The sequence below is a fragment of the Rhamphochromis sp. 'chilingali' genome (assembly GCF_963969265.1).
Source record: "Rhamphochromis sp. 'chilingali' genome assembly, chromosome: 1".
NCBI lineage: Eukaryota > Metazoa > Chordata > Actinopteri > Cichliformes > Cichlidae > Rhamphochromis > Rhamphochromis sp. 'chilingali'.
This window is the reverse complement of record NC_137929.1, coordinates 50,389,167-50,461,255: the sequence shown is the minus strand read 5'-3', so window position 1 is coordinate 50,461,255 and position 72,089 is coordinate 50,389,167. Positions and strand designations below refer to the sequence as shown.

Genomic DNA, 72,089 nt, shown 5'->3' with positions numbered 1-72,089 from the left:
CCTTCGCTCTATCAGGCTAAGTAAACAGTCTGCCAGCCAACCCAGGTGGCCTTGCATGGGATGGGAAGAATAGTCATCACACAGTCGTTATCAGGGAGTTGTTGTTCGGCTCCAGCCTTGGGCCTGAGCAGCTGGCGCCGTGGTGTCCGCATGTTGAATATTGCTGATTTTTCTTTTATGCGAGCAGCACAGAGAATTTCAAGCTGCTCTTTAACACTCTGACACTGGTCTCTCAATCTGAGACCCCACAACTGCAGTGAGCCGTTCTGCGATGTGATCCAACTTTCGCTCAAGGGTCTCATTTTGAGCAGGCCTCTCTCTGATGTATCCCCCCATACGCTCAATGGTGTTGTTTTGAGCCTTCACAGCAGCTGTAAGCGTCTCCAAGGTGTTGACCATGCTGACACAGAAGTGTATTACTTCGAAAATGTTATGCAATAAACTGTTTCATCAGTTGGAATAATTTAAATGGCTATGTTTGCATGGATAATTGTGAGTAGGATATATGTAAAAAAGTAAGTTAGATTAACTCAATTAATGTAATTTGTCAACTCAATATTACCAGAAATTCTAAATTAATATTAGGTTGCTTAAACTTAATTATGCTTTTACAGGTCAAAGTAAATCATGTTGGTTTGTTGAACCAGTTGAACTTGCTGGATTTACTTAATAATATGCAAAATTTGTAACTTAAAAAGCTGAGTGGAAATTGTTACCTCAATTTTTTTAAGTTGAGCCAACAAAACATTTTTTAGAGTGTGAGACTTGGGGTGGAGTTTGAAGTAGCAGCCTCAAATCATAGAAATCTATATCATTTCTTTTTTTTTTTTTCAAATAAATTACAATGCTGACCAAAATTGTAAGATAAGAACTGCAGACCTTGTCCAGACAGAAGTGTCACGTGCTGCACTTTGTTCAGGATGTTGTCCGCTGGATTGCCGTTGTACCTCATGGCCTGAGCGTTGACACGGACAGACAACACCTTATTGGTGTGATCCTTACTGCTCAGCTTGAGCCTCAGTTTAATGTCCTGGCCATTTATCGCCTTGGTCTCCTGGTGTTGAAGTTACATTGAAAGTTATGTTGAAACCAAGCACACCAGTGTTTTTCTTGTGACATTACCAATAAATTTGATGTGTCACATGACCCTCTTCCTATTGAAAAAAAAACAAAAGTTGTATCCAAGATGGCCGACATCTAATTGGCCACCATGGTCACCACCCATCTTGAGGAGTTTGTCCCCTCACATATACTAATGTGCCACAAACAGGACTTTAATATCACCAACCATTCCCACGGTGTATCCATATAAATGGCCCACCCTGTACATCAGTGTGACAGGTTGAAGGACTACTGCATATAAAACTGTTCAGTTAATACTAATTCATATCAGTTCATATAAGGACAAATAATGTAAATATGGTAAGAAAATGGTTAAGAGGTTATTTTTCATGTTATATTAATGGCTTTCATGTTACTTAAAAGAACTGCAATCTATACATCACTGATCGGCTAGTAAGCCTTTTCTTGGATCGATTTGTAGTGTCTCTAATCTCCACTAGGGGGCTTTTGTAGCATTCTCCTCACTGCATGAGAGACGCAAGTCATAATAACTCTCGTGATTCTTTTCCCCGTGTTTTCAGGTAAAAGTGCTTAAAGGTTGACATATTTTCAATTTGTACACTGTTAAGGTATCTAAGAGGTAACCCTTCATTGTTTTGTAAGCTTTAGAAGCATATATTACAGTTTTGTGCACATATACATGGCGGTTTTGAGCCTCAGTTTTGTACTTTATAATGGAAATTAAGATAACGGCAGGAGCTAAAACCGCCGCTATTGTGAACAATTTTTGAGGAAACATGTTCTGGCATATATAGTAAGCACTTTAGTATTTTGGTTTATTATTTAGTGTTTGTCTTCCACCATGTGACATTTAGCAGTACAGAATGTGAAACATTTCTGTTCATTTTCACTGCAATAAACGACTGCACGAGAGACGCAAGTCATAATCACTCTTGTGATTCTTTCCCCCTGTTTTCAGGGGTGTAACATCAGCCGAGATTCCGCACAACACTCCCCTCCATTCACCTCCTGAATCTCCGCTCTCCGCTCTCTTCCCAGCGAATCCCAGATACTGTCTTAGAGTCACTACTTTAAGACAGTATCTGGGTAACAGTGCTCCAATATAATGTTGTACCTGGTGGGGCAGTCTATATGCTGTCTATATTTAGAAAGTTCATGGTTTAGATTTGCTCTGTTAGAATCCCCAAGGACAATTGTGAAGGAATCCAGGAATTTTCTTTCAAGGGTGGTAATCTGGTCAGCCAGTGCGTTGTTTGCATTGGCCTGAGGAGGGATGCAAACTCCAACCAGCATGAAGGAACAAAACTCCTGCAGTGAATAAAATGGTTTGCAGTTGATGAAAAAAGTTTCCAGGTTTGAGCAGCAGTATTTCTGTAACACTGCGACATCAGTACACCAACCTTCGTTGATGTAGAAGCAGACTCCACCACCCTTTGTTTTCCCTGAGAGCTCCGCTTCACGGTCCACCCGATGAAGTTGTAAGCCCGGCAGATTTCGCTCTGTCCCCCAGGCAGCCTTGGGATATTCTGATCACTGCCTGGTCCATCTTATTGCAGTTTAAAGGCAACAACTCAAACATGCCAAGCCTGTATTAAAAACTGTGAAGAAGTGGACTAACGCAGCAAAGCAGGAACTGTAGGACTGTTTTGACTGCACTGATTGGACTGTTTTCGAAGCTGCATCTCAGCATCTGGATGAGCTGACGGACACTGTCTGACACTGAAAGGCTGCACCATTTCCAGGGTCAGCAGGAAGGGCTGGCCACGCCTAACAATCAGCTGCTTTCTTGTAATTTCAATGGTGCGATGAGCAGTGTTGTTAGTCACGCAGTGAAAATTCACCTTGTTAATTCCTGCAACAAAAAACACAACATGAGTACAAATGTAATTATCTTAGAGAGCCACAAAAGCAACTATAAGTATGACATGAAAAGCCTTTGTTAACTGGCAAGCTTGAAGTTTTACAGGAAGTTATAATTCAGAAATGGTAGTGATGACATTTGAGTCACAGGTTTCTTATCTTACTGTTTTTAACTCTTCTAGGATTCAAAAATATTCAAATTATCTCAAAAATATCTCAGTTTTGATCATAAATTCCTCTGCAATGACCTCTTTTTAAGTTGTTATTTACTTCCTGTTAGTGCCCCTTTCACATATTGTGGGCTTTTGAAAACTGTGAAAAAATATAAAATAGTTAATAATTTTCAACTATTTTCAAACATCTGTGAGAATAAGATGATTTTTTTTTTTTTTTTAGAGAATCAACAATTAGCAATCAATATTCACAAATTACTAAATTCCACTTTTAAATCAACCCCGGTGAACTTTCATTTCTCCCGTCACCACCAACTGGTCGGAGCACATAGCTGTCCCTCCCTGATCCTGGTGCTACTGGTGGTTTGACCTTAAGATGACAGTTGTTATGATTTGGCAATATAGAAATAAATACAAACAGAACTGAATTAAATTTAATAAAATTCAGTTGAACTGAATTTTATTAAATTTTAATTCATTTCATTGACAGTTGGACAGTAATTAAAATTGAAGTTTATCTGTTTAAGTAGAAGTAGCTGAGCTGGTTTGGTGATATGGTTGTTTGTCATCTGGTATTCATTCTTAGAGTATCAAACTCATCTGGATTCATTTCTGACTATATATTTTAACTATCAGGAAAAATCTCTGAAAAAGTGAAAATGTACCACACACCACGCCTATGGCTTTAAGCCTGATGCCCTCCAGATAAACACCTGCTGATGAAAGCCAATTGATGGGGCGATCGTGGCTCAAGAGTTGGGCGTTCGTCTTGTAATCGGAAGGTTGTCGGTTCGAGCCCCGGCTCCGACAGTCTCGGTCGTTGTGTCCTTGGGCAAGACACTTCACTCGTTGCCTACTGGTGGTGGTCAGAGTAGGCACCACCAGCGCCACCAGAGGGCCCGGTGGCACCAGTGTCCGGCAGCCTTGCCTCTGATAGTGCTGTGGCTACACTGTAGCTTGCCATCACCAGTGTGTGAATGATTGTGTATAGTGTAAAGCGCTTTGGGGTCCTTAGGACCAAGTAAAGCGCTATACAAATACAGACCATTTTACAAGCACAAAAGGCTTTAATCATTTTTTATTTTTTATCAATGTATATATTTTTTTCTCTTGGTGGACTAATAATACAGTAGTACTGTGTAAAAGCATTGAGCTACCTGTAGTTTCTTTATGTTTAGCTAGGAAAAAGGGAAATATGTGCATTGAATTGTGTGAAAACGTACAAATCGATGAAATAGATGATATAAGGCATCAAAAGGGAAGCAGGGATTTGAGCACCTTCCCCTGCCTGTACCCATCAACAGTAACATTTACATTTTACTAAATAAAAGGATCTGGCTTGCATCAGTCACATGATGACCATAAACCAATGCTCACCCTTGATGGCAGAGGGCGCTGGTTACGAGCCGGGAACGAGCTCGCAAAGAGTATGCACATTTTTTGTGTACACGTTGTTAAGTTTTCTTGTGGCAACTGACGAATTGAAACAAATGAGCACACTGTGTGTGCAACAGTGCAACAAAACATTAGCTGTACTTTTATTAACTGCACAAGTAGTGGTGGTCATTAGCCGCTAGCTAACTGGATAAGGGTGTCATGGCTCTGTAGCTCTGTCCATCAAAGTGACACCAAAATGTCACTGTATGCACACGTGTGTATGTGTGCATGTTTTATGTGTATAGATTTTTTTTGCTACATTGTTACCCTACCATGACCACCCATTTGTTTTTCCCTAGTAATATTCCAGTTTCAGTTCATTTCCCACAGTTTTTTAAATCTGTTGCCTTATGGTTCCAAGCACTGTCACCAATCTTTGCATTTTATTATTATCTCATAACACTTGTTTAATCAGCTACCATTTCTCCTGTGGACTTTTTAATGTCTACAGTCTCAGATCAGCACAGCCCTGCCCTCCAGCACTATCAGCAGCAGGAGCAGCAGCAACATTGTACCCATCAGGTAACACATATGCTACATTTGCTTTGCATTGTCCCCACCTAATGACAGCGATATAGCATAATGTAATTCCATATTAGATTCTTGATGAATGTGGGTCTTTCATATTCAGCCTGGTTCTCTGTGCCACTTTTTAACTTTGAACACCCGCCCCTTTAAACGTCTGTGCACAGCACTGGTGTGTTAGGAAAAATTGGGCCTCATTTACTAACATTTGTGTGGGAACGTTCTTACCCTGTGCAAAAAATAAAAATATGCCACCATATAAAAATACTGTCAGATTTATGAAATGTGTACAAACCTATTTTGCTCTCAGCACCGTGCGTAGGTCAGTAAATTTGAATTGTTTGGAACCAACAGCCTTGTTGAATCTGTATACTGCCCCACAGCAATTTCTCTGTATAGCAACACGTTTATTTCCAGGTGAAGCAAAGAAAGGGGTGAAATGAGAGACAAGATAAGACAAGAGATCATGGAATATGTTTCAGTTGACAAATGCTTCATGGTCACAGCTGCAGTGATGCAGATGTCGCACCGGTCTGTTGTGGTGAAGACAGAGCTCAGTGTAAAGCTGTTGATTTACTGGTCGATACGTCCCCTGTGCTTTCCCTAAGTGATAGCATTTTGTTTCCCTTTATATCCCTTTTTTTTGTAATTACAGGATCTGACCTACTTACTACTTTCTGTTAAAAGGGAGTTCTTCTTCCTACTGTCAACTAGTGCTTGCTCATAGGGGGTTGTCTGCTTATTGGGGTGTTTTTCCTCTCAGTGTTTTTTTAGGCTTTTTACCTTTCAATATAAAGTGTGCAAAGAATAAAGTGCCTTGAGATGAGTATCAATGTGATTTGGCAATATGGAAATAAAATTTAATAAAATTCAATTCAATTGATTTGTATAAACTCATCACACTGACAGTTTGATAATAACTGAAAATAAAGTTTATTTGTTTAAGTCGAACTAGTTGGTGTACGGCTGGTTTGGTGATATGGTTGTTTGTCGTCTGGTATTCATTCACAGAATATCAAACTCATCTGGATTCATGTCTGACTGCAAACTTTAACTGTCGGGAAAACTCTCTGAAAAAGTGAAAATGATGATGAAAGCCAAGCACAAAAGGCTTCAATTTAATTTTTCTTATCAATGTATCTTTTTTCTCTTGGTGGACTAATAACAGTAGTACTGTGTGAAAGCATTGAGCTACCTGTGATTTCTTTATGTTTAGCTAGGAAGAAGGGAAATATGTGCATTGAAGTGTACGGTAATGTGATTGGAATAATTGGGCCTTATTTACAAGCATTTGTGTGGAAATATTTTTACCCTGTGCAAATAAATAAAATATATAAATCAAACTGAATGTAATGAAATAGAACTGAAAAATATCTGAAAAAAGTGCAAAGTTACTCGACACCACACATTGATGTCCTGAAGATAAACAGGTGTTAATAAACATATCAGCAATGGATTTATTATCTGTTGCTGGACTATTATTACAGTACAGTGTGAAAGTCTCTACCCACCTCTTGTTTTGTTTTTTTAATATTTTACTAGGAAAATGGTAAATAAATGTAGCAATTTATTAAATTGTGTACAAGCACATGGAAATATAGGATATAAGGCAAAAACAGAGTTTGTACAACTCTAAGTTGTAGCTGGTGTGACCAACTTTATTCTTCAAAACTGCCTGCTCTCTTCAGTCATTCAAACATCTTTTTTGAATGTCGGCTGCCTTCTATTCTGTTCCTTGTCAACACACTACATTGGTAGTGTGTTAGGGATCATCGTCATTCTAAAAAAGGAACTTTTCCAGAAATTTACAGACAGATATTGCATGGTGGATCAAAATCTGATTGAGCATAACTCATAATTCCATCAATTTTAGCAAGATCTCCAACATCACTGGCTAAAGTGCAGCCCTGAATCAGGTCAGAGCGTTCACCATGTTTTACAGATGGCTGTAGAGACTCACTGTTGTACGGCTCTCATGAGGTCCTTTATATATATTGTCAAAAATTTGAACCAGAATTTTCAAATTTTTAATTTCTTTTAATTTTTTTTTTTTTTTTGTAATTTCAGACAAATGATTCTTGTTCAACCTTTTTCTAGTTGTCAGGTCATTTATATATATTTATAATAAAAAAAATAAAATGTATGGGGCGATCGTGGCTCAAGAGTTGGGCGTTCGCCTTGTAATCGGAAGGTTGCCGGTTCGAGCCCTGGCTTGGACAGTCTCGGTCGTTGTGTCCTTGGGCAAGACACTTCACCCGTTGCCTACTGGTGGTGGTCAGAGGGCCCGGTGGCGCCAGTGTCCGGCAGCCTCGCCTCTGTCAGTGCACCCCAGGGTGGCTGTGGCTACAATGTAGCTTGCCATCACCAGTGTGTGAATGTGTGTGTGAATGGGTGGATGACTGGATATGTAAAGCGCTTTGGGGTCCTTAGGGACTAGTAAAGCGCTATATAAATACAGGCCATTTACCATTTATAATTTATACTCACTGTTTGCCATCATGCCAGTTACTGGAGGGATCACAACGATCGCAGGTTTGGAAAGCAACAGCTCAGCTCTGAAAACAGAGTAGCAAACACTATAGGTTCCTGCCTTTTAAAGAGCCTGGCATACTTAAAGAGATACAATTCCTGCTGAAACAGGTTTTTGGGACATTTCTTTGAAAGGCAGATCATTTAAAACTGCCAACCAAGTGAGACTGATTAGAATTAGATAACATTTTTTAGATACCAGCTCAGAAAAGGGAAAGGGACTGCTTTAGTCTCCAACAGTTGGCATTATGTAGCTGATTATATCACATGAATTCTTTTTGCTGCAGATGCCATCAAACTCATAGATGAGTAAAGAGCACAACTAGCATTCACTGTGCAAATGAGCCAGTCGGACAGGTCCAGAGACCAGTAACCCTCTGGCAACCACCAATCACTATGAAATTGTGCAAGCTGCAAGCAAGTCTTCAGCTGCCATTTTCCATATGAAATACAGGCAACCATTTCAATCTGCCGGAAACCAAAACCACCAAACCAAACAGGGTTAAAAACAGCAAACAAATTTTTAACTTGAGCTTTTCTAGCATCACCGATCACCCAAAGCACTTTAGACTACAAACCACAATTATTATTATTAAATAATTATTTGATCCCCTGTTGGGATCCATACAGTACATTTATTTTGTGTTTTTTAAATCCAGATTCAGAAGAGTTTTACGTGTTTTAAAATGTTACAAAAACTATAACTAAAATTATTATTTTTATTTTTTATTATTATTATTATTATTATTATTATTATTATTATTATTATTAGCCTAATACTGTGAGTTTTGCTGACACTCATATGATTAATGATCCTTTTATTCTCAGTCGCTGTAATTGCCCAAGAAATGTGGGGATATTACACCGGTTTTAATGACTCTGCACCAACTGCCCATTTGTTTAAGAACTGATTTTAGGATTATACTTTTAAAGCCTTTCATGGCCCCAAAATAGAATAGAATAGAATATTGGAACTGGTGTCTCTGTACCAAGCAGTACACAGCTGACTCTAAAAGCAATCTAGTGTTAACAGTTGGCAGTTGTTAATTACAGTTTTCATTGTTAACAACAAATAACCTCAATGAAAAATCTTAAACCAGAAAAACTGTAATGCCAAAATTCCCATAACAAAACCCCACTTTCATGATTGCTATTGATGTGGCAAAGGTAAATTAGCTCTCAATTTACCATTTTGTCACAATGGTTATAACACAGCTGATAATATTTAAATGCACAACAAGCTGCTGCTTTGCTTAAATATGATCTATTATTGGAGCTGGGTCGTCTTAACTCTGCATCAGGTGATACTTTTTGTTTTGCAAACCTTTTTGTTCTTTATCTCATTGGGTGTGTCTCTGAAATGTTTCTGCATAAGTGCACACCTGTGCATTTTCAGATAACACATAGTTATGTGTGTAACACTATCCGATTTTTCGTAAAGATTAGATTTCAGTTATGTCAGAAAACACATGCTATTTTATGTTATCTTCTAGGTTGTTTAATTTCATAGCAGCTTGTATAAAGTTTTAGCAGGTGAGGGTACAGTGAGGTGAGAACAGCGAGACATCCTTCGAATGCCACTAAAACTGGAATTTTAATTCATTGTTATCAGAGATTCTTTAATAGGACATTTCAAATTTAGAAGTATTTAAAGTGATGTCCAGTTTAATTAAAGGGAAAATAAATCAAATAGGAAAATGATTAATGAAATACTTAAAATATGGTTTTTATCCTTTAAGGTCGGGTCCTCTAACAGTGGAGTACCTTTGCTGTTCCTAGGACTGCGCTCCTCTGGACAGAGATCTTGGATCTTGGTCCTGGCATCTGCTGGAGCCACTCGCCCAGCTTACTCTGATTACCATGGCGACCACTGTTACCTTTACCTTTACATAAAATTATATGACATGTGACATATACCGTAAATTGTTGTGTTGTTCTGTGAATAGTCAGTGAAGCATTTGCGTTGACATGACTGGAATTTCATGTAATAAATTTGTTAAACTCAAAAATCACATTTTTAGAATCCTAGAGACAATGATCAAAGAGAAAACTAAAACAAATAACCACCTACAATAATAAGTAAAAGACAAAAAAGTAAAAGACAAAAGATTAAAATAAGGGAAAAAAAGAGAAGCAACTGAAACTGAAACAAACTGCATGCACACAATAATCAAATAGTTTTGATCAAATAGATCAAAACAGGCGCTGCAGGCCTGGCAAAAACTACTTGTATAAAACATAGAGAATATAAATACATATAAAAATGAAAATCTGTGAATGTAATCATAATTAGGAAAAAGCAATTATATTTTTCTTGACAGTTGGTTTTATTGATCTAACACCAAAGAAAAGATCCACACGGTGCTTTGTGTGACACCTGCTGGCCAATTTGGTTTATCGCCAGATCTTGAAGATGATGTTCTGTGAAAAAGTGACACATACGAGTCCTGCACAAGTCAAAACAATACTTATCATACCATTCTGTCAATAACTGTGATCAACACATGTTTCGGAGAAATCCGCATATAAACAAGTCAAGTAAATAATGAGACTGTTAAAGACAGCAAGCTGTCTTTAAAGAGGATGAATCAGTGGTGCAGATTTAAAACATTGTACAAGTTTGAACAAGAGCAGGAAGAATCAGGTGAATAAATGGGCCAATAATGAAGTTAGCTGGAAAAACAATGATCACTTTTCACAGAATAATTTTTAAATAGCAGTGACACCTTGTGGTGAAAAACCTAATCACCATCTCATGACTGGTTACCCTTCTCGCTACAGCAGCCAATTTAACTAGTCATTGTGAGGCTTACCATGCAGTGGGCATTTCCTTCTGTGCGTTTATGAAGCAGCTGAGAGTATTAATACGTTTATTAGCTGTCGCAACCTTTGTTGCTATCAGTTTATTGCAAGACCTGTGCATTTTTGTTGAGGGGAGTTGTTTCTAACTGTATCTTTGCATTCCCCGTGGTGCATAGCATCCATATGCTAGTCCAGGCAGTGAATGTTCTTGTGTTACCTTGATAAATCTGTCTGAATTTATCACTAATTGTTCATATTTACTAGTTCTGTTTGCATTGCTATTGTCATTCTTCATTGGGCAAGATACTGAATCTCAAGTTTCCCGAAATCAGTTCTAGAGATTAATGAAAATATTTGCATTGTTTATTGTAATCAGCTCTATCTATCCTTGGTCTGCACAGTATTAGTCCCTCTAGGGGCAAAGTTCAGAGAGAAAACTGAGCCTGATGTTTCAAATGTCACAATCACAAGGTCAGATATTGAGTTAAAATTCTGATGTTGAATGATGTTGTAGATAAAAGCCCATCATAGTAAGAGGAGTAGATGTAGTAACTGGAGAGCCAGATCATAGTAAGCAAGGCAGATGTTCAAATGGGAGAGCCGGTTTTTGACGATGTAGCAGCATGGAGGCATCTGCAGTGGGGGTGAAGGGAGAGAGGTGAATAATCCCATAGCAAGTGAAAATGGTGACTGAAGAAGAAACACGATGAAGTGCATCATGGGAATTCATCCATCTATCCATCCATTCTCTTCTTCTTATGTTAAATAGGGTCAATGGTTGCACTGGAGCCTATCCCAGCTACCATAGGGCGAGAGGTGGGGAACACCCAGGTCAGGTCACCAATCTGACATAGAGCTAATAGAAGGTGTTAAAAGTAGAGAAACAGATGTGTTAGGAGTAGAATTTGAAGCGTGGGGGTCAGTTGTAATGTGGTTGAACCAGAAGGTGGAGTGGGAGTTGTTAAATTGCTAGGGGCAGAAGTGGTTGATATGGATGAGGGGCAGAAGCAGTTTTTGATATCTGGGTAAAACTGTGAGACAGTCTTGTGTAGAGGACACTGTGTTCCAGGAAACATGTTAAACTCAGAGTCTGCTGTCCTCAGTTTGTTGTGCAGTTCTGACAGAGTCTTGGTCTGTAGATATTTGTGTTTAGATTCATCTGGAACATTTTCGCCCCAGTGTGCGCTAGCGATCCACATGTCCATGTTGGAGCTGTAGCAGCAGAATGCCGACCAGAGCATGGAGGGAATGTTAATCTTGTTGTTGAGGATGTTGTTAGAGCTGGGTTGTGCTCCAGTTACCACAAAAACTTCAGTGACACCACTGCTATTTTTGCAGTATTTGTCCATAACACATTTGATGCACCTCTCCATTTTGTTCCAGCTTCCCTGGTTGAAAGTTCTTGCTTGTGGAACAATGTTGGTCAGGGTGAAAGTAGCCATTTTGTCATCTTTAGTGAATGCATGAGAGCTTGGAAATATGTGACCTTTGTCATATGTTCCATTGGATTTGAAATCAGTGTCTACAGCCTGGTGATTGTAGATCTTCTCTTTGTCTTTTCTCCTCATGTTATTGCTGTCATTTTCATTCTCAAGCTGCAAAGAGGCTTACAGTTAGTTATGAATATACAGGGTGGGCCATTTATATGGATACACTGTAATAACATGGGAATGGTTGGTGATATTAAAGTCCTGTTTGTGGCACATTAGTATATGTGAGGGGGCAAACTCCTCAAGATGGGTGGTGACCATGGTGGACATTTAGAAGTCGGCCATCTTGGATACAACTTTTGTTTTTTCAATAGGAAGAGGGCCATGTGACACATCAAACTTATTGGTAACGTCACAAGAAAAACAACGGTGTGCTTGGTTTCAACGTAACTTTATTATTTCATGAGTTATTTACAAGTTTCTCTTTGTTCACAGCCATTGACATGTCCGTGAGGAGCGGATCGAAATTGTGTTGATATCTGGTGAACGCAGTAACCGGGTCATTGCAGCAGATTTCAAGGCAAGACACCCAGCAAGACCACCCATCTCCCATGCTACAGTTAGCAAACTGCTTGCTAAGTTTCGTGAAACTGGTTCAGTGTTGGATTTGCCAAAATGTGGACGCAAGAAAACTGTCACTAATGAAGAAACATCAGTGGCTGTCCTAGCGTCATTCAGCAAGAGCCCACAGCGTAACACTCGCCGCATGTCACTGGAGAGTGGCATTAGTCGAACATCCCTTCAGCGGATATTAGCTACTCACAAATGGCACCCTTTCAAACTCCAGCTGCTGCAGCATCTCAACGAGGATGACCCAGATTGGCGCACATAATTTGCAGAATGGGCAAAACAAAAATTGGAACAGGACCCTCAGTTCACGCAGAAGATTTTGTTCAGTGATGAGGCAAACTTTTATGTGAACGGTGAAGTTAACAAACAAAACCACGGCTATTAGTCTGACACTAACCCACATTGGATGGATCCCTCCAAGACTGTTGGACCAACAAAAGTGATGGTTTGGTGTGGTATATGGGATACAATGATAGTGGGTCCATTCTTCATCAATGGAAACCTCAAGGCCACTGGATATTTGAAATTGCTACATGATGTGCACTGAAGCTGGCACGTTCCCTGAGTTTTTCCAGCAAGATGGTGCACCACCACATTATGGGTGCCAGGTCCGAGCATTCCTAGATGAACAGTTTCCTGGAAAGTGGATTGGTCATTGTGGGCCAGTTGAATGGCCCCCAAGGTCTCCCGATCTGACCCCCTTAGACTTTTATCTTTGGGTTCATCTACAGGCAATTGTCTATGGTGTGAAGATACGAGATGTGCAGCACCTGAAACTACGGATACTGGATGGCTATCAGTGTGTGAAGAGTGGGAGAAGAGGGTTGCATTGACAATCCAACACAATGGGCAGCACATTGAACACATTTTATAAGTGGTCAGAAACTTGTAAATAACTCATGAAAGAATAAAGTTACGTTGAAACCAAGCACACCATTGTTTTTCTTGTGACATTTCCTATTGAAAAAACAGAAGTTGTATCCAAGATGGCCGACTTCTAAATGGCCACCATGGTCACCACCCATCTTGAGGAGTTTGCCCCCTCACATATACTAATGTGCCACAAACAGGACTTTAATATCACCAACCATTCCCATGTTATTATGGTGTATCCATATAAATGGCCCACCCTGTACAGTAGCACATTGTAAGATATAAATAAAAGTTTGATTTACAGTCTGTGAGACCTACCTGTGGCTCTATCTGCCAATGACTGCGGGGTCGCTTTATTTCTACGTGTCCAATGTACTTGTATGCAGAAAATACTGGAATCTTGTTCTTGATGTCATAGAGAGTTAAAAACCTTCTCTTGTTCTTATAAGTCTGGCATATAGGCTTGTACTGGTTCTGGTTCAGGATATTTCCACTTTCCAAGACACCAGGGACCTGAGGGGGAGTTTCCTCAAGAAGAAATTGTTTACAGATTGATACTGATGTGACCACTTCAGCTAAAGTGGGATCTATTGGAAGGACTAGGAAGAGCAGGGCAGGGATGGACAGGAAACAGGTTTGTATTGATGACATCCTCAACTGAGATGTGTCCTGTGGTCAGATGAAAAAACAAAAAAACTCATCAGCAATACACCTTAAAATTTTTGGACAAGACTGAACAACCTGTGTAGAGGAGTAATGCTAGCCTACACATAATGACAACAGGAGGTCTCGATTCTACAACAGATATGTACCAGGGTTGCATAAGTGGAAACGATAACATCAAGCTGCAGTGATCTTGCATTTAATGAGCCATTGTGATTCTACTTCTCTGCATTTGCAGACTGTGTACTTACAGGCCTTCCTTTCTTGGAAGGCCTGTAAGTACAAAGTAGGTCTTTCTCAGAGAGTGTGCTTTGGCTTAAAAAGAAGTTGAAGGGTGGTGTAAGCAAGTGAAATAAACAGTTATGATGACGGATATTAAGTCATTCATTGCTGGCAGAAAACATTCTAAAGTATACTGCTTACTTGCATAGAATAAGGTACTGTTTTAATATGTGGTTACAGGTGGCTTATAGAGCACCAGTAGACACACCTGTGGTAACAATTTCAACATCTTTTGTCACCTTATCACTTTCACAAGAGTTTCAGAAAACTTACTCTCACCTCTGATACTGTGACATCAAGGTCAATGAGATTCAAACTCGTCCGAGATTTTTAATAGATACACCTGTGGTATCAGTTTGAAGGTCCTACGTCATTTCATTCCTAAACTGGCGAAGTGACTTGGTGATTTATTTTTTTTTTGCACAACACTGGTCACTATATTCTTCATTTCCGGTTAATACTTGTACAGCTGCTGTTATTGTGTATATATTTATTTATATTTAGATTTCTTCATACATTCTTATATAGTTCTATATTGTGTATTTTGTTGTACAGTTATTTTATTTTCAACTTTAATTTATATATTTTATCTTATTCTTCCCAGTTAAATTTACCCTTCATTCTAATTTGTGTTGTACAGTTATTTCATTTTTAACCTTAATTTATATTTTATTCCTTCCTAGTTAAATTTACCCTTTTTAATTTTTCATATTTCTTTCCTATCTTATTCATAGCCTTTTCCTTTTTTGTTTTCTTTAGGTCACGAGCAGTTGTCCAAGCATTTCACTACATATCGTACTGTGTATGACTGTGTACGTGACAAATAAAATAAAATTTGAATTTGTATTTATTCTAAATATAACATAGAAACATATCAAATGTTTAAAGAGGGAAAGAAAATCACAATTAAAAAAATATTAACTCATTTTGAATTTGATGGCAGCAGCATGTTTCAAAAAACTTATTTACTTCCCTGTCAATTCTGCGAACTGAGGACAACAATTATTGGAATTTGGGGAGAGTAATGTTATCTCACTGTCTTGTCTGATGTTGGATTTTAGCTGCTCAGCAGTCCAGGGTCTTCTTTGCCGCATTTTTCATTTTATGATACTCCAAATCTTTTCAGTTCCCAGAAGGTCTGGACTGCAGGCAGGCCAATTCAGCACCCAGACTCTTCTACTGTGAAGCCATGCTGTTGTAATAGATGTATTGTGCCTTTTTGCTGAAATATGCAAGACCTTCCCTAAAAAAGACATCTGAATGGGAGTGGATATTTATCTGACCTGTATATATCTTTCACCATTGTTGATGCCTTTCGGCGAATGGTCTCTCTGCTCTTTAGAGGTTACAGGGTCAGTGTTTTTCAAATTATATATAGAGTTTCAATTCATTGTCCCCACAGAACAGTTTTCCACTTTGCTTCAGACCCTTTTAGATGAGAAGATGGTGGCTTTTTTTTTTAAATCATATATGGTTTATATTTGAATGAAGGAGACTTGCATTTATGGATGGCACACTGACCTGTGTTACCAGAAAATGATTTGTGAAAATGTTCCTGAGCTCATGCAGTTATTTCTATGCCACATTCATGCCTGTTCTTTAATGCGGTGCCGCCTGAGGGCACGATGCTCACAGGCATCCAGTACTGATTTTCAGCCTTCTCCCTTCTGCAGAGAGATTTCTTCAGATTCTCTGAATCTTTTGATATTTTGCACTATACATGATGAGGTATTTAAAGTCTTGGCAATCTTCAGATTAGGAAAACTGTCTGCACTTTGTAGAGTTACTTTTTTGTAGATTGGTGAACTACTCTGAAGCACTGCCTCTCTAAGCTTATGTTTTTATACCCGAACATGTTACTGACTTGCTGCCAGTTAATCTTATTATTTGCAAAACGCTTCTGCTACGGTTTCATTTTCCACTTACTTTTCCAGGATTTATTTTTGCTCCTGTCCCAACATTTTTACAAAGTGTTTCTGCCATCACTTTCAAAATGGGCTAGTTTCTTTTTCATGAAAGTTGAATGTCTGTGTTTAAAAGCACTATATAAATAGTATATATAAATAGTCCACGATTCAAATGTTGACAAGCATAGCAACTGTAACTAATGGAGACGCTCAATGCTCAGTTACTTTCTTAGTATTTAGGTGGAAGTCACATAGCGAGCATACAGCCTACAAACACCACCTCAAGTCAGTTCATGTTTCTTCATAAATATTAAATATTCATCTGTCATCCGAATGTGTCGTTTTCAAAACACTAATAATCTGTTCCTGTTCAACATATTCTAATTAGGTAAATTCTTTGTTCAGACCAACTTCATCAGTGTTCAATTTAATACATTTTCATTTGAATGATAATTTGAAGTATATATGCATTTTAACATTACATGTATATGATTTACCTTAAGTTAAATTTTTATATATTTAATAGTTAAATATTTATACCCATAAAATACTTTGTTCTGATTTTGCATTTCTCATTCATTCTTCGGCGACCATGACAATGAGCTAAAATGCCGTCACAAAAGTTTGTAAATGCTTTGAAATATAATTCTCTAGCATTGGTGAATGATTTCATTCTTTGTCCACATAAATATAAAAAGCTGCGAAAATTCAAGAGGATTAAAGATTACATTTTAAATGTAATACACACACAATATTAAAAAAGGACAAATACACTGAATAATCAGCAAGAAGACTTAACTTACCACTCTCAAGATTATCACTGAAACTCCTGTCACGTGAAAATGGCTGTGGAAACTGGGAACGCTTCCTCGGTTGCGTAAATACGAATAATATGGAGTAGTTCAGCAGTTTTATTATGAGAAGAGTATGCACTGTCAGCAATTTGTCATCAATGTTATTCTGAAGACGTTGATGTCAAACTTGTGTCAAAGTCTAAATGTCTAAATACAATGTTTGTTATCACAGAATGAAAACTGGCCTTGCAGCATGTTGACATGGTATAACTTTTATTATATTTTTTAGTTGTAAAAGTAACACAATTATTTATTTATTTATTTTCTACAGTACTCTAATATTATGCATTGCATTATACATATTATGTGTGGGAGGTGATGGGGAAGTACACAACATAAAGAGCACACATGGGTAACTCCCTTAACTCTGTGAGGTCTAGGTCATCAGTCATCATCACCTCAACCTGAGCCCCAACACGAAACACAATCCTATGATTTGAATTTCAAAGACTTGGGAGAGCAGTTTTTATAAAGCAAACGTTCCATATTTTGACTTTAAAAGGTTAGTTTAATGGTGACCCCTCTACTGTTAGGGTCAGGGTTTCATTAGAATCCACTATTTTATTTAGGAAACAATAGAAAAGCTTTTACCAGAACAAATATAATGAGATTCACTATTTGAAAAGTTTGTTTATTTAGAATGGGTCAGAATAAACCCAACATTGACACTAGATGGGTTGCTGTAGACCTGATGGATTTCAGAGCAACACAAATGAGTATAAATTTAATGGAAACTTGAGCTTGAAAAAAAAAATACTTTCAGTGGCTTTTTCTTGCTGACAGGTCTCTGACCAAACGGCTTCCTGTTCGTGTCTGAGTGGGAGGAAACATGTCAGCAAATAATGCATCGTACATGCAGAGCCTGTCGTTATGTGTCTTCATTGTTGCTGTCAGTTCATCCCTGTGAGTCATCTTGAAATACCACCAACATGTGATGTGAACTTTTGTCTTTAGTACTGCTGGTGCAGGTGTTCATGGCTGTGAGCTGATGTGATTTAGTGAGCGGAGAATGAGTTTAGAACTGGTGCGATTGGTCCTTCCTCCCCATTTAGTTCATCGGTCCATTCCAATCACAATAAAGCACCATTGCATGACATTTTAGATGTGGCTCCTGAATGGCAGCCATGGAGGGTGTGAGCAGCTGATTGGTCAGTTTGGAGTTGCCTCGTCGTCCTCCAGAGCTTCGGAGATCATTACGCAAAGATTGGCGAATGAGGGACGGTCCTCTGTCCTCTGCAGAGAGAGAGAAAAGACAAAAGATATTTGAATACAGGACTTTTACATGTTTATATCATGTAAGAGGATGGGTTCTCGTATCACGAGACATTTCCAATTATCCATATGAAAAAGCATTTTTAAATGAGTCAATGTTCAGCTTTTGTGCATGTACCAAAAAACTCAATTAAAAAAAAATTGGGAGTTTTTCTTGTTCTAGTCATTCATGTTTGCGTTGTTGTATATTTTAATAACAATGATTGACACATAATCCCAGGGCAACGAGGCGCTCTCACTTCTCCATTAGTAAACCACTGTTAGAATCAGCTGAGCTAAAGAGGTCAATAGAGGTCAAAAAGCAAAACAAAACAAATTATCGCATTATGATTTTTGTGTTTCATGCAATGTGTTCCAAGGTAAAGTGTTATTGTAATCTAGAACTGCAACTATTCACAGAGTAAGATGATTATAAAAAATTCTAAGCACTAAATCTTTGTTTTGATGCTTCGTTTAGGGCAAGGCTTGGTAGCACGCCATTGTCACCATGGAAACGTGAGTGTTTCACCCACATTCGTGACTAAAAACAGACCTGCAATACAAACGTATTTCAGAGCAATGTGTGAATAAAAAGTTTGACAACATTAAGCCCACACAGCCTCCAGCTTTAAACATTAACACTCATAACACAACAGCAGCGATGATGACACTGCCACAGTTTAACGTGGAGCCGGAGTCTGTTTACACACCGGAAGTGCAAAAAGGCGGAGCCGTTACTCCATCCACCGCCGTTTGTTTTACGAAGAGAAAAATCTGCAGTAAGCTTTCAGATGTTGTATAAAAATATGCAGAAGAACCTTTAACATGGTCTGATATCATGTTTAAATTATACAGCTTGCTGAAGGCTGATGACAGCCATCCTATTTTACATGGAAGTGAACAGCGGTGAGTCTAAAGGGGGGCATACGGTGTACTAGACCATATTAATTCGAATACTTTTGTAACATTTTTCAGATTGAGTAAGTAAAATAATATAAAATCCTATCAATATAAAAATAACAGCTAAAAAATACATTTAAAAAATAAAAAATTATAAGAAACGAGCCTCATATGAAGAATTTACTTCCCATTTTTTACTCACCTCATACCAACACATCTGCATGGTGTCATAGATGGCAGGCTTGGCCATTTTGGGCCTGTACAGGCGATGACCCTGTGTAACTAATGTCACCACCTCATGGTTGGGGCTTTGCTCAAATGGCATCCGACCCTCTGTGAAGACCTCCCACATCAACACACCTGGAGACCCAAACACAGAGAGGCGATTTTTTTTTATGAGCGCTGAGAAAATTTCTCTGTTAAACTAAGTGGAAAAATGTTCCAGCTCACCGTATGACCAGACGTCCGACTTGCTGCTGTATTTGCAAAAGTTAAAGACTTCAGGAGGTGACCACTTCACAGGAAACTTGGCGCCCGATGAGCTGGTGTACTGATCATCTAACACGTATCTGCATTTAAACAATTTAGTGATATCAGACGCTTTTATTTTCTATCTGCTGACTTGATGCGAGTCATTTATAACTGGAGGGAAACTTGTACCTGGTCATGCCAAAGTCAGACACTTTCACCACTAGAGAGTCGTTTACCAGACAGTTTCTGGCTGCCTTTAGAAAACGAAGAACAACAGAAGAGGATGGAATCAAAACATATGACTAAAAGTACTTAGCAGCTCAATTTACTTAGTGATGGATTTAACAGTTTCCCAACGATAAGCCAAGCTTGAAGTTACCAAGTCTCTGTGGATGAAGCCGTTGGCTTCCAGGTGTGCCATGCCCTCGCAGACATCCAAACAGATACTCAGCAAGCACCCCTGGTTAAAGCTGCCCCGCCGCTGCCTGAGGTAGTTCAACAGGCAGCCCTGCTCCATGAACTCCGTGACAATGTAGATTGGCCGCTGCTGGCTGCACACCCCATACAACTGTACCAGTTTGGGGTGGGACAGTTTCCTGGAGAGGGGAGTTGGTTTTGTTAAATGGAAATGACATTTTCCAAGCAGCAGTTTCAAATATTTATTGGTCAAAGAGGCTCAAATGTGAAGAGTCGGTTACAGATTTCAGTTCCTCCTTTGTCATATTTGATTGCTTCATCATTTCTCTACTTGTTCTGAGACAACCTTCTACTTGACGGAGAATAGATAAGGAAAGCTCCTTTTGGCTGCTCCCTTTTTCGCAAGCGGTCACCACACTAGGTAGCTCCACATGTTTGATGTGGCAGATTTTCACACAGTGAAAGGATGTGTCGTCTCCCAGGACAAAGCTGGAATCTTTCACTTATGAGGTGAATTTGTAAACCACTATAAACTATGGAGGCACATAGATAAGGTGTAGGTGAAATATTGCTGTAGGACTTTTTAAACTCCACCAGGTGGTAGAACAGGTGAAGGACGACTTCATCTGTGCTGTTTTTGAATAGACCTGCAAAAATCCCTCTTTCTCACACCATTTCCTCATCCAGTATGACTTTGGCCTTTTCCTTACTTACATCATAACCTTGGCCTCCTCAATGAAGTCTTCCTCATACATGGCTCCCTCCTTTAACGCCTTGATGGCCACTTTGTGTTGAGCTCTCCACTTGCCGAGCCTCACTACTCCAAACTGACCGCAGCCCAGCTCCTTCATGAAGGTTAGTTCATTGGGGTCAATCTCCCACTTTTCTGAAAGGAAAAAATGTCAAACATTACAAGAGCACACGATAACTCCTACCAAGACATTGTTCGTGATATTTGTCGTTCTTGAGTAAACTCTAGTCTGTACTCAAGCTAGCATCAATCAAGCAATGGTTAATTTTTAATGTTAGTTCAATAAAGAGCAAAAAGGGTAAAAAAGAAAGAGCATTATTTGTTTAAAGATACACAGTTCATCGTAAAGACTCACCATAGCTGAAGCCAGCAGTGGATGGAGCTGATTTGTCTTGTTTTCCAACAGGATATCTCAACCTGGCTACAAGACCTAAGAGAGACATGTAGAGAGATATAAATGTAAACTTTACCAGAGAGCCCTTCATGATAGGCTAAGAGGGGAGCCCAGAAAAGGAAGCTTTCCGTCACATTTATCCACATTCAACATTTTTGAGTCATTATCTAGGTCGGTATAGGTGAGGCTTAAATGATACTTCAAAGCTTTGCCTTTATTCTCAGCTGTCAGAGTTGAACAGTTATCATGATGGCAGCAGTCGACACAAATAAGCACAAATTCATAAGTTCACAAATTGTTCTTTTCAGAAAACTGTGCAAACGAGCTCGAACTTTCTACCGTTTCTCAGATGCACGATTGCATCACTCTATGAACTGAACTTCTTTTGACCTGTGACTAGAAAAAGCAAGCGCGATGGCAGACCTGCCTTGGGGCGACAACAGCAGTTGCCTCAAGGCACTTTATGTTGTAAGGTGAAGACCCTGCAATATCCTACTACTATACATACTACTTTCAGTAGTGAGATAAAACTGCTCAAATTAAGTCTAAGTACTGTGTAATATTAATTTTCTTTAAAACTGAAAATGGTAAGTACAAAGAACCTAAAGAACTTCTTTTTAAACTGTACACAATTTAACCCCTGTTACAGATTTGCAGTTGGGATACAGTACCCTTGACTGGATAAGTGGAAGATGATGAATGGATGGATGGACACAACTTTCAATAAGTTGCAAGAATAATTCTCAATTCCAGCCAAATCTAATGTTGTCAGAAAACAATTTCTTTCTACATTAATACCTTTATACATCATATCATATTATAGTATTTATTGCAAAGTGTTGGGCAAATTACTTTGAAAAAGTAATTAGTTATAGTTAGGAAACCTCTTCCCGCTCCACCACAACCACCCACACATGCAGGGCCTTGGAGTAGGGGTATGTCACCAGGGTGCAGAGGAGGCTACCACCCCCCCCCCCTCTGTCCCCTTCTGGCTGCCTCTGCCTCAATTTTATCTCACAACTTAGACATTCACATTAGTCACACTCTCATAACACATACATATAGGATCTCGGGGGTGGGCACGATACACGGATTCCAAAAGACCATCAGGGTGTAGACCTCACCCCTGGCGTCGTTGCCCACCTCTCAATTTTAAATACACGTAGACATTGAGGGCTAGCAGGAGGGACCATGCGTTTACCTGCTGCTCTCTGGCAGGTAGCTCCATGCCCTCCTGGGTTTTAAATGCACCTTAGAACACACATGCATCAACACTACAATGAGCGGGTGGAGGGAGGTTTGGAGTCTTCTCTCACCCCCGTTCTCTGCGGCCTGCTGGAGCGGGGGGGCTAGGAGGAGGAGTTGGCCGTCCGACTGCGGTCTGGAGTGTGGGGCCTCCCTGCTGCTGCGGAGTCGGGGCGGTCTGCCTCTCCCCACCGCAGGGAAAAGGGTAACACCACCTGGGTCTGGGTGCAGTTCCCCCCTCCAGGGGCAAGGGTACCTAGACCCGGTTCGTAGAGTACGCTTGGGGAGTGTGATCGTGTGTACAACGTCTCTTTATGTCTGTCTCCACGTTGGTTGAATGTGGAGTAAGTGCATATGAGAGCATGAGGGTGGGAATGGATGTTTGTGTCTGTGTGTGCCTGTATGTCTGTGTCTATATGTCAGGTTGGGTATCAGACGCCACCTCTCTGGGGACACCTCAGGCCCTCCAAGGTTTGGAGACCTATCTCTCCCTACCACCACTTCCCCTGCCAGTGGCGGACTCCCTCAGGTGTCGGTGCGTTGGTGGTTCTTTGTGTCCGGGGATGGGCGTCCAGTTACACACCGGCTCACTCCTTGGCGGCCGCTTATCGGGGCCTGGAGCCTGGGGCTCGCTCGGGCCACTTCGGAGGTGGGGTGCCCCCGGCCTCTCGGCCTGGGGCTCGGTCACTCAGGCACGGCTGGCTGCCGGCGGAGCTCACGGGCGCGTCACTGCAACTCCCCCTGGCTTCTGCTCCGCGGCTGCTGGGTGAGCCCTCATCTGGGACTCTCCTCAGCTCTTTCTGGGACAGTGGCGCAGCTGCCCCTCTGTTGGTCTTCCATGATCTCTTGTGTTCTGGGGGCCTCTGGATGTCTGGAGTTTTGATCTCCTCCATACCTGCTTCATGCCCTGGAGGACGGGGCTGTGGCCCCCCCACACCCTCTAGCAGATCATTACATGAAGGAACCTTTTTAAAAAAAAAAAAAACAAGCGCGTCCATGCTCACAGGTGTACACACGGGTGATCACACCCACAAACTACACCCTTTTTGGCTCCTACCTCAAAGCACACTGTGTTCTGTTGATCTTATGTGCTGCACAATAATGTTTAATATTTAGTATTTACTGTCATATTCCCATATATCATTGTGATGCTGTTTATTCTATTACTCTTGTTCTCTTCTGCTTGTTTTCTTTTTTCTTTCTCAGCAGGTGATCCAGGTGATCGATATATGCATTTTTTTTCTTTTTTTTTTCTGCCCGTTCTGTTGGTTTTTGGTTTTTGCCCTTCTCCCCCGTCCCTCTTCTCAGCTGTTTCTCTTTCCCTCTTTCTTTCTCCCCTTCTTTCCCCCAGTCAAGTCTGTCCCGTATTCAGCAAGTGAAAATAAAATAAACAATAAAAGGTGAATCAAATGGACCATTACGGCAAGGCTGGGATGGTCAGTTTGGTAAAGTAAATCCGTTGGGCATCTTTCTTTGCCTTTAGACAACAATTCTGATGGCAAAAGAGCCAAACGGGACAGGCAAAAAGAAAAAAAAAGGAGAAAAAAAAGTTATAGTTAGTAGTTACTTCTTCAAAATGTAACTGAGTCCCAATTTTATAAAAGTAACTGATTACTAAGAAAAGTAACTATTGTGATACTTAAAAAAAAAAAAGTTTAACCAGGTCCAGGGTACAATTGGCCGTTTTCGACTACGTTTTACTTCTACATTTTACCTTTAAAAATTATTTACCTTTCCTTCTTTAGTATCATTCTTTTCAGCACAACCTCACGTGTCTGAATTTATGATTATTTTTTCTTTTTGACATATTGTATTAACACAATTGATCTGAAATCAGACTAAAGGCTTAAAATCTGAGTAGAAAAAAGTGATATTTTACACTGTAAAAAACACAAACATGTTTACTGAATGATTTTTATAACTTGAAATGCAAATATAAACTGTAAATTTTAAAAACGAAGGTTTTGCAAACAACAAAGGTTATATGCAGCTATTTACCTAAAAATGCAACCAAAGCTTTTTTTAATAAAAAGAGCAAGAGCCAAAGTGGGCTTGTGGATCAGTGGGAACAAGACCAAGGCCATGAGGATTGGTTACATGACAACACAGGACCCCATTATGGTAGCACTGCAACCGCTGGAGGAGGTGAATCAATTCACCTACCTGGGCAGCATCCTTGCAAGCAACAGAGATGCTGACCATGAATGATGTTGTGTGTCGGAGAGCAACCATCGGACTGCAACACGTCCCCTCCATGGCATTGTGACTTAGCGGACAGTGCACTTTGGAGGTCACATTCTATGTCAATTCCTGCAAAGACTGCCCAAGATTGCCATCACGTGGAACCCTCCCCATGGAAGACGCAAACCAGGCCACGCCCATACAAAAAGGTGGAGGACTTTCATTGATGATTTACGTGCCTTAGACATTGCATGGGATGAGGCCAGCCGCAGCTGATCGAGTACGCTGGCGGGGATTTGCCACCCAATGCGGACAGGGCGACCAAAGTAAGTCTCCTGAGTTTTGAAAAGCAGGGATCAAAATAAATAATCAGCTGATATGCATAAAATATCATTTATATTTTTACCAGAACAGTACTTCGTCCCATCTCTGTAACACAGGGTTAGTGTTAGGGGGTGGGTCTGGGGCACGTCACTGTCACCATTGATGTTTTAGGCCTCAGAGGGTCAGAAAAGCACCGTAATGCATTTAGCTTAAGTCACTGTTTAATAGTCTACACAAATTGTGTGTTGGTTACCTGCTGCATTATGTTTGTGGTATTCGATCAGGTCTGGGATGGAGCTGAAGAGATGTTTCTCAGCCAGGTAGAAGTGTTTTGGTAGGGTTTGTGTCTCCTTGATGTGGTAATGTTTAATAGCTGCACCTCCATCCCTACAAATACAACATAACCACAGTGTAAATCAAGTTGTACCAGCTTTTATTACATAAAACTTATAACTACCACACATGTGCAGAATTACCCTGAAGACTTGGTGTAGAGCGAAACAGTGTAGGTTCCTGGGGTGCTGGAGTTTCTAATAATGAAGGCTCCTTCTTTATCCTGGAGGGCATGGCACAGAGACAAAGGCTGAAAACTAAATAAGATTTTTGTTTAACCTCTCAACATACACCAGGGCACCAACAGACTAGATTTTGGGCTAGGGTTGTTTCAGCCACAAAATAAAGTTTTGACCTTGCAGTTTTTCCTCTTTCAGGATTTTCCATTTGAGCCTTCCAAACAGGCAAAAACTAACTAACCCCAGATGGCTCGGCTACATAGGGCTTGTTAAAAGATAAAAAAAAAAAAAAACACTCCGTTCAACCTTAGTTTGATATAATTCATTTTAGCTCAGCCCCTTATAAGCCAACCTTCTACTGATTTGTATATAGAAGAGCTGAGCAGGTGGGTTTCTGTTCAGCTGTTCACAGTAGGTTTTATGTATTTCTTGTCTGCATGTTTCATGCTGTCAAGCCTGTGTTGTCATGTCTACATCTCTGTTTCCCCTTTTGAAGAGTCAAGTGTCTTCACGTTCTATGCGTTTTGTTTTACTTCCCCTGTGGTGTCTCTGGCTGTGTCCCAATCCAGCGACCGCACGCTCCGTAGTGCGCATTTGGAGACCGATTACGCCACAGCGACACGATGACGGCTGTCCCAATTCGAAGTGTTCTCCAATTTGAGGGGTGAGTCCGGTGTAGACTTTGTGGTCCCATATATCCCACAATTCATAGCGCGGTGGTGGGTGTGGATATTTTCTTTGGAAAAAAACGGCAGATGGCTGAAATGGGGTTAGTTTTGCGAGATCTCGCAAAAGTTTTGCGAGATCCCGAGTTAGTTTTGCGAGATCTCGCAAAAGTCCGTCTTAATTTTTTTTTCTCCCATGTCCCCTGCGGGGCTCCGTATGAATGTTTAATAAAGAAGAACATTAAAACATTACTGTTGGCCACATGTCGGCAAAGTTATGTGACATTAGTGATGTTTGTACTTGCAGCGTTAACTTGGTTTTAAAGCCTTTACGTTTTATATTCAGTCAGTCATATATCCACAAACACAACAAACTGAAAGTCAGTGATGCTGCTCGGTTTGCAGTCCTGAATATCACGGCACAAGCAGGATTCACTGCACGGTTAATGTTAGCTATGTTATATTGCTGCCTCTGTTCGGTGGTGTGTTCATATACCTCTTGTCATAGTTATCATTGCTGTCATAGTTGATTCATAGTTCCTCAGCCTCTTCACAATTTGTCAGAGTTATTTAGTTTTCCCAGTTTAGGTTTAGTTTAGTTTCGCCCAAGTTTAATCTCGGCTTGTTTTTCTGTTTATTGTGTATCAGCCCCAATAAAGGCTCGCTTTTTGTTTAACTTCAGTTCAGTTCTCCCGTGTCTGCTTTTGGGTCCGTTCATTAAACACACCAGCTGCTCAGCTGTGAAAGTGTGCCTGTAATTACCATATTAGAGATATCCCTTCTTTCTGACATCATAGAAAGCAAAGAGCAAACATGCCTGAAACTTTGCAGACTAAACTTTGTAGTTTCACCAGTAAAACAGTTACCAGAACATGTCACTGACAAACCATCTATGATTAGGCCTTATATTTGATTCACATCCACCTCTTTTACAATAGAATGCTAACCTGTGTGGAACTCTTAAATGTAAATACTTTGAAAAGAAAAACTGAAAGGCCAAAATGCATGAGACTAGACTGAAATCTAACATTTTCTAGTTTGTGGACACCATATAGCTAAGTAGAACCCATTTTAACATTAAACAGTTTGCCTGGCAGCTATTAAGAGGTTGACGGATTCCACAAGTTTAAAATTCAAGACTTTTCTAATCCACACAACAGTAATTTCTGTTATCTCAGTCACCTTAGTCAAAGAATCCAGAAAACTGGAAGGGCTGAAAATATCTAAATTTGTGTTTTCTTAAGAACAGATTTCGTTCAGCAACATGCTATCACTAATATCACCGTCTCTAAATCATAGAAGTACGTATAAACAGGGAGGGAATAAAGACAAAGAACCAAAGGAAGGAAAGAGAGCCTAACCTCCTTCCTCAGCAGCTCCTCAGCTTTATTCCTGTTGACATTTTTATTGTACCAGCTGGAACAAACAAAGAAAACACAACATGAGACTCTAGTGCTCTGCCTGCTTTGTGAAGCACTATCAGCTGGCTGAATCCAAACATCAAGAGTGAAATAAGCGTTTACTGGAAGATAGCATGACTCACAGTGAACTTTACGATTCAACTGCAAATACATTTACTTCAAGAGTACAACATCAGCCTCCAAATGATCGAAATATCTCTTCTACAGTTTTTGATCAACTTACAGTGGCAAAACCTAGATTTGCTATTTCACCAATGACATTGTGATGGTGTCTCAGGAAAGCTGAAAGTCAACCATGAGAGTTTCAATTTTGGTTTAGTTTCACTTCATTTATAGTGTTTTTAGCATTTTTCGTTAATAAATGTTCAAGATTCGTTTAATTTTAATTAACCCTGGGACCTACCATAGACCTAACTTACCATAGAACCAAGTTCGCCAGAGCTTATCTTTACATTTTTACATGCTGTAGTGCCATTTTTGGGAGCATTTCAAGTTGCTATACATCAATACAACCATTGTAGCCAAAATTTTAATAATGTGTATGCATTAAGTGCATAGTAATTACATAAATTGCAAAAAATTGCAAAAAACTGCAAAACAATTGAAAATTGTTTTTGTTTTTCTGTTTTTTATACATATATTTCTAGTTAGAGAAATTTAAGAGGTTTATCCCTCAAAACTGTAAATACAAAAAAGTTGCACAAAATTGTTTCAAACAACAGGAAATTTATTTTGAGTGTCTTTATAATTTTATTTTTGAGATACACCAATTTGTATATACTGCAGGAAAAACGAAAATAAATATTATGATGCAAATTTGCAAAAAAAACCAAAAAAAACCCAGCATGTGCATCAAAATAAACTATTTCCAGCAGTGCAATATGAGTTCTAAGCATCCCAGAAACGACACAGAAAAGCATAAAGTCTAACATGAATTTGAAAAACACCAGTATAGGCTTATAAGGCCCTGAAGGTAAAAAATTTAAAAACTGTTACGCAAAACGGAGCGTGCTGCTCCGTTCGGCTTTAAAGGGTTAATTTTGTAGATCAAATTGTAAGATTTAAGAAGTTGTCTATAGGACAATAATACAACACAATGCAAGTGTGTGACCTCTACTCATACAGATGCTGGTTTTATCATAAAGGTCTAACTATTAAATATATAACTATCACAGCTTTGATCAGAAATCTACACTTTAACTTTGGAAACCTGTATAACCTGTAAGATGTAATTAAGTAAACACAGTTAACTTAAGCAAATAACCACATATCAAACTCAATTCAAATGTGGCGTTGCCCAAGACTACTTTTCCCAACATGTGTTTAACTGCTTGGTGGTTGGCCATGCTTTCAGTCCATAGAAAGTGTGCTTGTGTAGACTCAGTAAATGCCAAATTTCAAAAACCCTGTATTAACAAGGTCCAGACATTAGGATTCAGCCAGCCATTAAACTCAAACTGTAACTGGGAAATGATTAACACACTCACACATATTGGACCAAGTTTCCGGATTTTTTCTCAGTTACATAGTTACTTGGAATGTATCCTTCCTCACTGTGAAAAAACACAAACAAACTACCACATCACCACAACACACAAAGACATGAGAAACTAGGTGGTAAAACACAGAAATACAGCGTGAACTCACTTATACTTGTTGCGTGCCCTGTACCAGTTGACGTCACACTTATCCACGATGACATACTCTTCCCCTTTCACCAGACTCAGATCATGAGGCTCCATGCCGGGGAAGTCATACATAGCCACGACCACCTCCTCTTCCTCAGCCTCCTCATCGTCTTCCTCATCATCTTCGGGGGTCGGGGGGGCAGGAGGAGGAGTCCGACGCTGAGGAGGAGTAGGAGTGACTACAGGCTTGCAGCTCCTGGCTTATACTGATATATTGGTAGTACGTGTGTGTACGTGTGTGCGTGTGCACATGTGTGTGTGTGTGTGCACGTGTGTGTGTACGTGTGGTTACCCTCTCTTTTTTACACTTCTCTCCAGGAATCGGGGGTAGAGGTTTTCTGGAAACTAAAAAAAAAAAAAAAAAAGGAACAGAAACAGCGAGTCAAGCATGAAGTTTTTACATTTTCGCATTCAGTTTCATCTTCACCATCATCTCTGCTTTCAGTTCACACTGACCTCTTGACCCTTCTGCTTCTGGTCACCAGTGATGTGGCTGATCAACAGCTGTTGATCAGCCACATCACTGCGGCGTAGTGCACTAGTCAACGCCTCAGCTTTTAAGCTATAAATGCAATTTCCTGTTTTTGTCTTCTCACTTGGTGAATCAAGGGTTTCAAAATGTAATAAAATAACCATGACAACGGAGCAACTCAGTTTTATCTGAAAACCTTTACTGTGAAAGGTTCACCGACTTTTACAAATGTATTCTACTTACTGTGCGAACGAGTTTGAGGTACTCTACCAAAGTGTATTAATGTAGTTATCGCTACATTTCACTGATGACTGGAGTCACTTTGCAAACTCAAAGGTTTACATTTAAAGAAATAGTTGGTTTATTGAAGCACTGTAGCTTCAACTGTGTGTGTGACTATACAAAACTATTAGGCTTTATCTGGGGCACTTAAATGCTATTCAAGTACAACTCAGCTGCCGGTGGCCTCTTACCGCTCCACGAGGGAGTATTTTAACATACTGACTCACAGTGTGGTAAGCTGGTTGCCCAGCAGCTGTCGAAGAGTGTAAAAAGGCTACAAATGGTCATTAGCACAGGCCACAAAATTATTGGCTGTCATCCTTCTCTCTCCTAGATATTGTTACCTCGCCAGAGGCCAAAACATTGCCTGAGACTGCGGCCACTCTGGCCACCAGGGACCTGTAACATCTGTCCTCATGTCACTGGCTCAGACACTGAGAACTAGGACTAATAGACCATGAACGGTTTCTTCTATAAGGCCATTACCACTCTCTTACAAAAAGCAGGTGTGCTGCATTCAAACACTGTTGGAATTACATTCTCACTATATGTTTTTATGTTTATTTTTTTATATATTGCCAAAATTATTGTAGTCTCCTAGGCACATAGGCATGCAGGCTGCTGTTACAAACATTTGTGAAATAATGGGTCGCTCTCAGGGGTCCAGTAATAACATTTTCTCGCTACTAAATATTCCACAGTCAGCTGTTAGTGGTATTATCACAAAGTGGAAGCGATCGGAGACGACAGAACACAGAGGTCGCCAACTTTCTGCAGAGTCAGTCACTGCTGACCTCCAAACTTTGGGGGTGTCCAAATTCATGGGCTGCATCCTCCTGAGGCCGCATTTGTAGACCGATTACGTCACAGCGACACAATGAAGGCTGTCCAAATTTGTAGACTCCTCCGAATGCAGCCAACAAATGCGTCCTCCTTTTCCCCAAATTTGAAGGATGGGTCAGGTGTATCCTTTGTGGCCCACCATATCCCAGAATTCAGAGCATGGCCCAGCCAATTCCAGTTTTAAGTTTTAATAAAACTGCCACTATTAAGTTTTAATATTACTCTTATTACTCTTTCTACTCTTATGACTTTTAGCAAATTTTCAGGTGAGAATGTAGCTGTGTAAACTTCAAATATCTGCTTGGCTAATTAAGATATCATATAATTGCAAAAGTCCTCCGACGTTTTCAGAGACGTCTGTTATTCACCAGCTCGAGAGCTCGCCGGGAGCTCGAGGGTCACTAGAGCCGCAGAGAACGGCACACATCATTTTCAGATCACCACGGTCTTTCGCTACTCAGGTTAAACGCAATATATAAGTCACTTAGACAACCTAGTTTGGTTTTTTTCAGTGTTTTATTTGTTCAGGACTAAATCGGTTTGGCTGAGATAAAAGTTATTAGATTAGATTAGATAGCTGAATGTGAAAACAGAAACAGGAAACTGATGAAACAGAAGTGTGAGGCGGTCGAGAATTTACGCCAGTGTCCTGTTATATTTTAGATAGCAAGGAGCAGACGGCTGAGTTTATTAAACTCCACCAAGACAGCGGTGACGCTAATCTGAAGGCTAGACCGTCCCATTTCACAGACGTTTACTTCATGCTCCTACCTGTGTGGGAACAGTTTGTTTGTGGCACCCTCCTGTTCAAATATGACTGTGCACCAGTGCACAAAGCAAGCTCCATAAAGACATGGATGAGTTATGTGTGGATGATGTGGAAGCTCTTATAGCTGCAAAGGGTGGGCTGACATCATATTGAACCCTTTGGATCAATAATGTTACTCAAGGCAGATGAGCAATTACGTTTGGCAATAGCGTATTTATTTATTTTTATGTCACATGACAATAATGATTTGCGCATTCAATGTGGACTCGGACACTTTATAGCACAGCTACCTCGTTCACATTATGTGCACGTGGCTTTGTGGTGTAGCTGATATCATGATCTAAAAATGTAACATGCAACTGTTACTCTGGGACATGAAAGCTCATTGTATCATAAATACAATGTCAAAAAAAGGCTTTCTGTTTTATTCTATTCCAGCATACAATGCACAGAATGAATTTTTAATACACAAATTATTCAGCAAATATGAAAACTGGTATTTACACACATTTTGTGGATTCTATGTGAAGCTCGGGGGCCAAAACTGTGAGCCAAAAAGACACTATAAAGGTCTGTAGCATTTAATGTTAACACACTGAGGTAGAATTTTGGAGTTAGTTAGTTTCCAGTATTATGCAACTGATGTGATGTGGTTGGTGCTAGCTCACACTGAGCTGACATAAAATGAGTGCAGCGCAAGGACATCAGCTTAGCAAACAGCTAAGATGTGTGGCTAATGTAAGCTAAACCTTGCTTCAGATCTGGGTCAAAGTGTCACCCCACAGGTTTATGAGACTGGTTTGTTCTTTATGAAATCGTGACTGTTAAACACGGATAAAAGGCATCATTTTCATTGGAGGGGGGCTGGTTGAAGCAGTGTGTGCTTTGCAGCTTCTTTGTAGACATTCTGGACAGCCCGCCTTCGTTACAAGCTCCATTTGAAGGATAATTATTTTTCCACAGGTTGTTATTAACCATAAAGTTAATAACAAAGTCAAGAGACAGGAAGTCTAGATGGAGCACAGAAAGCAAACATGAGCGTCAGGCACTTACTGTCTTCTAACGGGTTGTACTGCTCGCACCCCAGTGCTTGTTTTTCTGCCTGGCGGCAGCAGAGCCACAACCCATCCTGCCAGAACTGAGGGTGAAACTTCACCAAGACCTCTGCGTTGTCTTTGATCTCTGGATACACACACACAAACACACAAAAGTTCAACAAAACCAGGTCTTTCCTGCTGCTTCTCTTTGAATTTTTATGTCTAGATTATCTGAGACTGGTTTTCCTTGATAAGCTGTATATAAAGTTAGGTTGATAAACTGCATCCGCCATCACTAAAGCTGCAGCTGAAGTACAGAACTTTAGCTTTAATTTAGAGATGAACAAAAGCACTTTGTGAAATGTTTAAACTGCAGCTACAGTTGTAGTGACAGCTTGAAGTGAGGAACTCATGACTGTCACAAAAGGATGGGTTTCCTCTTTTGTCATCCCTTGCCAGACGTTTAATGCAGCTGTTTTCAGTTGTTCGTTTGTGGGCCTTCCTGCCTCAGTCAGTGCAGAATATTCCACTCCTTTACCTTAAAAACATTTGGTTTTCTTTAACTGGAGGTTTTGGGTTGTTGTCTATCTGTGCTTCCAAGCGGCATGAAGTCAACTTTGCAGCAGTTGACTGAATCCCTTCATCTAGCTCCTTCCCCACATCGTTACTAAATGCAAGTGACCTATTGCCACTGTAAGCCACATGTTTTCAGGTGCTGTTGTATACTCCAGATCATAAATCATTCCAAGCCCTGTTCTTACTTTTTCCCCCCCCATATTTCTGGTACGAGTTCATTTTAATGTCACCTGCTCAAAAAAAGCAATTCTGTCCAGGTTTGGCTGGTCCAGATTTTTTTTTACTACTTTAATTTGGCATTTCCGTTCTTAAGGATGATTCATGGTTCATAAATCTTGCATTCAGTATTTTCTCTTACCAAGTTTTCTCTGGAAAATAAAATATCTACCACTTGGAGGGTGCTCTTTATTAGGTTGAATGTTCTTAAGAGTTTGTCTTTATCATGCTAAGGATCCTGTGATCCTCTACCAGTGTAGTCTCGTGTGACCGTCTGGGTGTTTTTATGTTATCTTTTTTTTTTTTAAATTCTCAATATGCACCAGATTGATGTTGATGTGGTCATTTCTAAGGTTACCGATCTCTGATTAATTTATTTTGGCAGCTTTAGGATTGTCTGTTTCATTTGGACTGTGGCTTTCAAATGTAAAAACATCTTTTTGAATCAACTCCAGACCTTTACCTTTTCCATAATTTCAGTATAAATAATGAAAGAAAAGTAACACCAGTCCATGACACAATTTTTTATCGACTGTCCACTTGCTTCCAGTCCATGCGAAAGTGAGGCTACATTTAAAAACGTGTAATTATTAAAGATTTCATTCAACTTGTTCATGAAGATGCTCAAATTAAAGAAAGTTTGAGCGATTTCAATTTCAAACTGAATAAAGCAAAATGAAAGACCCACTTTACGACCCATTGACCCACCCACTGAACTGAATTTGGTGGTGAAAAATGTTTCTTATGTTAATTTAAGAGCTGTTAAAACAGACTGGCCAATTGTGACCGGAGCTCTAAAGTAAGGGTGGGGGTGAACACAACAGGAGGGTTGTCTGTGAAGGTTCTCAGTCATCCAGGTCATCGTAGTCAAAGGAGCTTGCAAAGAAAAGCGTCTGGACTTCTTTAAGTTGCTTGAAGACGTTTCACCTCTCATCCGAGAAGCTTCTTCAGTTCTAAGGTCAAATGGTGCAGAGTCCCAGATATAAACCTAGTGGGAGTATCCCACCACAGAGGGACAAAAGGACCCCCTGATGATCCTCTAATCATCAGGGGGTCCAGGACTATAATCCAGGACCCCCTGGACTATAATCCAGGACCCCCTGGACTGGATTATAGATGGCAGAGAGTTGGTGTCTGCCATCTATAATCCAGTTTTGAGATCCCTTCCCAGACGCCTTAATGCCCACTCACATCCTGGGCCATCTGACCTCAGGAATTCACATGATAAGGTGGGGCCAGGTTTCACAATGAACTCACCCGAAACTCTGGCTGATTGGGACCCACACCCAGTTTCACACCTTGGCTCAGGCGATTAGAGGATCATCAGGGGGTCCTTTTGTCCCTCTGTGGGGGGGTCACTCCCACTAGGTTTATATCTGGGACTCTCCACCATTTGACCTTAGAACTGAAGAAGCTTCTCGGATGAGAGGTGAAACGTCTTCAAGTAACTTAAAGAAGTCCAGACGCTTTTCTTTGCAAGCTCCTTTGACAACAGGAGGGTTGTCATTCACAGTTGAAGCTGAAATATGTAGAGTATCCCCGTGTTTTTGATCTATACTGCAACCAGCCACCTAACCTATAATGATACTGTTTGTATTTATACTCATTGATATCTATTTCCTATGAAAGACTTTGAGATGCACCCATTTATAGTCCTAATGACTGATACTTGCATTGTTTAAATAAAGAGAATTAAATTATTTAGAATAAAAAGATCAACAAAATAAAAAGACCATTGTGACCTCTAGAAGAACATCAGTAATGATACACAGTTCAAACTATAAGACAGAAAAGTGAACTAACCATTGCACTTCTGAGGTTTGAGAAATCAGGTCAAATTACTAAGCAGTACACAGCGCTTCTGTTGAGTAAAATAAATGCTAAATTTCTCATGACAGGAACAACAAGAACAATGGAAACAGTGCAGGGGTGCTGGAAGGTATTTGCATGTGTGAAAACCAGTTTGTGCTTTGTGGTTCAAAGTGTGAAAAAACATCTCTGCAGTACTTCAGATGTCTAAACTCCCAGTGTGAGCTTTCATACCCTACCCCTGTATATATGTGCATTTGCTAGTTTTTCACAGAACAAAACAGGGACTGACCTTCTTTGAGGCTCTGGACCCATCGACTTCTGCTTTCATGACTTGGAGCAAATACATAGAGGGTGTTGGTATCGTACACCACCTGGACACAAACACACAGATCTGTCTGCTAACACAGTTTTATGTAGATTTCAAAGCTGCATAGGCATAGTTTAATCTTACAACAAAACAAGAAGCAGTCTGAAAGCCTAAACATACTTAGGAGGTTCATAATGCAACAAGAATAATACACTTTAGACTCAACTTGAAAAAAAGGCAGATGTGAAATGTAAAAGTGTGGTTACAGGTTAAATTTGGCATAATAATTGGATGTAAACTATAATGTGATATTTAAAATCCCCATAAACCAGATATACCAGTGTCATTTCCTAAATGTTCCTGATACAAACAGAGTAAAATTTAAGCATTTAAGCAAGTTTGAGCTTATTCTGCCTTCAAGAACAGGTCAGAGGTCCAAAACGATGTAATATTTTAATTTGTATAAGGGGCTTAGCAAGAAAGTGACTGGACTTCTTTAAGTTTCTTGAAGACGTTTCACCTCTCATCTGAGAAGCTTCTTCAGTTCTCAAACCAAATGGTGGAAAGGCCGAGTTGTCCCATAAAAGGGACGTTGACCCACTATTGATCAACTCAAGAATGGTACTGCATTTGTGTCTACAGGGAGTGCAGAATTATTAGGCAAGTTGTATTTTTGAGGAATAATTTTATTATTGAACAACAACCATGTTCTCAATGAACCCAAAAAACTCATTAATATCAAAGCTGAATGTTTTTGGAAGTAGTTTTTAGTTTGTTTTTAGTTTTAGCTATTTTAGGGGGATATCTGTGTGTGCAGGTGACTATTACTGTGCATAATTATTAGGCAACTTAACAAAAAACAAATATATACCCATTTCAATTATTTATTTTTACCAGCGAAACCAATATAACATCTCCACATTCACAAATATACATTTCTGACATTCAAAAACAAAACAAAAACAAATCAGCGACCAATATAGCCACCTTTCTTTGCAAGGACACTCAAAAGCCTGCCATCCATGGATTCTGTCAGTGTTTTGATCTGTTCACCATCAACATTGCGTGCAGCAGCAACCACAGCCTCCCAGACACTGTTCAGAGAGGTGTACTGTTTTCCCACCTTGTAAATCTCACATTTGATGATGGACCACAGGTTCTCAATGGGGTTCAGATCAGGTGAACAAGGAGGCCATGTCATTAATTTTTCTTCTTTGATACCCTTTCTTGCCAGCCACGCTGTGGAGTACTTGGACGCGTGTGATGGAGCATTGTCCTGCATGAAAATCATGTTTTTCTTGAAGGATGCAGACTTCTTCCTGTACCACTGCTTGAAGAAGGTGTCTTCCAGAAACTGGCAGTAGGACTGGGAGTTGAGCTTGACTCCATCCTCAACCCAAAAAGGCCCCACAAGCTCATCTTTGATAATACAAGCCCAAACCAGTACTCCACCTCCACCTTGCTGGCGTCTGAGTCGGACTGGAGCTCTCTGCCTTTACCAATCCAGCCACGGGCCCATCCATCTGGCCCATCAAGACTCACTCTCATTTCATCAGTCCATAAAACCTTAGAAAAACCAGTCTTGAGATATTTCTTGGCCCAGTCTTGACGTTTCAGCTTGTGTGTCTTGTTCAGTGATGGTCGTCTTTCAGCCTTTCTTACCTTGGCCATGTCTCTGAGTATTGCACACCTTGTGCTTTTGGGCACTCCAGTGATGTTGCAGCTCTGAAATATGGCCAAACTGGTGGCAAGTGGCATCTTGGCAGCTGCACGCTTGACTTTTCTCAGTTCATGGGCAGTTATTTTGCGCCTTGGTTTTTCCACACGCTTCTTGCGACCCTGTTGACTATTTTGAATGAAACGCTTGATTGTTCGATGATCACGCTTCAGAAGCTTTGCAATTTTGAGACTGCTGCATCCCTCTGCAAGATATCTCACTATTTTTGACTTTTCTGAGCCTGTCCAGTCCTTCTTTTGACCCATTTTGCCAAAGGAAAGGACGTTGCCTAATAATTATGCACACCTGATATAGGGTGTTGATGTCATTAGACCACACCCCTTCTCATTACAGAGATGCACATCACCTAATATGCTTAATTGGTAGTAGGCTTTCGAGCCTAAACAGCTTGGAGTAAGACAACATGCATGAAGAGGATGATGTGGACAAAATACTCATTTGCCTAATAATTCTGCACTCCCTGTATTTGCATTACTACTCATTAACTCGACAGTATGCATATAAAGAAAGAGGTCTCTCTGGTTGCAGGTGAGAGTGTGGTAGTGTGTTTGTACCTGAAAGGGGTATTTGTTCTGGCAGGGGATGACCCCTCCTCCATTCTTGACAATCTCCACACATCTGATGCGACTCACTTCGATGGAGCCCCTCTTGAACTTCTTCTGTTGATGCAAACATCATGTCATTTTTTAATGTTTGCTGTCTTTGTAATATTATCCAACTTGCAGTCTTAGACACTTTGACATTTTGTGCTGACATAGCATATTTGCACATTAGCAGTATTCAAATGATTGTTGAACTAATTTGACATGTAACTCATTTCCTTCAGCAGAATTTTTGATTTAAACTGGGATAAGAGCCCTGTATGCAGCTGTGTGGGCATTCCTGGAAAAACTGAAAGTGAACACTCAGCTTAAAACAGGGTGTTGCTACCTGAACCAACGAGATGTTTAAACAGACATTTTCAGTTTCACAGTTGAAGGGCATAAATCATATTAAAACAATGTAGATTGATGACACTTTCACACCTGTGCAGTACAAATGAACCAGAACCATTAGCTTAACTTAATATAAAAAGAGATAAATGACTATTCTGGCTCAGTGTAACATTACAGAGCTACTGCTGACTCAAATGACTTTAATGTTTTTTGATGAAACACCCACATGTAGCTGCTATTTACTTAAACAAAAGGTTAAAAATCACCATTACAAAGGTTAAAAGTCAGGAGAAAAAAAAGGTACCACAAAAGCAAAATTACAATATGTACCAAAAAGAGAAGAAAAGTCATTTTTTAAAAGGCAATATTTTGATCCAAAGTATCATGCATGAAAAACTGGTATAAAATGACCAAATGCCAAAAAAACTTGGTATAAGAAAAGATGCTTTTCTTCCCTGGAAGTTAGACTTCTGCATCATCTCTGCTGTTGTTGAATTCTCCGAAAGCTTTCACTTCAGCATTCTTTGAAAACCGCGTCTCTCTCTCTAATAATGTCTCTAAAATAACTGCTGAACAGGAGCCCAGCTTGCTGTTTCCAGTTTTCATCTTCAAGTAAGCTGACTGGATACTAAACATGTTTCACTGGCAAGTTCAAACATCTAATTCCCATGCTATAGGATTATAGTATAGAACCAGGTAAGCATGAACTCTGAACCAGTGCTTCTCCTTATTGTCTGTTATTTGTGTCTTGTTCCTATAAAACATGGCCAAAGTTTCAAAATGAAGTCACTACATGTATGTGAGCCAAAACTCACGTTGTTGACTGTTGCGAGCTCTCCTTTTCTGTCCTTTTTTTCCCCCAATTTTGGTTTTGGATCTGTATGATGTCATAGAGAGGGGATATCCCTAATATGGTCATTAAAACCCACAATCGTTTATTTCTATGAGAGGCAGCCAGTCAGAAGAAGCTCTGTTAAAGTAAGGGTGGCCTTAACTGAAGGGGGTTAAATCAGGTTGTAGGAGAGACTGTAAAAAAATAAATAAGAGTTGTTTTTGTATTTTAATCATGCAAAATTACTCCAATAAAGTTCAAGAATAAAGTTACAGAGCTGGACATGAGCAGAATAAGTCGGCTTTAAGAAAAAGCAAAAATGATCAGATTGTCAGTGCTTGTCTTCCTCATGATCCATCACAATTCACAGGTTGTTATAATGTCTGAGAACTAAAATCCCTAAAATCCACTGAGATGTCAGGGAGACTTACAGTCACATCATGTGCAAATCAATGTTGTTTCACTAAAGTCTAACCAGTACTGTAGGAGTGGAAGATGAACGCTTCACCATCACATAATCTCATCAGTACTAAAGGAGCTAAAAATAAAAATACAACATCCATCCATCCATCTTCATCCGCTTTATCCGGGGCCGGGTCGCGGGGGCAGCAGCCTAAGCAAAGAGGCCCAGACCTCACTCTCCCCAGCCACCTCCTCCAGCTTATCCGGGGGAATACCAAGGCGTTCCCAGGCCAGCCGAGAGATATAATCTCTCCAGCGTGTCCTGGGTCTGCCCCGGGGCCTCCTCCCGGTGGGACATGCCTGGAACACCTCACCTAGGAGGCGCCCAGGGGGCATCCTTGTCAGATGCCCGAACCACCTCAGCTGGCTCCTTTCGATGTGGAGCAGCAGCTGCTCTACTCTGAGCCCCTCCCGGATGGCCGAACTTCTCACCCTATCTCTAAGGGAGAGGCCAGCCACCCTTCGGAGGAAGCTCATTTCTGCCGCTTGTATCCGCGATCTCGTTCTTTCGGTCACTACTCACAGCTCGTGGCCATAGGTGAGGGTAGGGACGTAGATCGACCGGTAAATTGAGAGCTTCGCTTTTACACTCAGCTCCCTCTTCACCACAACGGACCGGTGCAGCGTCCGCATTACTGCAGCTGCAGCCCCAATCCGTCTGTCGATCTCCGGCTCCCTTCTCCCATCACTCGCGAACAAGACCCCGAGATACTTGAACTCCTCCACTTGGGGCAGGAACTCATCCCCGACCCGGAGTGGGCACTCCACCCTTTTCCGGCTGAGAACCATGGCCTCAGATTTGGAGGTGCTGATCCTCATTCCTGCTGCTTCACACTCGGCTGCGAACCGTTCCAGTGCGAGCTGGAGGCCCTCACCCGATGAAGCCAACAGAACCACATCATCTGCAAAAATCAGAGATGAGATTCTGAGGCCACCAAAGCGAAAGCCCTCCGCCACTTGGCTGCGCCTAGAAATCCTGTCCATAAAAATTATGAACAGAACCGGAGACAAAGGGCAGCCCTGGCGGAGCCCATCACCCACCGGGAACGAGTCCGACTTATTGCCGGCAATGCGAACCAAGCTCTTGCAACGGTTGTATAGGGATCGAATGGCCCGTAGCAATGGGCCAGACACCCCATATTCCCGCAACACCTCCCACAGGACACCCCGAGGGACACGGTCGAATGCCTTCTCCAAGTCCACAAAACACATGTAGACTGGTTGGGCAAACTCCCATGCACCCTCAAGTATCCTGGAGAGGATAAAGAGCTGGTCCAGTGTTCCGCGACCAGGACGAAAACCGCATTGTTCCTCCTGTATAAAATGTAAAAATACAACAAATGAACAGAAACTGAAAGCGACCTCAGCTCTTCCATCGTAATATGTCAGCCGGCTCTTGGTGAGGACGAACAGCCTCTCCTTGTAGTTCAGCGGCGACGTCCTCTTCTTCTGCTGCGAACGCTTGATTAGCAGCTCCTCCAGCAGCAGGTCCGCACTCATCCTGGCCCCGCTGACGGCCTCAGCCCATTGGCGGAAGACGTCAGACCGCAAAGGTATGGAACTGATCTAAGAGAGATGACCAAATTCTCAGATATAACTCATTCCTCCTTCCAGATAAACACACCTTTAGATTTGTTGTTCCAAAAAAGTTAATACATTTCCTGAGATGAAACAAATTAGAACCAGGTCTGTATCATCAATATGGCCACAAACAGGAAGTCCTCCTTTGTCTGTGACCACATTGTTCTTCTACCACAGTAGAACTTTATCTTTAATAAATGCTGTCTCCTACATTTCTGGTGGTACGGAGCTTTTTGGGAAGCTGGACACAGCGAGCAGCTCTGAGGGGTTTTATTGCACTTTCTGTGGAAGCCTTATTTAGCAGGAATTTATTTTTGGTCATTACATCCACCCGTACTCTGAGGAAGTGCAGCCATCTATACCGAGCTTTCATTATGACTTATTTCTGTCTGTCTGATTCTGCTTTTTTTTGTCTTTAGAGCCACAAGGCTCATAAGCAGCGTCTCTGTTTACATGCGACGCACACTGATTTCCTTTATTTCACCGGCAACGCTCAGTTATCTTTATAATAACACAGTTTAGTTTCACTTGTGTCAACTCATTACACCTCAGCCTTTGTTGTTTATTTTCTTCTAGAAAGATGTGATTCATCCAGGATAAGATTTAAGAAGGGCTCACAGATCTCTTTTTACTTTTAAGAGTGAATAACATGATTTCAGTTTGGTTTCTTCTTTTTCTAAGTTGAAGCTGCTCCGTGTAACACCATAAAAACACCACATATGTCGCTTTAACAAAGTAATGAACTCTAATGACCTTTGCACTCAGTGGCTTCACAAGCTATTCATTCACTGTCAGCTCATTATGCAGTGATCACATAGCTCTCTTGCTGATTATCAGTTCATTTGCTGTGATTGATTCAATGTCCCAAGTTCAATCAGCACAAACTACTGAGTGTGATTAATAAAAACATGTGGGCATGTAATTCATCGACTAGAAATGACCATAGTCACTAGCATTTATGGGTAGGTGAGTAGCATATTAAGCTTACAAACCACATCCGATAGTCAGTACATCTTTTGTGGTGGTTAATCATCCAGTAAAACACTGAGTCAATCGATAATGTCAAAGTAAAAGAGGTGTTTTGTCTCGAGCTGATGCAGGATGTGCTCTTATCTGTGTCCGCCAAAGCTCTTCTCTCAGTTTGAACTTATCAGGTGATTTACAAATTTGGTTGGTAAGTAATAAGTAATTCCGTGCAAATCTATCAGACGCAAGGCAAATGGTTAGCTGCACTACACAGAAGCCTTTTGTTTCTGCTGTGTGAAACAAGTAATGTGAGCGTTCAACATCAGGAGGCAGATGGGGTTGGGCGTGACCAAGCAGCAACATCTGAGGTTAAAAATACATGCCAATGCTCAAGTGCCAACACATTTCCCACAGGGGCCACCTTAAACTGTCACCAAAAGTGCATAAATACCCACGGACTCCTAATTTTACGATTCTCAAATTCAGCTGTGGAAGTCACATTTTTGCTTAAATAAAAAAAAAAAAAAAAGGTGGAAAAAAAGCTGTTTCTAAGAAGTTCATGGTGTGAAAATTCACCCAAGCCATTCGTTTGAATTTTTCTGAGGCCTGTTTGTGAGGCTGCATTAGCCAAGCGTCCCATTGAGTGCGTTCCCAACATTGGCTCCTTATTGAATTAGCAGACAAATAATATACTTCAGGATTTCAGAGTCTGTCACTTAGCATGAACCAGCAGGTATGTGTCTGTGTGATGCATCTGAGCAAGCATTCATAGAGCCCTTCAAACTGCCAGAGTCCAAAAACCAGCTGGTGACTTCCTGGTGGCATTCGATGTGCGTCAGACACGTGTTACTGCTGCTCGAACCAAAAACGAGTCAAAAAAACAAAGCTGGGTTGAGGCAGAGCAGAAGAGGCAACTTATTTTGGTCTCATGTGACTGTTTAATGCATCAAAATGCATAACGCTAATCTAAAACCTTAAACACATGCAGAATAACACTGCGAATAACATCTGATAAGATTACTTGATATAACGCCATCAATACAACAGTGTTACAGTAGTGTCGTCTGGATCTCCGTGCCAACTTATCAAAATATAAACATACAAAATCCTGGCAGGTTGCCTTCATGCATGTGTCTGCAGAGACATGTCAACGGTTTCCTTTATATAACTGTATGTATGGGATAAACATGTTAACAGTTTTCATGCCCGAAGGGTGACAAAGGCAACACCTGTCTTACTGGCATTGCACAATGAAGCACATTTGTTACTGGTGCACTGTGGCTCCTTAGTCAAAGGTCAAGTTGTTCCCCGTCTTCACCTTCTACCTTCTTTATTTTCATTTCAGCAAGCGGTAAAGCATCCTTTGACTATGAATAGTCCCCACAGAATACATATAATCAGTACATTCGCCCATAAAGCATAAACCCTTTACTGCTTGGGTACAGTTTGGATGTGAAACAAGGCCGAGATTCTTCACAGTAGTGTCCGTTAAGTTTTTCCAACCGCACTTAAATGCAGCAGAGGGAAGGTAGCGCACGCCGGTGATTTGAAGCGTATCGCGGGTTGTACACCTGTTCTCAGGTGATACTACACGGTCCTACTACATATACCATACTATATGTATACTATATTTTTTTAATCTATACTGTCCGATTAAATACTAATATGGATATTTTACAAAGCAGCAGCTGAAAGCAGGTCCACTGGTGTTGTTTATACGCTGCAGCATCACCCCCACAAAATGAAAGTTTCAACGTTATTGAGCGTTTTTGCATCGTATCCTCTGTTTTAAACTCACAGCGTTTAGCAGCGGCACTTCTAAACTCGCAGGTCCGCGGTTTCGTTTGCGGACAGCAGAACACAAAAGGCAAAAAGTTTACAGGAACTTCGCTGGGTGTCTGTGGAAAAAAGGATCCCTTACCTCCGCGCCTCATTTCCCAGTTTCTCCTCACTTGGTTGGAGTCCGTGGGCCTCCCATGTCGTTGCGAATCTCGGGAGCGGGATTCAGGAAATGAAGAGAAACGCACCGGCTCACGGGCACGCGCACTTCCTCGTATTGCGCTGCTGCACGGTGATCGCTGAGTGAGCTACGACTGATTTAGACCTCTGGGGTGGCTGCGTCACCAGTGGGTGACCGTCCCCGTCTCCAGCTTTCACGCATGTACGTGCTGTTACCTCGTGTTTAATGCAGAAGAAGCAAATGAGATGCCGGGATTTTCTTCCATCACGGGTCCCATTCCTGTTGGGTTACTCAGGGTTTGTTTTCTCACTTCCATCTGTGATGAGCCCTGTTACACCTGAACGTATCTTTCACACACACACACACACACACACACACACACACACACACACACACACACACACACACACACACACACACACACACACACACACACACTCTATAAATCAAAAACTAGCAGCATATAGTCATAATAAAACACAAACTGACATGATGAGTCAGCATACAACAAGTACTCTCATTTAGAAAATTCCTTACTCAGTGATCGTTTCCACTGGAGCAGCTGCTACATGCACACACTCATGTTGCAGTTTGAGAGCACGTGTTTAACATGTAAGTGGTAACAATGGTTCATTGCTATGCAGCCGTCTGAGCTTCATCGTTCAGGCCTAGCACTGCTCAGATCTCACGTCCTGGTGCTGTCCTCACCCTGCTCTCTTCTTTCCTTCCTCTTTTGACAGGCACATTTTTGCTTTGCTTGCTAAACACAATTAAAATGCAGCACTACCGGATAACCTCTCCATAAGAGGAACATAGTTGAGGTGTGTGGGGTTGCAGACATTTTGCACAAATTGACAAGGAACAAGGTGCGGAAGTATAAGTGATACATTTCCCAGCATGCTCCTCTGCTACCAAAACATTTCTGATAAAGTGACTGTTTTAGTCAGTGGAGTGTGAGTGGAGAGTTTGCACTGACAATTCATCTCATAAGGAAAATGTATATGGCATATCATGATTTAATCATTTAAATCATGTTTTAATCAAAATTCTAGTGTTATAGTAACGTTACTATAACACTAGAATTTTGAGTGTCAGGTGAAATGTAAAGAAAATGCACCTTGAAAAATGATTTTCACTGGACCCTTCCTACCTTCAAAGTCATTTAGTGTTAGCTTGGCTGTCCTATCAGACATTACACGTTTTAAAATTTGAGTGCAACTTTCCATAAAAGCAGTGGGCAGAGAGGAGTTTTCAGATTAACGAGCACCATCAACTATTAAATATTTCCTAGTGTGTTGTCAGACTTATTTGACCGGTCAAATCTTCTCACACATTGCTGACCTCTTTCTCTTTGATGGGCACAAACTTACAGGGGGTTTATTCTTCTGTGTTAAACCTTCCACAAACCCTATACCTAAACACACACCCCTTTTGAAATGCTGTGACAAAACCTGCAGCTTAACCTGCGATGCATCTCCATGGAAATTTCACGCTGCACTCGGCAACTAGCCTGCTCAGCACCATCAATCAGTACCGTCTATGGTGACACATCGCCAGCCATAGCTTTAATATAAGGACGCACAGCTGTCAGATAAGCAGAGCAGTGAATAAAGAGAAAAAGTCTCATAATTGTACTTGTTTCTATTGTCACTGGCACCACATGAGTATACGGTCGAGTATACGATAAATAACAATGATTTTGAACTACCCCAGTAAAGTCCAAAATAAAAACACAAAAATAGATATGCGTAGGTGTGTGTGTGTATATAGAGGAAATTGAATCAAATTAAACTTTTTTTATACGCACATATGAACGGTTTACCCTGCCATGATGAACTGACTAGAGTGGATAGATATCTTATATTAAACTATAACATTTGGCTTGATATACACTAGGTAAATTAGCCAAACTTCACAAGGGATTTATACTTATGTGTTGCATCCAACACGGTGATAAGGACACACACACACGCATAAATCATCTTCCCAGGGCCTATCGCAGAGTTTTTAAGCCTGTGTTTAAGATTAATGCATAATTTTTAAGGCTCAGGTTCTCATAAGTACTTTAAGCTTTAATCGAGTTCGCTCATGAACAGCTGGCAGGAGTGCAGGATTGAGCCTTGAGTTTTTTCAGACTAATGACCTGTCTTACTTTATTTCATTGTTGACGTAAACTTTCTAACACATTTCACGCTTTTACTTTTTTCATGCTGCTGGTTTCATTTCTTTTATTAGACTGTGGAGGCACAACACTTCCTGTGGGTATACTCTTCATGGCAGGCACTTTGAGCCATTGTTATCTTTACTAAAAAAAAAGTAGAAGCAGCAGCAAATGACTGAGAACAGAGAAAGGATTGCTATGGATCACAGGTCTTTTCAGTGTTGTTGTGCCACTCAACACCTGATGATTGATAATCAAACATCAGACGCATAATGTTCTTTTTTGTTTCTTGTTTAGATTTGAATCTCTGTCAACATATTGTACCAGAGATCGGAGTCATATTTGGGAAAACTGTTAAAAGTGAAAAGTGTTGCTCATAATCAGCAAAACAAAGTTAGGTTTTCCAAAAGACCTTCAGTTTCAGCAAATGCCCCAGAAATGTCCTCTAGGTCAATTTAAAATAGGAATATAAGTCACCTACAGTGTCTCAAAGGCAGAGCTTGGAGGAGTTTGGGATGGACAGATGGATAAACAAAATCTGGATTATTTTACTAGATATTCTTGTGTATTTTTAATTTTTTGTTCTTTTTAAAATATGGTCTTTCTTCAAACTGAACATTTTTGACAAGGAGGAAGACCACACATGACAAATGTCTTGTGGTGGAGAGGAAACGTCTCCATGGCACGGCTACGTCTGCAGCCTGTCTGCAGCTCGGACACCAAGCATTTCACTACATGTTGTAGTCTGTATGATTGTGTATGTGACAAATAAAGGTTGTTTGTTTAAAAGGAAAAGAGAAATCTGCACAGTGCCATGTAAGCTCAGGTGATTAAAAGGATAACCCTTACATGTTTTGCTGTTATCAGTTAGAGTGGGCTGTGACTTCCTTTCAAACTGTGGGAGAGGTGTCACACCACACGACTGATAGCTGAGTGGAAAATATTTAATGCTGCTTGTGCTGCTGTGTTGGAGGGTTGGTTTTGGAAAGTCTTTGGATCCTGTAAAGAGTGACAACAGCTCTCTGTGAATATATTTTCTAAAACTCACTTTTGAAAAGACATTTTCAAAAGTTAGACCACCTTTGAAGGTGGAAGCATTTATAAGGGCAAATATTTTGGAAAATTGCCAAGTTGACTTTCTCCGCTTTTGCTCATTTTCTGTTATTACACATACTGCGGATGCTCATATTAAACAAATGCTGCCAAATGATGCCAAATGCTGTAAAATGCCATTGAACATAGTTTCTTTTCTGCTCTTTGCTCTGTCTGAGATCAGAGGGAGGTGATTTCCCTAATATGGTCATCTCAGGAAACCAGCGTTTGCTGTGACCACAAGAGTCTCATAAAGAGCTAAAATGGCACATGTCCAACACAGGATGCACTGAAGGTGATGTTATTGTAAGCAGTGTTGGTCAAGTAATCAGTAACTAATTACTGTGAATTTCCCATTACGTGGTAGCGCACTCGGTGCTTGCTTGGAAGTTTAGGGAGTTTTCACTGTAAAGAAGTTTTCTTCCCACGCACAACGGACACTAATGTTTTTGTCACTTTTTATGGACTCAAACTCAAAGTAAGGTCAGTGCTTCCACGCTTTAAACGCTGCACGCTCATACTCTCTCCCGCACTCGATATATTATCCATTGTTGATCTGCACACAGCTGTTGTCACGAACGTCGCACTCGCTTACGTCACTGTCATGAGACATTCTCGCAAAAAAATTCGCGGTTTTAGTAATGCAGCGTTCCTACGGGAAAGTAACGGTAATCTAATTACCGTTTTTGCAATAGTAATCCCTTACTTTACTCGTTACTTGAAAAAAGTAATCGGATTACAGTAAGCCCATCTCTGATTGTAAGATATATATACTGAAGACTCTACAGTCCAAGTACACTGATAGGAAAGGTTACCGGGAGAAAGCTTCTTATTAAAAAGTTTGGCTGTAATGCACAGCAGTGTGTTGGAGAAAACCAAACACAGCATATCAAATGATGGTGGAAGAATGACTATTTGGGCTTTGTTTTACAGGAATGGACAGGTTGCAGGCATGATGTCGACCATGAATTTCTCTTTATACCCAAAATATTCCAAAGATGAACACGAGGCCATTTGTCCAGTTGTTAAATCTTGGATAAAGCTGGACAGTGATCGCTACCACAGATTTGCTGAAAAAGAAAATAACAAAGGAGATCGTTGCATAAGAAACCTTTTGAACTTAAGCGCTCACGCACACAGGTGTACACGTGAGTGCTTACAGACACAAACTATATCTTCCTTGGCTGCTACATTAAAGCATATTGTACACTGTCGGACCTGTGTGCTGCTCAATAACATTCAATATTTAGTATTTACTTTTACTTACACGTATCTAGGTTGTTGTCTCTATATTGTGTTGTTCTCTCGTTTGTTTTCTCCTTTTTTTTCTCAGTGTCTTCTTTTACTGCCCCCTTCCCCTCTGTTTTCTTTCTTTCTTTCTTTCTTTCTTTCTTTCTTTCTTTCTTTCTTTCTTTCTTTCTTTCTAATTGTCTGTCCAATTTGTAATTTCTTAAAATAAAATAAAATAAAATAAAATAAAATAAAATAAAATAAAATAAATAAACAATGATAATATAGATTAATCAAGTGAAAAAATTTGGCATTGGCATATTTTCTCCACTTGCATCTTTCCTGGCCTTCAGACAACAATTCTGATGCTAAAGTACCGAACAGGACAGGCAAAAAGAAAAAAAAAAGTAATGGGAAAGTGTCAGTGTGCAAGTTACCACTGTTTAACCATTTAATGATCAGTCTAACAGTGAACTACTATATTACATATTTTTAAACTGCAGTTGAATAAAAGCAGAAATATGAAAAATAAGGTTTTACACTTGACTGGGTTCAACATAAACTAACATACTTCAGAAAAATGATGATATGCGTGAAACGTGTCACTTAAACATGACTCAAGCCTTCACGAAAGAGAAAAAAAACAGGGGGTTTCCCATCACTTGAGCCTTGACTGGAACTCTTTAAATCGTATTATCTTCTTCTTCTTCTGTCATGCTTCAGTAGTAGACTGGAGAATAAGAGCCACCATCTGGTTATCTCAATGAACCTCTTCCTAATGTTTGCTTTCTGCAGATGAAAGCCTGCTTTTATTTAAAAATGTCAGACTTTCAGACTCCTGTAGCGCCTACCTGAGTACAAGGTATGGACAGGCTGTGTTGGGGGTGCTCCCTGTTGTTAATGAATTGTGGGCCCTCAGGAAAACCGTTGTGTTCCCATGTGAAACTCTTCAGGTCACCCCAGGCAAGGTGAGAGTGGCAATCAAGAGTGCCCTTTCTCCTCTTTGACGAGGCCAGTCTTCACATTTTGGACCAAGAACACAAACAGTCAGCTGAGACAGAAGAAGTCCCTTATATGAGTGACGAGATGTTTCTCCCACTGCAAATGTTACGTTCAGATGAACGTTGAACAGAGGTGGTGGATTATGTCACCAGCTATCAACCATCTGTAGTACAAAGCTGTCTTGGGTTGTCTTACCAGGTGTTTCAACCTCTGCTTTCATTTAGCATCAGGTGACCTAACCTGGTCACACGATGGTTCTCACAGTGGTTTTACGCACAGTGGCAATGATCACACCTTTTTTTTGGTTTTGTTTTGTTTATACTTTGGCTGATATGATGAAACACATCATTAATAAAAGGTCAGTGATCATCAGCACCACCACGTAGAGGTTTAAATACCTGGAGTTTTAGAAGTGACTAATTCTCTTGGATGAGGGGGGAAATATTTTCATGAATCTAGACCAGTCTAGCTCAGTTTTTTTCATACACCCTGTTACGGCCCAGCTCAAAAGCCGCAACATAAAAAAGGAGACGAATACCAGAGTGGTAGTGAGAAGAGGTTTTATCTTAAAATGGCATAGCAGGTTGGCTAAAATAGCTGGTGCCACCGAGGCAAAGACTAGTGAGCTTCCGGGAAGCTTGCCTCAGGTATGCTTTTATCAATTAGCACCGGCTGAAAACATTGAGGAGATTAGGGGCTGCAGAGGGACGTAACACACTCAAGACCTTAAAGTCCTGAATTACTGAGAAAAAATGTCTCCCATCTGCCCCAGGGCCTTCTTCATGTATGACGTGCCCAAAAAACTTAATCCAGGAGGCTTCCTAGTCACTGCTGCTCATATTCACAGCCTCTTTCTTTTGGTCATTACGAGAGCTCGTGACTGTAGGTGAGGGTAGAGACGTAGATCGAGCAGTAAATTGAGAGTTTTGCTTTGACACTCTACTCCTTTTATCATGACCCATACAGTCCTGCTGCAGCTATCCTCAGTTGTGAATAAGATTAAGGAGTGACCACAATATGTAGGTGTTGGTCAGCTGTGTGTGTACCTCATCGTTCTGAGTTTGCTGAACTAATTTTAGCAGCTCTGCTATATCTTTGATCTATCTCACTCAGCCAATCACACGGAGGCTAGAAACAGGAATTATGAAGAAGATACGGGATGTGGCCCTAACCTTTATAGACCAGGTAAAAGAAAAGGTGAAAGTACTCTAACAAGGCATCTGACCTTTCTGAGGAGGAAATTACAGTTTTGGACGATATTACCCCAGTGCTAAAACTATTCAGTCTGAAACAAAACTCTTACAGTTAACTACTTTACACTGGATCAACCTGTACCCCATGAAATATTTTTATATGCTTTTATTTTACACTAAAGGAATGACTGGATGGGACACTTTCAAGTCACAGAAAGAATTTATGACTTTATGATCCTCTAATCACATACAGTGACCTTGTACTCTGAGCTCCCTAGACAGCATTTGGATAGCTCACAATTACGCTACCTCTGGTACAGTTCATTTACAGGACAGGTGAATCTTCTGTGGACCAGATGTGGCCAACAATTATGAAAAAAGGGTGGAGCTGTGGCTGAGCTGAAGCCTGAATGAGGTCAATCAGGGGCAAATAGAAAACCTGTGTGAGTAACACATGGTCAAACATTTCTGTTAAAACATTCCTTTAAAAAAACCTTTGCTAAAGAAATAACAAAAATGAATAACAAAAATAAAAAGAGCAGCTGGAGTCAAAGGACCAGATTTTGAACTGGCTCTGACGGTCATAGCAGCTAAGCGGAGGATAAAATATGAGCCCTGTTTTTGCATTATGAGCCTCAGTGTGTGTGTGTGTGTGTGTGTGTGTGTGTGTGTGTGTGTGTGTGTGTGTGTGTGTGTGTGTGTGTGTGTGTGTGTGTGTCTATGGAGATATTCACATAGACGGATGCTTTGTGGTTTCATTCACGTCATTCTTTCACTTCCTTTCTGTATCTTTGTCTTCATCTTTCTCCCACTCTCTTTCGCCCGCTCTCTCTCTGTAAACACTGTAAATATAAATGCTCTGCATTCAGACATTTAAATCTTGATTCATGTGTCTAAAAGCTGACTCAAAAAATAGTCAACAGCAGCAAGGCAACTATCCTCCTCTTCTTTTTTGTGCCCATATCTGCTTTCTTTTGCCTTCTCTTCTTCACCTACTCTACTTCCTCCACCCACCTGCCTGCCTGTGTCTCCGTCTTTCTTTCTACCTCAATCTGTCTCTGCACCCTTGTCGCTCAATTATTCGATGGTTTCCCACCTGTGGCGTCCTATCAGCTCCGCACCGATGGTTGCAGAAAGAGATTGAACCGAGCTGACCTAAAAAGAACTGAAGAAGAATAAGTGGCGCTGATGAGGAGATAGAAGAAGAGTCAAAGCAGGAGAAGGAGGGAGACAAAAAAGCAGAGGTGGAAGACAAAAGAAACAGAGTCATGATTCACTCAAGTAAGTAATTTACGAACATACGTACAAACCTTGCTTATTTCTTCTTTTGACATTGGAGCAGGTTGCAGCAAACTAACAAAAAAGCCAACATTTGCACTGATAAGAATGAGTTACTCAGCGTTAAAGGAGAAAATGTGAGTAAAATGTGCGGCGTTAGTATGCAGCGTGAAATGAGCCCGAGACCATTAAAACGTCATCTAACAAACGGCCGGGCTTAATACCACCATAGGTTCCCGTCACTTTGTACCTGAAGTAACTTCAAGGTTATGAACGTCTTCTGAAAGTTTTTGATGTTTCTTGATCTCTGAAGCTGTGGCAGTCAGGCAGTTAAAGGGGACACCAAAATGGCAGTTTGGCTTGAAATGTCACTTCATCACATGACAAAACACAACAAAGACTCAACTTTGGCTCTTTATAATCTTTCAATGCCATGTTCAGGGGTGTCCGCTCCAAAGTTTTCTTCTTAGGCTGCACTAGACTAGCTTTACACGAGTTTTACTTTAATTCTTGCTAATGGCACAACGCCACAGTTATGTAGCTCACGTTCGTACCGTCTGAAGTGACTCACTTGAATGTTCCTTCTTTAAAAAATTAGAATCTCAAAAAAGTCCGAGCTGGGATGATTTTCAGGTCTTGTTCTCATTTGTTGCTTAGTTGTCTTAGTTTTCTGACTGTTTCTGGTTTCCCTCTTCTTCAGCCTACCTGACAGTTTTTTTGTAGTCCTTAACAGTAAAGCTTGAGTTTTAACCACATGAAGTAATTTCCCTCCATAATTTAAATTAATTTAACTTAGTTTAGCTTTTACCTGCACTTTTACCTGAGAGCCACTGATTTGACCCCCCCAAAAAACCAAACAAACACAACAACATGAAAACAGTGTGGCTTAGTTTACGTGTTTAAAAATAAAAGAAGAGAAAATCTGTATGCACATCCAAAAAAGTGTATTTTTTAGCTTGAAGCATCTGCTGTTAAACCGTTAAACCATGTTTTTGGCTTGAAACTTTTTCCACATTTATTATGCATAAACCCTTGAGCTAAGGACAATGTGAAAATGTCGACCGAAAGCTAAGCAGAGGCAGAGACACCTGTATGCAAACTAACACCTCTGGTTTGCTGAGCAGAAAGGAGTGTTTTGCTTGCTAATGTAAAGTTTCAGTTCTGTTTCTCACATGGCACAAAGGTGCAGTTACCCAGACAGGAAGGTACACTCATACTGGCCTTTAAATCTGAGCAGAACCCAAGTAGAGCTAGTTCAGGTTTCTCCTATATGTTAGTCTCATGTTGACAAAAGTAATGCTAATTTGCTGTCAATTAACGTTTACCATGCTCACCATCTTAATAAATTGTGTTAGCATATTTATTTGCTAATATTTGCTTTATGCACTGTTTTGCAGCTGAGACTGATTAGACTTTCACTTCAGAACAAGTTTGCAATTCCAGTTTAGCAGAGGAGAGGCCTAGCGGAGAGCTAGCAGCTACAGCTGCCTGTGTCCGCATGCTAAGCAACCAACAGCATCTCTGTTAAAGAATAATTTTGGGCCTTACCAGTAAAACTCCAAGATGAATTACAAAAACGAAAAGCTGTTATGAAAAGAGGGACTTACTTCGTAGCAGGCCATGAACGTGTTTCTTTTCAGCATTCTAAAATAGAAGTCTGCAACCAGCCTTATGACGCCAACTTCAGTGTTGGCTTCATTTTTCACCCCAAAGGAAATATTACAGTTAATATCCTCAGGCTAACCACAGAAAACAGGAATCAGAAGCCCAAAAAGTGTCAACTAAAATCCACAGCTTTCACTTCAGGTACTCTACATACACTCTGAAACCTTTAACTGTTACTTTTAAAGGACAATTATGACTTTTATTTAGGGCTGAACGATATATCGCATTTGCGATAATATCGCGACATGATCAAGTGCAATTTTCTAACCGCAAAGGCTGCGATTATACTCTGGACATGTCCAAATTCATGGGCTGCATCCTCCTGAGGCCGCATTTGTAGACCGATTACGTCACAGCGACGCGCCGAAGGCTGTCCAAATTACTACCATATCCCAGAATTCATAGCGCGGCCCAGCCAAACTCCAGTTTCCAACAATGGCGGCCGCTACTAAGTTTTAAAATTACTCATACTAATCTTTCTGGGTCACAAAATAAACTTTTAAAATATTTTCAGGCGAGAAAGTAGTTGTGTAAACATCAAATATCTGCTCGGTTTATCAAGATATCCCATATTTGCAAAAGTGCTTCGACGTTTTCAGAGGCGTCTGCTACCCACCAGCTCGACAGCTAGCCGGGAGCTCGAGGGTTACTGATGCGGCCGAGAACGGCACAACTCCCGGCACATCATTTTCAGATCACCGCGGAGTTTCGCTGCTCGGGTTAAACGTAATATATAAGTCACTTAGACAACCTAAAAATGTTATTGTTGGGCTTTTTTCAGTGTTTTGTTTGTTCGTGAGTAAATCGGTTTGGCTGAGATTAAAGTTATTAGATTAGATAAAATAAAACTTTATTAATCCCCCGGGTGGGTTCCTCCTTGGTTTTCACACAGCTGACTAAACGTCAAACAGAAAACTTATTAAACAGAAGTATGAGACAGTCGAGAATTTACACCAGTGTCTGGTTATATTTTAGATAGCAAGAAGCAGACGGCCGAGTTTATTAAACTCCACCGAGACAGCGGTGACGCTAATCAGAACTAGCCTTCTGATTAGCTAATCAGAAGGCTAGACCGTCCAATTTCACGCCTTTAAATTTTAAAGGCGTGTTTGTGTGTGTGTTTATACAATTGCTATTATGTTTGCACTTTATGTGTAATGTTACTGACTGCAGAGATCAGTAAGATGTGTGTATTTTTTATTTATTAGTTTTATTTATTTAATATTATTTTTTAATTGAATGACTGTCTAGTAGTTCACAGATGTCGAAAAACTGAGTGTGGTAAAGCCACTGATTTTTTTTATGTATATTTCTGCAATCTGCACATTGTACTGACTTTCATTTTAATGTTTACACCAGGGTTCCTTGTCAGCACTTTATGCTCAGATGTTTGTAAGCTAAAAATAAACTATTGTGTATGTTCAAATATACTGTTGTGATTGAAGAAGTTAAATAAAAATGTCAGTCATCAATTCATGCATCACCTCATGTCATCATAACAGAGGTCTGTCTTCCAGGAAAGAACAGTTTAAAATTAATGTAATATAGTATTGGCCATACTATATGATGTATTGCTTGTCTTTGTTTAATAATACAGAAGACAAAGACCTTAAAAAATAATCGCATATCGCATCGCAATCGCAATATTGGGGCAAAAAATCGCAATTAGATTATTTTCCATAATCGTTCAGCCCTACTTTTATTTAGAATCTAAGTGCTTATTTTACCACTTGGTAAAGCAGTAAAGAAAGAAAAAGAATGCAGTACCTGAGTGTATGACCCATGCCAGCCCATTTAAAAATATAATCCTGGCAATGCACAATGCATTTAGCATCAGTTATACAAATCTTAGAAATCTGAGAATTCACGGATATGGCTTCTGTGTTTTTTTCTGCCGATTACACCCCTCTTAGACCCCCTGGCAATAACAGATACCTCAATAAAACTGTGTGTTCCCTGACCAGCTACGGGAAGTTGCTGCAAGTCTCTAGGTGAAACTGGCTGCAAAGAGGTTTACTACACCAAGGTCATCCATACACAGTGTTGGGGAGTAACGGAATACATGTACCGCCGTTACGTATTTAAAATACAAAATATGAGTAACTGTATTCCGTTACAGTTACCGTTTAAAAAGGTGGTATTCAGAATACAGTTACTTTGTTGAAATAAATGGATTACACTGCGGTACTTTCCTGTTTCATTTTGTCGCGGGTCAGGACTGTTTGGGTTTTCTTTGACAGCTACGTTCTGTTGTTCCAGGCGGCAGCGTTACGGTTGCCATGGTTACAGGGTGACGCTCTCTCTCTCTCTCTGCGACTGTGTGCTTCCTGGGTGAGAGAGTGCCTTTTCGTTGCTGTTGTTGTTGTTGTGCTAAGCTAATAGGCAGAATGCTACAAGCATAGCTCTAAAGAATGTAGCATCATGGGCAGTGTAGTTCGTGCTGCAGGGAGAATGGACTGCCATACACGTTATGTGTCTGTGAGCGCGAGGAGGGAGAAAAAGGGGAGTGGAAAGGTACGAGTTGTCATCGAGGAAAAACGGGAGCTGGAAGCATGTAAATATAATAATAACCACTTCAGCCAAGAAGAGTGCCTGACGAGCCCAGTTGTAAGTAAGCTATTAAGACTCGACTGTACGCCGTGTTCGTGTTTTCCTCCGAAACAATAAGTTCCGTTGGAGCAGCCTTTCAACGCCTCTCTCTGTCTCTCGCAAGAAAAGTTGACCCACACAACAAAGTAAAGCTATTTTTCGGCTACGAGCTGACAGAGACCCCGCCGTATTAGTCAGAGGTCCCTTTACTACAGTTCGGAGTCGCGGACCTTCAGTAATAGTAATAAATCACACAGCAATAGTACATTCACGTTGTTGTAAAAAGCATGATAATATATTAAGTAATCCAAAGTATTCAGAATACGTTACTGTCATTGAGTAACGTAACAGAATACGTTACAGAATACATTTTGGGGCATGTATTCTGTATTCTGTAATGGAATACATTTTAAAAGTAACCTTCCCAACACTGTCCATACATGTATTGTGGTTGCTAGCAGGTTGCTGTGGTCATCCTTAGTTTGCAAGTAAGATGCCAGTTTGTCTGGAAACACTCTTCAACAAATTACCAAGCAGTAGTGAAACTCAACACAATCTGAGACAAACTGGACATTGTTTGCCTTCATAGAAACACTTGAAATGTGTTGATTGCAATGATAACTCATAACAGAGTTTCATATTGTAACACTTTGTAAACCTTTTAGAGTTTTGCTTTTACTGATTTGCAAGAGGTTGGCAGGTGTTTGCAGACAAGTTGCCTTTTTTGTGCAGTCAATGGATGACTTTAGCAATCTGCTCAGAGGTGGGACCAAGTCATTGTTTTGCAAGTCTCAAGTAAGTCTCAAGTCTTTATCCTCAAGTCTCAAGTCAAGTCTCAAGTAATGTCAGGCAAGTCAGAGTCGAGTCTCAAGTCACTGGTGTAAAAGTCCGAGTCAAGTCACAAGTCTGAAACTTTGAATTTCAAGTCCTTTCGAGTCTTTAAAAAAAAAAAACGAAAAAATAATGTTGCAGTTATGCTAAATGTAAATATTAGACCATGTAATTTTAAAATCTGTGTTTTTCTCAACACATGACAAAATAGTGAACTTAGAAAATATACACAAATTGTGAAATTGCACCTCTTTAAAATGCAGCTCAATTAAACCTAGCTCCAAGAATAATTTTCACCGACAGTTCTGAGATAAGCTGCATGTTATTCTTGGATGCGGTTGTAGGACCGGTTTTAAAATCGCATGACAAAAATATCATACACATTAAAAAAAACTGTATCACCAACGTAGCCTGGACAACATTTGCTAGTTAGATGAAGTCAGCTATCTCATCTTAGCATATTTATATGCATATTTATAATTATACGGTTCTTGGAGTGAGTGCATACACTCATGAAGTTTAGTAACTTCAGGTCACTGCAACAAGCCCAGGTACAGTTTACCGACGGATGGGTGCAGGACCTTGAAATGCACCGTGTAGAAAGTAAAGACCATCGTACGTATCATAAGTTTACCAGTCTCACAAATCGTCGTCATAAATACACATTCGTTAACCGTTTATTAATATAACCTTTGAGCTCAACGGTAATTAATTAGTAGTGGAAATAATTTCTGGTAGCATCACAGAAATGTAGCAGTGACAATAATACTGTATGCTGTAATCGTACTGGGCAATTAGTGATACAAAAAACCTGTTTTATCCTGTGAATAAAAGTATATGTTTTTGTCAATGTACCATAATAACAGAGGCGAAACGCAATATTGTGTCAGGACAATTCACTATTTATGCACAATAAACACAGGAGCATAGCGCGACCATTTCTGTTCAGCGCCAGACTTGCTTGTAACCTATATCACCAGTTATGTTATGAAAGTGACGTATTAACTACTAAAAAACACTGACCTTTGTGTAAATGCTTGGAGCAGACTAACCTGTGAGCTGGAGGTAGGGTTGCCAACCGTCCCTTAAAATACGGAATCGTCCCGTATTTCGAAACAAAAGTACACGTCCCGTATTGAGCTAATAAGGGACGCACTTTGTCCCGTAATACAGTGAGAATCAAAAGTAGTCTATAAATGTTTATGGAATTAACGCTTTGTTTGAAAACATAATTCCCAGACCCTCTCCTGCTTTGTGACCAATGAGCTGACAGCACACTTATGACAATTCGAGTATGACAAGTCAGATTACCGCTCATCTCATTGGTTGAGGAAAGGTCGCTTACGGAGAAAATACCGGAAGACAACCGATGACCACAACAACAAGCATGGCCAACAGGGAAACAAACGCCGACACTGCGGTGCAAGTCTCGGACGGCACACTGTGCGTCCATAAAATGAAGGTTATAACAGAAAATCTGTCGCTCGCTCTCTCTGTCTTTCACTCACACAGACACACCACCATATCAACTTTGCTAAATTGCTAATGAAAAACATTGATCAGGCAGCTGTGATTGAGCAGCAGTGTAAATCCAACTATTTTCACGGTTGTTGTGGTCGTGATAATTTTGTGATGCCACATGGCAAAGGCTCGGATGAGCTTTCCAAAGTTCTACAAGTTGTGCCTCCATCGCTTGTGTCCAGATCACACGCTGCACAGCTGTGCTGCAACGTCTTTTTCACCGACGTTTACGTGTTTGCGCGTGAGCAGCTGCGGTGACACCCTCACGAGCGATTGATGATCGGGAGCTGGTCGTGAGGTGTTAATCGCTTCTCGTTACCCCACGTATACTACACGACGCACGATGAAGGCCAAAATCGGGCTGATCACCAAATCGGTCGCACGACTCAAAAATCGGCTCAAAATGGGCCAAAATCGCACAGTGTAAGCCCAGCATTAGAGCAGCAATGTTTGTTCGCTCAGAGAAAGAAAAAAAAAGGCTGCAAAAGTACAGGGAGGAATGGGAAAAGGAAAACACCTGGCTGGAAAAGTGCACGATAACACCTATAAAGCGCACTGCACTGTGTGCCGGCGCACTTTTTCCATAGGCATGCTTCTATTGGTGGGCACATGAAGAACACGAGGGGCATGAAAGCTCGGGGAACCCTTTACCAATTTTTTGTCCGCCAGGCCACGGCAGAAGCAGATATGGTATGTAAACACTGGTTTGTTTTTTTAAACCCTCTGGTTAAGGTTAATATGGGCATGTGCGGTGAATATCAGGGCTATGTGGCCAGAAGTGTGATAATATAATTTATTTTGTGTAATAAACAACTGCAAGGATAGATGATCACAACAAATAGATCATTAATACATAAAAGTAATACATAGATGAATAATGATGATGAGTTATGATGCGTAATCATGGGAGCAAGTGGGTTTACAAACAGGAGCAGCTGATTAGCTTTAGAAAAGCTGAAATAATACCTCAACTGAAGCCAATTGTACTAAATGCACTAAATGTGCACTGTTACAAGAATGATTTTGTTCTATTGTTTTCTATTAATTTATATAATTTTAAGTTAAGTAGGACAGAGTTCTTTTAAAGAAAGATTTACTTATATTCTCAAAAGTTAAGCATGACAGGCTTCTGTTTAAGAAAGAGACCTGTTTTACTGTGTTAATGTTGTCATTTTGAGCTAAAAATAAATGGCTAAATGATCATTTGTTTCCCATATGGTCATATCACAAAGAATATGCATCTGCTTAAATCAAGTTCAAGTCAAATGGTTAAAAAATAATTTCACACACAAAAAAAGAGCTACCACACTGGGAAGGGTGAAGACAACTGGGTTGCCCGGCCCTGGCCACGAGGTGTCCCTTATTTATTTTTCAGGGAGTTGGCAACCCTAGCTGGAGGGTTCTGGGACGTTATATTTGACCTTTGAATGGCTGCAATCCAGGCCACCCGTCGCCTCTTTGTTACTTCGGAAACATGGCTCGAACAATTTAAGAGAAATTATCGGATTACCTCGTTGAAGAGCAACGAGGTAATCCGATAACAACCGATCTCTTTACCCGTCGGCTTCCCATGGCTGTCATGCGACCGGCTATTGCAGTTAATAATACAACGGCTTCTTGTGTTTCTTTTTATCGCTGTATAACTGATTTTAATTGAAAGCCTGCGTGCGCTAGTACCGCTTGCCACGAGTTCCCAGAATCCTTTGCGGTTCTACCCGTGAATGACGTCACATTTTCAATCTCTATATAATATGCATGTTAAATTTTGTATTTGGGGTAAAATATCAAGTCTTTTCAAGTAAACCGGTTCAAGTCCAATTCAAGTCCCAAGTCATTGGTGTAAAAGTCCAAGTCAAGTCACAAGTCTTAGAACATTTTTTCAAGTCAAGTCTAAAGTCATAAAATTAATGACTCGAGTCTGACTCGAGTCCAAGTCATGTGACTCGAGTCCACACCTCTGAATCTGCTAGCGGCCAAAGCAAACACAAGGACGCATCTGATGACTGCTTTCATCTAATGAAAGCTAATAACCTCAACGGATGACTTACTAACCAGGTTGACACAGAGGCTATAGTCAAAGAGTCAGTTTGCTTTAGGGAACTTCCTAACTAAGCGACTTGAAACAGAAGTATCTGCATGATGGCCATATTAAGAGCTGTTTCATCTCTTTAAATACTCAGGAAAGGTGAATAGCTTAGAGGAAACACTGAAACATTTCTTATGAAAAGAAAAGAGATGATTTCATCCCATGAGTCATAATGATAAACAATTAGAAAACATTCGGTTAATATAGAATAGAATAGAATAGAATAGAATTCAACTTTATTGTCATTGCACATGCACAGGTACAGGGCAACGAAATGCAGTTTGCATCCATCCAGAAGTGCTTTAGTGATATAGATATATTACAATATATATTAGCAATAATATAGATATGTGAGTATATTACAGAAATGGGTCTATTATGGTATGTTATAATGTACACGGTATGAAGTATGTTGTGAATATTCTATAACTATAAGTATGTACAGGCTGTAGTGAGTACAAGCTATGTACAGGATATGAACAGGATATAAATATGAAAAACTTTACAGAATCTGGGATATACAGCTATACAGAAATGGGAACTATGCAAGTTGTAAACAGTTGTAGGATTAAAGATTATCGAATGTACAGAATGATTATTTACACAGAGCTATACAGTAGTGCAGTTAAGATAAGTGAGGGTGTAGATAGTTTCTACAGAGGCTATATAAAGTGCTAGTGGTTGTGAGTGGTGGTTCAGTCCATGTTATTATTGTGTTTGAGGGTACAGTTGTCCATTGTGGGTGTGTGTATGTTCAGTCCATGAGTTTAACGTGGGTCAGATGTCAGGAGGCAGAGTTCAGGAGTCTGACAGCTGTATCTACTATGATGCAGTAAGCAAAAATATAAAATGAATGCAGGTCCTGTGGTACCAGCAGGTGGATTCTCTGTAACCTGAAACAGAAGGTTTTCAGTTGAACGTCCAGTTAGTGGAGCAGAGAACTGTTTGGATCCGTTAATTGTTCACAGCCACAGTCATTTGGATGACCTCTGAGCTGAGTCCACAGTTTAACAGCTGCTGTATTGCCTGAATAGGTAGAGGTTACACTGGATCACCTCTCCAGTAGGAAGTGAAAATATGACAGGATAGGCAAACACTTCCTTTCACCTTACAGCCCATTTATTCCTGTTTATCTATCATTACAATGTTGGTAAGGAAGTGACATGATTTCACCGATAAATAGTCCGAGATAAGCATTTTATGATCCTGAAGAAATATGTCAGCTACATAAATGATCACACTGTTGAGGAGTTGCGTTTAAAAGCTGTCTGTTTCTCTGATCACTGAGCTTCTCTTTTCCTAACTCCTGATTCTCCTTCACACCTTTCCTCGACCTTGTTACATTTTCCATTGGCTGATCAGATATAGAAGAGGTCATTTTTTTGGGCTATTTGACTGCAGCCTTCGTCTAAAGCTGTCCCAAAGCTGTCCCACATCCTACTTTTTCTTTACAGGTAAACTTTTAAATAAATATTCACCAGCTGGGACCACATCCTAAATTAGATTTGACTGCCAGTCCAATGAGATTTAGACTGGCGGTGGCTGCTGGGCTGGGCAGATCCTTCATCCACTCCCAGTAGCCTGATCATCCTTTAAAACATAACAACCTACAAAAAAGTAAACAGGATTTAGGATTTAAAACTGTACTTTGTAATTATGACATTGTGCACCAGTGGGAGGAAAAATTTAAAGTAAAAAAAAGTTTCAGAATAAATACATATAAACACAAATCAGTTAATAAAATGTAACTTTTATTTATCCAAAAGTTGAGGTTTTTAGGGCCCCAGCTGATAGAAACCTCGGAGACTGGTTGTTATTAGGGTGTTGGTTCACCAAAAACCAACAGAAGAGTTCATAATTCCCATGGCTTAACTTCTACAACAGGGAGGGCACATGCAAAGCATGATGGGACATGCCATAGATGCATTTGGCAGTTACAGTTAAAATCATGTGACACTTTGAGCATTTTGCCTTTGAGTGGTTTTTTTTGTTCTCTCAAACTCATAAAGTTGCACAGGAAGGAATGCAGCCATCACACACAGACACACCTGTCTGCTGGCCCACATAAACACACACACACATGCAGGCATGCGCACACAGGCTCACAGGAAACTGCACTTCCTGACAAAGACCTCCTACACAAAACCACAGAGAGAAAATTAACATGTATTTGAACTTAATATCAAGAGATGACCAAAGCTACAGAGGAAGCTGCATCTGGAGGCAAAAGTCTAATCTGTTCTGTTTGAAATAAAAATTCTAATTATTTAATTAACCTTTAGTTTTATTTGATTTTAGTACAGATAGCAAGAGAGAGAGAGAGAGAGAGAGAGAGAGAGAGAGAGAGAGAGAGATGGGAACGTCGACCCTCTGTGGTTAACTCTAAAGACTATGTGAAATACCCTATGAAAGTCTAGTAGAAGATGTGAATGCCTCATTATGGACACTCTCTACTGTGACCGTCACTGCTTGGCTATACGACAAACAGTCACAAGGAGCAGTACCCACCTTAAAGGACACTAGAAGCAAAAATATCAAGCCAGTTTTTGTACCTGCAGAAGTCTGATGACGAAAGGGGCGCCTAAGAAGTACAGCAACCTGTCCGTGCCTGAGGCTTTGGAAACCTCCAAGCAAAGAATTGTGTTGTACTTAATTCAGGTTGAGGTGGAAGGAGAGTCATCCATTCATCAATCAATGTTTCTGGTTCTTTTAAACTGCAGAGAGTAATAGAAACCATTGAGACCATACATTGATGCATCAACTTGTGTTATAATCTGAACTCTATGTGCACCCCTATGTGTGGACACCACACATAGGGGTGCAAAATCCAGGGGTCCAGCATTCGGCCCTTTAATGTGTTCCCCTCATGTGCGCTTGTTCACTTATTGCAAATTTTGGTGAAAGATGACTCATCTGACCACACTGTTCTTTTTCCACTAACTCTGGCTCTGTGGTTTTTAGCAACACTCTCACTAATGCACTCTTCTTTGTAAAGAGAGCCCTGCCATAACATCTTCTCTCTCTCTCTCTTCTTTGATTGTCTGACCGTGCGAACTGACAGTGTGATCACATCCTGCACTTACTCTTACAATCACCTTCATGCAACGTATTGCACTGAGAGCATCACGGCCATCAAATGAAAGCCATTGGCCACAATTTCCGTCGCTGCTTTTACGGATGTCTGCATGCAGACGACACGCTAAGATGAGCAGTGTTTTTGACTAAAGCTTCTGCTAGCAATAAAACCTTTTCAAAGTCATTCAACTCTCAAGTTTAAGCAACAAAAATAAAGTTGATGTAATTATCATGTCTACACCATATCTGTGACAGACAGTCTGAAGTGCTCCAATATCACTTAGACTGATAAGTATGTCATAGACCTCTCCTCATCAACACAGAGATCAGTGTATTTTATGTAACTGGGCCTCAAACGTCATCCAAACACCCCTAAAAGCCTGTCAGCGTTGGCGACTCAGTCTTTAAACCGCATGAAATATGAGATATCTCTAAATCTCGTTGTGCGTGTCTTAGTCGTGAGTGAACAGAAATGGAAAATTACATTGAAAGTCAATCAGCAAATGTGAATGTAAACCTGTGTTGTCATTTTATTTTTAAGTGGACTCAGGCAATAGCTCTCTAGACTTTCTGAAGGTCTCTCAGAGATTTTCTTTGGCTGCTTTTCCCATTCTTTTTCCACCCTACTATTTTTAGAGGAATATGGTTTTGTTTTGACTTAGGATTCCTAAGTCAAGTCAACTGTTGTTGTCTCATACATAAAAGTGAATCCAACTTGACTCTGGATGTGAGAGGTAAAAGTACTCTAGTAGTCAAAGCCGGGAAGAATAAATGTGTTGTAGCAGATAAGAGTGATATAATTATGGAAATTATTCTGATCTTAAGAGGCTAATCAAAGGCCTAGTCAGTGAACCTAGCTTAATGTAGCCCAAGACCATAGATTTTTATTTTGAGGAATAACTAATACGTCAAGCTAAGTTGGAGAGATAGAGTTGAGATGATTTGAGGCATAGTGGATATATTAGAGAAAGGATGGTGAAGATGGAGCTAGTAGGTAGGAGGAAAAGAGGAAGACCACAGAGGAGCTACAAGGATATACAGTGACGAATAAGGACATGCAGAGGGTTGTGTGACATTGGACGATGCTGGGGATTTGCATTCCCTAAAGAGAGCAGTCAAAAGAAGAAGATGAACTAATCCGTTAGATTCATTAGTTTAGAAAGCTTCGTGGCAGATCAAAGCTACTGGAACTGTTTGATAGCAGGTGGCCATATTAACCTGCAGTGGTGAAAAAATGTTATGTCTTTGATTAATCTAGATTAAAAGAGGAAGAGGTATATTTGAACATAAAAGTGTGCCAAGAATAGAGCCCTGGGAAACTTTTTTCACTAATTCAACTCTGTTCTTGTTTGTTCCTTTCTTCAGATCACTCTATCCGGTCAATCATCTGCTGCTGCTGTGCTGTTCAGACCAGGTGGGCATTTAAAGAGTCCAAAACAAACATTAAAAAAAACAAGGAGCTCGTTCATTTTATAGATACTGATCAAAACATTAAGTTATAACTGATTTAAAAAAAAAATGATGGGAAGAACAGGAGGTGGGAGTGCAGCTGGCACCAAAAACAGAATAACAAGGCAGGGGAAGTAGAATTAAACCCAAGCACATGAGACTCAAGACTTTCAAAATAAAACAGTGCTAACACAGACTGACACACAGACCAAGGCATGTGAAATAAAGGCTGCCTCAAACCTGAATTTTTAAAATGGTCACCAGGAGGCGACTCTGCTGGTTTTATTGCAGGGTCCTTGCCTTAAAATATAAAGCACCACATGGCAACTATTGTTTTGATTTTATGCTATATAAATGAAACCGAAGTGAACTGAATCAGTTTGGGTAAAAACAAAAAAACATATGTGGCATATAGACTCACTGATTGATTGGTTGATTCCAGGGAGTTCAGCACTCGTGTGGAGCTGGAGAGCAGAACCTCCCTTTGTTTCCCAAACCGGCGGTATTCAGGACAACCCACCCGGGTAGGTCAAATGGGTTTGCTTCTGTGTGTTTCAATGTTTCATTCATTTCTATGAATTAATCTTTACTTTTTGTCTCAGTTACAGGTCGAGAGGTCAAGGAGAAAGCTCCCCCTCCCCCCTCCTGAGGGTGAGGACGGTGAAGGTGAGGGCCTCTTGAGTGTCGTGGCCATGTACGACTTCACCGCCAAGGAAGACACTGACCTCACACTCAAACAGGTATACACACACATGCAAACAAATAGAAACACAAAAATAAACTGCAGAGATTTGTTAATCTTTTGTGTTGTGACCACAGGGGGAGGAGTACATCATACTGCACAAGCAAGACCAGCTGTGGTGGCGGGCGCAGGACAAGCATGGGTACTTTCAATTTAAATTTCAGTGTTTGTGTTTGTTACAGCAAGAGTATTTTGAGCAATATTACTGCTCATATAAGATATCATAGAGCAATTATTGGTGGGATTGTGCTTGATCAGTAAAACAAATAAATATTGCTTTGTTATAGGAATGTGAAGTTTTCTGGACACAAAAATATGTTTGTTTATTTTTAATAACATATAGTATAGATAAAAATATTTCATAGTGTATGAAATACACCCTACAAATTTTCATTTTGAAATGTAAATAAATTTTTCAATCTAGAACTATTTTTTTTATTTAATTCTTAAACATCTTAAAGATTCTAGATTATCAGTGTTTTTTCTTCCTACTCTGTTTCTATCAGAAATAAAGGCTTCATCCCCAGTAACTATGTGACAGAGAAAAACAAAATCGAGGCAAACCCGTAAGTTTTACCATATTTTTGACTTTTGCCTTCTTTTTTTCTTTTTGCTTTTGTTTTTAGTCATTTTAGAATCACAAAAACAATCCTTTAAATTCTCATTGTCCATCCTGTAGGTGGTATTGCAAGAACATCACTAGGACAGAAGCAGAGCAGCTGCTAAGACAAGAGGTATTTATGCACCTATTTAAATGTGCTCTAAGCCAAGCAAAAACAATGGTTTAGCAGTAAAGCGTTCATGTATGCTGACATGGCCCGAATCAATGAATATGAGGTACATCAACCATGCACTGAAGTTTTTACCCCTCTCTAGTCAGTGTTTTTGAGCAGTGTTTAAAAATACTACTACTTAGATAATTGTTGTTTCCTGGAAAAAATGTTTTTGTTTGTTTGTTTTATTTTTAGCTTATCAAATGTGAAAAGCTGTATCTGACTGATTATTTTAGACCAGACTCAAAGTGGATGCTTTTATGCACACACTCAGTATTATATTAGCGAAATTTTGAAATGTAATCCTTAGAGTGTTGGAGATAACCGTGACCATATTTGGTCAAGAGGGCGGAGCATCAGATTATCAGCTAATGATGGCAAGTTTGGTTAGTAAACTGTCTTCGAAGATACGTACATGTGATAACCTGTGCAAGACAAGTACCAGCTTGATAAAACAAAACTAAAACTTTGCTCTTTAAAACTGTGGCAAAAATATCTTGAGCTGTCTGTACCGCAGTAATTACTGGATAATTCAATGTTAAATAGTTTAACATTACAAATGTTGTTTTTTCACAGCACAAAAAGTGAACTAAAAGAAGAATCCAAATTGAGACACATTATGTTATTTAAAAAAATGATTAACGATTACTCAAATAAATAATGTTTATTTCTTGTTTTCTTCCAGGACAAAGAGGGGGGATTTGTGGTCCGGGAGTCTAGTCGAAAGGGAGTCTACACCGTCTCTGTTTACACCAAAACAATAAGGTGATTCATGTAACCTGAAGGGTTAAATCTTAGCCTGTCTGACAAAGACAAAAAATACACTGAATTAAAATCACAAACAAAGCACATCTTAACCTACAAACTGATCAATTCTTCTGTTTCTTTGTCTTTAGTTCCAGCGGAGATGTCAGGCATTACCAGATTAAAATAACTGACAATGAGCAATACTACTTAGCTGAAAAACACATTTTCAGCTCCATACCTGAGGTCATACACTACCATGAACACAATGCAGCAGGTAATTGAGCACATGGTATTTGTAAAAACAACACTGTCAGTTTTCCATTCATTACTGCAGTTGATATGTTTGTTTGCATGTTTTGTGCAGGTCTAGTGGCCAGGTTGCGATATCCAGTCGGACCAATGGGAAGGTGTGTCCCTGCCACGGCAGGATTCAGCTCAGGTATGTGTATATAAACACTTACAGATCCTCTCTAGTATTAGTCAAAAATACCTGCTAAATTTAGAGATGGAGAAACACGTCAGCTATAGTTCTTACTGAGCCATTGAAACGGTTTTCTATTATACTCATTTCCTAACTCACACATTTTTTATTCTGGGACTGGGCTAGAGTAGCTTTGCATGATTTGCAGTTAAGATACTTATATTTATATCTATGTTTCTATCTATATTGGCTCTTTAGTCATGTAGAAGATCAAATGTCTAAAGATACTGAAGCGCACACAGAATTTCAACAATTTTGGGGGCTTTAACACATTTTGCCCTTGTAACCTTTAGTGCTTGGCCTGTAGCCTTCATCGCCCTGATGAAAGCTAAGGTTAAAGTGGAATGATCAGTCAATGAATAAAGTTGTTCTTCTTACTAAAAGAATATGATGAACTTTGACAGCTTGCTGAAATTGGATCTTCAACCTCTGTAAAGTAATATATTTCCACATAACAGTGGAAATATAAAACAGCTGTAATTAGCAGCTTAAACGCAAACTTCTTTCTATCAAATTACTTCACTGGCTAGCAGTCAAGTTTTAAAATGTGGACAGAATTAGGTCATTCAGAAACTGGTTGTATAAATGTATGCAAATGCATCCTTAACAAGGACAGGAATGAGAAGCAAGCAGATATGACCAGAGCTACATCTAATATATAGCAAAGTAAATGAGTGAACACAAAAATGAAAATATCTTTCATTTTGAAAATAGCTGAAAGTATCTTTCATTTTTGCAGCCTGATTTGAAAAAAAGATACAGATTAGAATATAATGTCTGTTTGTAGATGATGTGTTATTTTATATCAGAATTTGTTCCTCTTTCATTTCCCACGCATGCGACTAATAAAGGTTATCTCATCTTAACATTTCCTGTGGCATATTGCAATTATATTATTATCATAGACTAAATGTGGGTGTGTTCTTTATTTTTGAATTATTTTTGAATAAGTGTAATCATTATAAGGAATAGGAAAGTGAATCCAAAGTTAGAAAAATTAAAAAACATCTAAGTATTTAACTAAATAATATAACTAAAGTTTTTTTTTGTTTTTTGTTTTTAAGAATTAGCAGTTTTCATGAAAAGCACATGAAATTCCCAACTTGTATTTATTCTGTTTCTTATATACTGGTTGGTTTTTAGGTCTCATAGAGCAAGAGGTTTTGAGATGACCTCACTCTTGTCTTTACTCACTTTATCTTGTTCTTGTGTTTTTTCTTCTAGAAAAGTGGGAGATCAATCCCAGTGAGCTGACCTTCATGAAGGAGCTGGGTAGTGGTCAGTTTGGCGTGGTGAGGTTTGGCAAGTGGAGGGGACAGCAAAGAGTGGCCATCAAGGCCATCAGGGAGGGAGCCATGTATGAAGAGGACTTTATCGAGGAGGCCAAAGTCATGATGTAAGGATGTCGGGATAATCCGGATGTGGGAAAAGGAAGAGCAATTAAAGAGCTCCTTAAAAACATTTTGTGACTGATCTCTCTTTTAGGAGGTTGTGCCACCCGAAGCTTGTACAGCTGTATGGCGTTTGTTTGCAGCAGCGCCCCCTGCTGATCGTAGCTGAGTTCATGGAGAATGGCTGCCTGCTGAACTTCCTGCGGCAAAGGAGCAGAACTCTACCGGAGTCGTGGCTTTTGTCTATGTGCCAGGATGTGTGTGAAGGGATGGATTACCTGGAGGGACATAGTTTCATCCACAGAGACCTGGTGAGCCAACACAGTAATTCTATATAACATGAGTAACAGTCTATGAAATCATGGTATATTTTTTGTAAGATTTGAACCTGTACAGAGTTTGTACAGACTCCTGTATAATGCATCTTTGACATCTTCAGATTCAAGGTCTTTATTGTCAATATAACAATATACACAGTATTCAGTGTACCAAAATATCCCAAGATCCCATGGTGCATTTATAAGAGTATAATATTTAAGAATATAAATATATATATATCTTCAAGAGAGATTAACTAGAAATTATAAATAAATAATAACTACATTTAGGTAAAATAAAATATAAAATACTAAAATATGTGATTTGGTCGGCTAACCGAATTTCCCAGAGGAACCCACCCGAGGGATTAATAAAGTTCTATCTTATCTTATCTTAAAACAGAAGAAGGACAAGATTCAAAAAATAAATTTCAAAACTTGTGCTGCTCAACCCAAAGATTAAAATAACTAAAATGCTCAAACATACAGTGGCTTGCAAAAGTATTCGGTCCCCTTGAACTTTTCCACATTTTGTCACATTACAGCCACAAACATGAATCAATTTTATTGGAATTCCACTTGAAAGACCAACACAAAGTGGTGTACACATGAGATCTGTTCTAGCTGAATATTTGGTTTATAATGTTTCTTTTCCATATCCAGGCAGCCAGGAATTGTCTGGTTAGTGAGCACAATGTGGTGAAAGTCAGCGACTTTGGAATGACCAGGTATGTTCTTTTTTTATTTTAACCACATTTGTTATGCAGACTACCTATAGAATCTAAAGCATGGTGAATAACTACTCCTGCCACCTGTTCTCTGGTTATATTTAAATTCTTCAACTATGTTTGCCAGATACGTTCTAGACAATCAGTACACCAGTTCAATTGGTGCCAAGTTCCCAGTGAAGTGGTCTCCTCCTGAAGTTCTCCACTACAGTAAATACAGCAGCAAGTCTGACATCTGGTCCTATGGTGAGGAAACACAGGCCAAATATACCAAGTGTATAGCTCCTGAGTAGTTGTAGCTTAAAATAGATTGCAGCTTCTCTTTGTCTTCCCAATCTCTCTCTCTCTACGTGTGTGTGTGTGTGTGTTTATGTGTTTATATATATATATATATATATATATATATATATATATATATATATATATATATATATATATGTATGTGTGTGTGTGTGTGTGTGTGTGTGTGTGTGTGTGTGTGTGTGTGTTTATGTGTTTATATATATATATATATATATATATATATATATATATATATATATATATATATATATATATATATATATATATATATATATATATGTATGTGTGTGTGTGTGTGTGTGTGTGTGTGTGTGTGTGTGTGTGTGTGTGTGTAATATGTGTCTAGTATTACATATATGTGGCTATTTTTCTCCAGGTGTGGTAATGTGGGAAATATTCTCTGAGGGTCGGACTCCATTTGAAAACCGATCAAATGTGGACGTAGTTACTGACATCACCAGGGGGATCCGGCTGTACCGACCACAACGTGCTTCACAACCACTGTACGCCATCATGTACCGCTGCTGGCATGAGGTATTAAACATTTTGTATTTTAATATTTTGACTGTACCATGTTTCTGCACCTTCTATAAAGAAATGCATGACATCTTTCTCCTCTTCTTCTTTTCATCTACTATTACGTCTCCTTTTCTTCTTCGGTGGTGGTGCAGAAGCCTGATGGTCGGCCATCTTTCTCTGAACTGCTGGAGGAAATCAGAAAACTGGCAGAAAATCAAGACTAGCACACACATATTACTATATCGCTGGACTCCAAACTGTTTGTTTATTGTTGTCATGAATGTAAATATATTTTATTCTGTCTTTGTAAATAAATATTTTTATAAGGCCTTGCTTTAATGCTCTTGTTATATATTTTACTTAATGCACATCAGCTGTGGATACATACGAACAATGAAGTGATCAATGCTGTTCCTTGTTTGCTTTGAATTTGAAGGAACTTACTGTGCACATGAAACACACATGAAAGTGATAGTAGCACAAATATATTAATAGTATGAGTATGCAGTTGTGTACATTAGGATTGAGTGACCAAATGAATAAGAGAATGCATCATTCATTGAAAATTTGAAACGGAACAACAACAACAAATTGGTGTCATAAAAATGTTAGCACATGTTTACATGTTTTCTATCTCCCTAGACCAGTGGACTAATCTTCACAAAGCATGGCATAATTATTTCAGAGGACACTGTGTCAACTTCCACAGGCCTATGGCTTTTATAAATATTTTATACAAATCCCACAATCATGTTTATATTTGTAGATTTGACAGTTCGTTCATCATCATAGACGAGTGGACTAATCTTCTTGAAACTCCGTATAAGCATTACATAAATGTATCAAGAGCTTCATCACTA

At 39.9% G+C, this 72,089-nt stretch overlaps 2 protein-coding genes across 5 annotated transcripts; one reads left to right on the top strand and one right to left on the bottom strand.

Moving 5' to 3' along the window:
* Window positions 1–17,300: 17,300 nt before the first annotated feature.
* On the bottom strand, window positions 17,301–59,302 carry tec (tec protein tyrosine kinase). Of its 4 annotated transcripts, none has more exons than XM_080898879.1 (19): window positions 58,150–59,302; window positions 44,018–44,403; window positions 40,912–41,115; window positions 37,875–37,979; window positions 35,565–35,646; window positions 32,688–32,816; window positions 29,561–29,613; window positions 29,228–29,427; window positions 29,068–29,133; window positions 27,521–27,575; window positions 25,459–25,538; window positions 25,236–25,369; window positions 21,194–21,268; window positions 20,802–20,973; window positions 20,050–20,266; window positions 19,860–19,924; window positions 19,650–19,768; window positions 19,402–19,559; window positions 17,301–18,281 (listed from the first exon to the last, which is right to left on the bottom strand). In XM_080898879.1, exons 3-19 carry the CDS (start codon window positions 41,047–41,049, stop codon window positions 18,198–18,200), a joined length of 1,932 nt encoding a protein of 643 aa, XP_080755005.1. In that variant the 5' UTR covers window positions 41,050–41,115; window positions 44,018–44,403; window positions 58,150–59,302; the 3' UTR covers window positions 17,301–18,197. The 4 variants fall into 4 exon arrangements, with proteins under 4 accessions (XP_080755005.1, XP_080755003.1, XP_080755004.1 ...); XM_080898877.1 differs by lacking the exon at window positions 58,150–59,302 and adding an exon at window positions 44,594–44,822; XM_080898878.1 differs by lacking the exon at window positions 58,150–59,302 and having other exon boundaries at window positions 44,018–44,822.
* On the top strand, window positions 50,685–71,552 carry txk (TXK tyrosine kinase; the record flags this gene model as incomplete). The annotated part of the gene is made up of 17 exons (XM_080900738.1): window positions 50,685–50,726; window positions 56,095–56,191; window positions 65,145–65,193; window positions 65,671–65,752; window positions 65,831–65,968; window positions 66,048–66,112; window positions 66,477–66,536; window positions 66,650–66,704; window positions 67,429–67,508; window positions 67,640–67,764; window positions 67,855–67,929; window positions 69,196–69,367; window positions 69,457–69,673; window positions 70,343–70,407; window positions 70,535–70,653; window positions 71,087–71,244; window positions 71,382–71,552. 17 exons carry the CDS (start codon window positions 50,685–50,687, stop codon window positions 71,451–71,453), a joined length of 1,671 nt encoding a protein of 556 aa, XP_080756864.1. The 3' UTR covers window positions 71,454–71,552.
* Window positions 71,553–72,089: the final 537 nt, after the last annotated feature.

Excerpts from the sequence above, each read along its gene's own strand:
- tec (XM_080898879.1), bottom strand. The coding sequence starts at position 41,049 with ATGAGTGCGGACCTGCTGCTGGAGGAGCTGCTAATCAAGCGTTCGCAG. Across the intron at positions 32,817-35,564 it reads GGTCCAGAGCCTCAAAGAAG|AGATCAAAGACAACGCAGAG; the intron begins GTCAGTCCCTGT and ends GTGTGTATCCAG. Across the intron at positions 27,576-29,067 it reads GGAAACTTGGTCCAATATGT|CTGGTACAATAAAAATGTCA; the intron begins GTGAGTGTGTTA and ends TGTTTGTTCCAG.